Consider the following 72089-nt stretch of genomic DNA (forward strand, 5'->3'; position numbering starts at 1 on the left):
CCTATCCCGACTTATATGTTATGGTCATGTTTTCTTAGAGATTTTGTAGACAGTGTCCTATGTATAGTTTTATGTATGACATGTGAACGGCCTTGTCGGCCCCTATGTATCTATATAAATCATTTTGAATTAATTATGTGAGTTAAGTTCTAATATTGTTAATTACATATATTGATGTGACCTATCATGGTCCGTGACGAGTCTTATAGAAAAAAAAAAGATAAGGTATGTGGCGCTCGGTTGAGTAGGCACCAGGTGCCAGTCGTGGCCCTCTGATTTGGGTCGTGACAGGAAAGAAAAGTTAAGCGTCTTCGAACTGACAATGGGTTGGAATTTTACAATTCTGAGTTCGATAATTTCTTCAACAAATAGGGCATAGTGAGACACCGTACTTGTGTTGGAATACCACAACAAAATGGTGTTACAGAACGTATGAACAGAATGCTTTATGATATGGCGTGAAGCATGCTTTCACACTCATGTGCTTGCAAGGGTTTTGGGCTGAAGCAATCAATACAACTTGTTATTTAGTCAATAGATCTCCATCCACAACTATTTAGCTCAAAACGCCTTTTGTGGTATGGTCTGGTTCGCCTGCTGATTATTGAAATTAAGGATATTTGGTTGTCCTGCTTATGCTCATGTGAGGGATGGAAAACTTGAGCCGAGGGATAAAGAAGTGCATATTTCTAGGGTATGCAACTAGAGTGAAATGTTATAGGTTGTGGTGCACATATCAAAAGACTCCAGGGCTAATTATCAGTAGGGATGTAACATTCAATGAATCTACCTCACTGGACAGTCAGAGGGAGAAGACAATAAAAAAAACAAATCGTGGTGTCAGTGACCGCATAGAGCTAGAAATTGAATCTCCACTATCTCGGCCTAGTAGTTCTAAAGTAGAGGAAGTGGAGGAGGTGCAAAATATTGATCAATATTATAATATTAATGCACATGTGCAACATCAACCATATAGCATTGCAATATGCAGAGAGAAGAGAGTGATCAACCGACCGCAAAGGTTTGCAAACATAGTTGATGGGAATCTTCTTGGATACACAAATCTTGTGGGATTTGCTTTGGCAGTTGTAGAGGCCGTTGATGCGTTTGAGTGTTATAGCTATCCAGAAGCTATTCATAGTACAAAACCAAATCGACGGATTAGTGCTATGGCTAAAGAGATTGAGTCTCTTAATAAGTTTAGGCATTGCCTAAACTTGGTTGATGTGTGCGGCTATGGGTAGAGCCCTTGCGAGGGCTGAGGGCAAGGTAGAGAGACATTCCTGTTGATGAAGAGAATTCAAGCCAAGGGGAAGATTTGTTATTTTGTGGCTTAAATTATTTTCTTGTATTTTTATGAAACCCATAATCCTTATAGGTTTGGGAAAACCCATTGTCCTAATAGATTTGGGAAAGGAAACCCTATTTTCCTTATCAAATTGGAAAATCTTCTCTTATAGATTTGAGACTATTTGGGATCTATATATAGGGGTTGTAGTTGGGGATTCTAGAGATTGTATGGTGCTTTTCTTCTCATTTATAGAGGAAAACTCTCTTTGTTTCTGCCCCCTTAGCCGAACCTCGTTAAATTCTTGTGTTGATTTTTCTTCTCTATTTGCTTTGTGTGTAATTGTGTGCTAGTTAACCCACGATCTTCCACAATTAGGTAGCAAATTTTGTAGAGTTGGCAATGCTTTGCTCAACAGCAAACTAAAAAAAGAGACCCTTGGGTTCACGCTCTCTCAAGGGTGAATCAAAGTCATTTCTCGTGAGCTTAATCCAGGGGAAATCAGGGACTGCAAAAGGCTCATCATCGGGCAATTCTGTCCGAAGAAGTTCACTGGAGGAACGATACATTGACATGGAAAAGTTCTAATTCCATAATAAGCAAGCCTTGGTATACCAAATGGAAAAAGTCGATTTCAATAATGCCTTTTTATATGGCGATCTACATGAAGATGTCTATATGAAGCTTCCTCCAGGTTTTATTCCATCTCAGTTGAATTTGGTTTATAAGTTATACAAATCCTTGTATCAACTCCGACAGTCTCTAAGCAACTGGTTCGCTAAGTTAACAACAGCTCTTCGAAAATACGGCTTTGTTCAGTACGTTGCAGATCACACTTTATTCACATTCTAAAAGGGCAAGATATTCATTGGTGTTTTAGTATATGTTGATGATTCGCAGGTAGCTGAAAACACTCCAGAGGTATTTCAAGGATTATTTGGCACAATGTTTTCGTCTTAAACACAGGGGCGGCTCGACGTAATATGGGGCCTAAGGCGAAAATAAAAAGCGAGGCCTTAAATGTTTTTAATTATTTGTTTTACTCTTATAATTTATCGAACTATAATTAGTTTTAATTATTGTCAATATCTAACTAATTTGTTTAATCTCTCTTGTGTTATCAAGTTGAACTTTATTGATTTAGTTTTGAAAAACTTTTTCAACTGAGGAACAAATATAGAAATTGTTAATGGTAATTGAATTAACACTTTTTCCCTGATTGAGTTCGCCAATTAGAGTATTCTTCTACTTATACAATTCCTCTTAGCACTTTTAATTATAAATATAAGTTGAAACAAATAATATTGTAGTAACTACTAGTATGTTTCAAGAGTCATTCAATGTTAAGGACGAATTTTAATTAATATTTACTTATCAAAGTAGCTTGAAAAATGTATAAAGGCACTCAAAGAATTAAGAAATATTTTTATAAACTAACATTGTAAGAAGATCGATTTAAGTTGGGATGAATTAAAGAAATGAAACAACTAACCAGTAACTATAATTTAAGATGTGTAAAACTTTTAGCTATAACTATTTTAACCAAATAATTTTAAATTCTATCAATAGTGCATAATTATTAAATATTATATATATTATTTATAGAATTTGGGGCCCTAAGTATTTTGGGGGCCTAAGGCCATTGCCTTAGTGGCCTGAGGCTTTGGCCGACCTTGCTTAAACATCTCGGACCCTTAAAATATCTTTTTGGTGTCTGAGTTTACTCATAGTGAGTGTGGTCTCTTCTTATGTCAATGAAAATATGCTTTAGATATTGTATCTAAAGTAGGACTTTTGGGAGCTAAACCTACTTCTACTCTAATGGTTCAAAACCAGCGTCTCGGCCTTGCAATAAGTGACTTGTGCACTGATCCTAGCCGTTATTGTCACTTAATGGGACGTCTTATTTACCTCACCATCAATATACCAGTGATTTGCTAATCAGTCCATATCTTGTCACGATTCCTTCGAGCTTCATGAGTTAAACATTATGACGTTGCCTTATAAGTTCGTAAGTATTTGAAGAGTAGCACAAGTCGAGGACTTTTTTCCTCAACTGATAGTGAATTTGCGACTCTAATTGGGCTAGTTATCCCTTGACATGTCGTTCTTTAACTCAGTATTTTGTTCTCTTGGGAAATTCGTTGATCTCTTGAAAAATCAAGAAACAATCTACTATATCACGTTCTTCCGTAGAGGTGAATATCGGTCTATGGCAACCACTACAGCTGAGCTAGTTTAACTCAAGTCGTTCTTGGCATATGTAGGAGTCATTCATCAGAAACCAATGTCGTTGTTTTCTGACAACCAGATCGCTCTACACATTGTAGCCATTTTAGTTTTCCACAAATGTACCAAGCATATCGAAATTGATTGTTAATATATTCACGAGCAGCTTATGATAAGAAATATTACTACAGCTCATGTGAGTACACGTTTTCAATTCAGTAATGTATTCACAAAAGCTTTGGGACATCCTCAATTTTCTTTTCTTCTTCACTAGTTGGGCATTCGTAGTCTCCAGCTCCAAGTTGAGGGGGAGTATTAGAAATAATTCTAAATCTTAAATATGAATGTCACGACCCAAATTTTCACCGAAGTTGTGATGTCGTCTATCATCTCTTTCTAGGAAAGCCAATAACTAATATACAGAAATAAACTTCAATAATTCTGAAGTCAAAACAATAATTTAACTAAAAATCACCCCAAAATTTGGTGTCACCAAATACATGAGCTCTATAGAATAAGTAAATACAAGGTCTGAGTCAAATACAATACCATCTGAAAGACTAAACATTAATAACTTGAAATAAATAAAAAGACTTCAAGGCCAGCGAACGGAACAATAGTGCTACCTTGAAATCTCCAACTAATCTGGATCCGGCTCACTGGCAGCTACCACGATCAATAATACCTTGATCCGCACATTAAATGTAGAGTGTAGTATGAGTACAACCGACTGCATGTACTCAATAAGTAGCAAGTCTAACCTCGGGCTGAAAGCATTGACGAGCTTGGCAAGGTCCAACACTCATGTTTAACAACCAACTACAACAATAACACATAATAATAACAAAGGGAAAATCAACTCAATAATATCAAGTTCAACTCTATCACATTAAGAGGAAAATAAGAATGCTTTCTAAATATATCAATCAAGGCATTGACTTTAATGACATCAAATATCAAACAACATGAGGAAAATACAACTCAATGCCTACATGACAAGTATTCATGCCAAAATCAACTACATCACAGTTTAATCATCAAGCAAACACAATTTCAGCACATACATAGTGCCTGGCACAAATACTCCTCAACCATACTCTCAGCATACTTGCGATGGCTGGCTTAAAGCCCTCGAATCATCACACACTCAGCACTGTACGAGTACCTAGAATACGCCCTCACTAAGCACATATCCATTGTCTGCACTCACATGATTATACCCGACTCTAGAGGAGCGGATCCTAGCCTAAATGCTGATCGGATCAAAAGTCAACAATCAATATCATTCAGCCCAATATGGGTCTCGATGTGGCGTCCCCCCACAATCAATATCAATACACCATAATCAATATCACTTAAGCAATATAGGGTCTGGATGCAAACGTCACCTCATAATCAATATCAACACGGATCTATAGCCTAAGATCAGTCATCAATCCGCTCAAGTCTCAATATGCTCACATCTCACAGTGCCATAATATATATACCGTACGGAATAAGCCAACGTGCCACAACTTAGCTCAAACATGTGTCGCGCACACAAGGATACTAACAACAGATAACATATAAAGAATGCACCGAGATGGATATATAACATGCAGATATAATATCATGACTGAGAAGTATGACTACGGCTAAGGTATATAGCTCAACATAGAAAAAATAGCTCGATTATATCCCAAATAGATGGATAGATGACCTAGACATGATTTCTAACATGCATCATAGCTCACATAGTCAACAAGTGTAGAAAACATGGTATCAAAGCAAGGCATATAATAGCCAAGATTCTACTCGGATCATGAAAAATTATGGTGCACGCATATGCGCTCGTCACCTTGTATATGCGTCACCCCTAACATATATCAAACATTATGAACTATGGGGAAAATACATTGAAGCCAAGACTAGGCAAGATACTTTCCTCAAAGCGTGAGAATCAATACTCCAAAAATCTGCTGCCTCTCAAATCGGCCTCCGAACGGGGCAAATCTGGCAAAAAACAACACAATAACGTCAAACAAGGCTATATGAAATAATTCTAAACAATAAAGCTTCAATCTTAATTCAATTTTCAAAAAGTCAACAAAAGTCAATCCTGAGTTCACATGGTTAAAACCCGAGTTAAGGGATAGATCCTGACTACCTATAACCCCACGAGCCCAAATATGTGATTAGATTTCAAAACTAAGTCCAAATCACAGCTCAAATTTCCAATTTTCATTTTCTTAAGTTCTAGGAAAAAACTTCAAATATTGCTAAAAATTTCATATTTTGAGTGTTAATAATCCATATAGATTCTTGAAGTAATACAAAAAATGTGTAGGAATCACTTATCCAAAGCCTTGTGGGAAAATCTCCAAGGCAAAATTGCCTCTCCCAAGTCTAGGGTATCAGATAATGAGCCAAAATTCCTAAATGGCTCTATATAACCTAGTTGCAGGTGTCGCATTTGCGGACAGGGGTTCACAAATGCGGACAATACAAATGCGACCAAAGGCTTGCAAAAGCGAACATAACCCATGTGTAGTAGATGTCACAAAAGCGACCCAAACCCTTGCAAATGTGACCCTTCATTGCAAAAGCGAACTACCACTTGCAAAAGCGGAAGTTGCAATTGCGACACCAGCTTCGCAAATGCGAAGCAAGCCTCCCCAATCCAACATCGCAAATGCGATCAACAGTGCAAATGCGGACCTTGCAAATGCAGGCAGAACATCGCAAATGCAATGTCTGCTCCACCAGCAAAAACCCCAACTTCCAAAAATCAATCTGAAACCAATCTGAAACTCACACTAGCCCCTCGGGCTCCACTCCAAACATCCACCTATATAAACCTCACATGAATTCGCCCGTAAGCTCAAATCATCAAAATAACATCCACAACCAAGAATCAAGTATCAAAACTCATGTTGCATGCCTTCAAGTTCAAGAACTTTAATAATTCACAACCAAGCATCTGATTCATATCTAACCAACTCGGCATGCAACTAAACTTTGCAAACAAGTTCCAAATGACAAAATGAACCCATCCCAAGTTCCGAAGCAATAATATGAACCCAATACCATCAAAGTCAACTCTCGGTCAAACTTGTGAACTTTCCAAACCCTCAAAGCTAAATTTTGGCAAATATAGTTAAAACATCCTATGAACCTCCAAATCCAAATTCGAACATACGCCTAAGTCTAAAATCACCATACAAACCTGTTATAACTATCAAATCACCAATCCAATGTCGTTTTCACAAAAATCAACTCTTCGTCAACTCTTACAACTTAAGCTTCCAACAATGGAACTAAGTATTCCAAATAACATCAAAACATTCCTTACAATAAACCAACCATCCCCGCAAGTCACTAAATAATAATTAAGCATATGGGAAGAATCAAAAAGGGGAACGAGGCTCAAATACATAAAACAAACATCTGGGTTGTTACATTCTCTCCCTCTTAAATAAACGTTTGTTCTTGAACAAGTTTAGAATCTAATCATACATGGGATATCAAAAAGATGAGGATATCTGCTCTTCATATCAAGTTCGGCCTCCCATGTTGCCTCATCGACTGGTTGACCTCTCCACTGAACCTTCACTAATGCAATATCATTAGACCTCAGCTTCCAAACCTGTCTGTCCAAAATGGCCACCGGCTCTTCCTCATAAGCCAGATTCTTATCCAATTGTACTAATATGAAATCTAATATATATGACTGATCCTCACAATACTTCTGGAGTATGGATACATGAAACACTGGATGAACTCCCGACAAGCCGAGTAGCAAAGCAAGTCTGTAGGCCACCTCACCAACTCTCTCTAATACCTCAGAGGGATCAATATACAGAGGGCTCAACTTGCCCTCTTTCCCAAATCTCATCATGTCCTTCAGGTGAAACTCAGAGAAGAACCTTCTCACCCTTCATGAAAGTCACATGACAAACCTTCTTGTCAGTATAACTCTTTTTCTTGAACTACGTTGTACGAAACCACTCTTGAATCAATTTCACCTTCTCTAAAGCTTCGTGAACCAAATCTTTGCACAATAATCTATCCTCACTAGGCTCAAACCAACCAACCATCGAACGACATCGCCTCCAGTATAAGGCCTCATATGAAGTCATCTGGATGCTTGACTAATAGTTGTTGTTATATACAAACTTCGCCAATGGTAGAAACTGATCCCACTGGCCTCCAAAATCAATAACACAGGCTTTCAATATATGCTCCAAAATTTGAATGGCCGCTCAGACTGCCCATCCATATGAGGGTGAAATTCAGTACTCAACTAAATTTGCGTGCCCAACTCACGCTAAATGGCTCTCTAGAAGTGCGAAGTAAATTGAGTGCCTCGATCTGAGTTGATAGACATAGGAACACTATGCAAGCAGACAATATCTCTAATGTAGATCTTAGCCAACTGCTCCAAAGTGTAGGACGTCATGGCTGGAATGAAATGTACAAACTTGGTCGGTCTGTCCACAATGACCCAAACAACGTCAAATCTCCTCAATGAACGTGGTCTATAGTGATGCGTTCCCACTTCCACTCTGATATCTCAATCTTTTGAAGCAAACCACACAGTCTCTAATACTCATACTTGACCTGCTAACAATTCAAACATCGCCCAACATATCCAACAATGTCCTTCTTCATCCAAAGCTACTAGTAATGTTGTTTCAAATCACAGTACATCTTCGTAGCATCTGGATGAATAAATACCGCAAACTATGAGCCTCCTTAAGAATAAACTCCCTCAAATCATCCACATTGGGAACACAAATTTGACTCTAAAGTCGCAATACAACATCATCACTGATAGTAACCTCCTTAGCTCCGCCGCGCAACACAGTGTCCTAAAGGACAATCAAATGGATATCATCATACTAGTGAGCTTCAATGCGCTCGAACAAGGATGACTACACCACAACACAAGCGAGAATTGTGTTAGGCTCGGCTATATCCAATCTCACAAATCTGTTAGTCAAAACCTGAACATCCATAGCCAAAGACCACTTCATATCTGGAATAAATGCCAAACTCCCAAAACTCTCCGCTTTCCTACTCAAGGCATCCTCTACCACATTAGCCTTCCCCGCTGATACAAGATAGTAATACAATAATCCTTCAATAACTCCAACCACTTCTATTACCTCAAGGTCAAATCATTTTGCTTGAATAGATGCTGAAGACTCCGATGATCCATATACACTTCACAAGACACGCCGTATAAATAATGCCACCAAATATTGAGCGCATGGAAAATAGCTACTAACTCCAAATCATGTACTGGATAGTTCTTCTCATGGGGCTTCAACTGGCTCGACATATGGACAATTACCCTACCGTCTTGCATCAACACACAAACAAAGCCAATACGCAAAGCATCACAACAGACAGTATAAAACCCTGATCCTGAGGGAAATACCAAAACTGGAGCTATAGTCAAAGCAGTCTTGAGCTTCTGAAATCTTTCCTCACACTCATCAGGCCATCTAAATGGAGCACTCTTCTGAGTCAACTTGGTCAATGGAGCTGCGATAGATGAAAATCCCTCTACAAAGCGGTGATAATAGCCCACCAAACCCAAGAAACTCTTGATCTCCATAGGGGTAGAAGGTCTAAACCAATTATGAACTGACTCAATCTTCTCTGAATCTACCTTGATCCCATCACTAGACACCACGTGGCCTAAGAATATCACCGAGTCCAACCAAAATTTACACTTGGAGAACTTAGCATACATCATCTTCTTGATAAATGTCAAAAGCACAACCTCAAATGTTGCTCGTGCTCCTCCCTACTACGGGAATACACCAATATATCATCAATGAACATAATGACAAAAGAAACCAAATAAGTGTGGAACACACTGTTAATCAAATGCATGAAAGCTGCTCGGGCATTAGAAGCCCTAATCTTCAACTGGTGATACCCAAATCTTAGATCAATTTTGAGCACTATGAAGCTGATTAAATAAATCATCAATGCACGACAATGGATACTTATTCTTGATGGTAACCTTGTTCAACTGCCGGTAGTCAATGCACATACTCATATACCATCCTTTTGCTTAACAAACAACACCAGTGCATCCCAAGGTGACATACTAGGCATAATGAATACCTTATCTAGCAGCTCCTATAAGTGCTCTTTCTATTCTTTCAACTCAGCAGGAGCCACACGATACGGTGGAGTAGAAATAGGTTGAGTTCCTAGTCCCAAATCAATGCCGAAATCAATATCCCTATCGGGTATCATGCCCAGTAGGTCTACAGGAAACATATCCAGAAACTCCCTCACTACTAGAATTGACTCAATAGTATGAGTATCAGCATGAACATGGGTAACAAGTGACGAGCCAAACATCCCTTCTTAACCACCCATTGAGCCTTCAAAAATGAGATCACTATGCTAGGAGTATCAACCAAGAGAACCCTTCCACTCCAACCTCGGCATAGCCAATGTCATGGTCTTAGCTTGACAATGAAGAATAGCATTGTACTAAGATAACCAATTCATACCCAAGATCACATCAAAATCTACCATATCTAATAATAGAAAGTCCACCCTCATTTAAAAATCATATGTAGTGACCACACAGGACCGATAAACTCGATCCACCATAATAGAATCCCCAACCGATGTAGATACATGAACATGGGTAACAAGTGAATCACGTGGCATATCCAGAAAGAAGCAAAGTATGATGAAACATATGAATAAGTAGAGCCGAGATCAAACAATACTCAAGCAGCTCTATGGCACAGAAAAATAATACCTGTAAAATAATATCAGAAGCAACAACCTCAGTCCTCCCTAGGAAAGCATACCATCTGGCCTGACCTCCACTAGACTGAGCTCCCTCTCTTGGACAATCACATCCCGGCTGTCCTCTGTCACACCCCAACATTGGGAGGTATGGCCGGCACACGCTGCCTGAAGGCCCGTGCGAATCGACGTCTGTTCTAATATTCTTTTTATTCGTTAAGCCAGCCATTGAGGCCTCCGAGTAACAATACCAGAATTAACATGCGTATAACTGATTAACAAAAGAAACATTATCACTTTATACATGACCATTGATGTCACCAACATCGTCATACCCGACCATTACACGCAATCAAACACTAGCACTAGTCTGCAAGGCTCTAAGAGTACCAAAAGGGATATACATATTACACAACTTGGTCAGGACAGGGCCCCATCGTACCTAAAACCTTTATGACATCTTCTATCGACTTCGGAACAGCTACTCTGAAGGAGTGGAGAGCAACAACCAAATCAGCTGGAACATGACCCTACTAGGGAGGAATGTCACTGGGTCTATCTGTACCTATGGGCATGAATGCAGCGCCCAAAAGAGAAGGGTGTTAGTACGAAAAATGTACTGATTATGTAAGGCCCTAACATGTAAATCAGAGATATAACATAGGATATATGAGTACGTAATCCCATCTTGGACACTGAGGATAAGCCACTCGGGGCGTAAACCAAATTGTGGAGACTATGAACCATGAGTCATAACTGTATACAACTCTTATAAACCCAAGCCACCCATTGGGGCCATGCATTAGTTTATACTATACATATTTATACATGTCTTTAGCCCTTCTTTGGGACACATTTGTCACTCTAAACCAGGCCTCATAGAGGACTCGGTCGTACCCAACCACAAGAGATCTCGGTATCCTCACTTCAATATCATTGTACCCAGCCACAGGAGGGCTCGGTCGTACCCGGCCATAAAAGGGCTCGGTAATGTTACTTCACACATCATCTTACCCCGCCACAAGAGGGCTTGGTAATGTTTCTCATTACACCCAACTGACCAGTGGTTGCACCGTAGGTGCCATACTCGATTGTTGATAACACGGCTCGATAAAGTAAATTAGTTACATATACATTTAAGTGAAATGTAGAATCAACTTCAAAAAAGTATTGAGTTTGGACTTAGAACGAATCATACTTTCCGACCTCAGGACTCCAACTAGAACATTTTAGACTCCACAATATATGTTACCAGCAAGACAGTACAAGAAAAGAACAACATTATTGAAAGGAGCTTAACACTCCAAGACTTTACCATGCAGGATGCATTCAGAAGGAAGGAGACACTTGCACTAGCTCATCGAAGAAAGAAATTTATCCTACATATCTTGTGGAAGAACTAACTATACTTATGATGGTTAACTTTGCCTCTAACGGATCTTCACAATTAACACCACCAGATAACAGATGTTACATCAATTGATTCTCAATTTCTTTAAAGTAAATCTTAACAAAACCGTATTCCAATTCAATTTAATCTATTTTGGAACTTCAAAGGAGATATGAGAATGTTTTTGGTAAATGATAGTGAGTGATACTCCTGGGAAATGAACTAGAGTGAGCCTTACCGCCTTTATATATAGGTACCAGTCATAGGAAACCTCGTCGGGTCCTCATGTAAAATGGGTCGCCTTGCTTTGGTTGTCATGCCCGATGAGATAACTAGCAAAAACTGGTCGCATGCAGTTAACTCCTCTGCCTGGTAACGCGTCGCCATCTGATTGGTTGCGCGTAAACCTCATAGATCCTCCAACTTCACATGTGGGGTGTAACATCATCCACCCTGACTAGCTAAGTAGGTGGTGTAGCAACCAGCACAGAATCATTGTCTGACCTCCCTGTTGCCCTGAAACTCTGTGAAAGCAGGGGCAGTATTTCCTGACATGCCCCAAATCTCCACACTCACAGCAACCTCTTATCAGAAATGATAGCGGGGCCTGAGTCGAATCCCGTGAACTAGAATATCCACCAAAAGAACTTGGTGCCGAAGAACCTTGAATAGATGAAGCGCGATGAGAACTCTATGCTGGAAGTGCACTGAGTGAAGACTGCACAGAAGCTCCTCGACCGGGTAGTGGTGTATGATAAACCGGCCTGCTAGAATAGCCTCTCCCAAATCGACCTCGACCTCCATATGAGGCACCATCGAAGCTACATGAATGTCGGGACCTCTTGTTCCTACCCCGCATCAACTCTCTAGTTTCACCGCGGACGTGCTCAATACGACGTGCTATCTCTACAATTTAGTGAAATAAAGTCTTGATCTCTACCTCTCTAGCTATAGCAAGGCGGATACTACGGTGAAGACCATCAATGAATCTCCTGACTCTCTCCTCATCGAAAAGAATCAAAACATTAGCATGATCGAATAACTCTATAAACCTCATCTCCTAATTAGTGACTCATAATTGACCGTACTGATGATGCTCAAGCTCCTCCTCAGCTCTTCTCTCCTAGTGCAGGGCGCAAACTTCTCCAAAACGACCCTGGAGAACTGAGCCTAAGTAAGAGGAGGTGATCCAGCTGGTCTGACCAGCTCATAAACCTACTATCACCCATTGGCTTGACCCTGTATTTAAAAGGTAGTAAAGTCAACTCCATTGGACTCAACTAGTCCCAAATTGTGCAAAATCTCGTGACAACGATCCAAGAACTCATGGGAATCCTTGGAAGGTCTACCACGGAAGTGAGGAGGATGTAACTTTGTGAACTTATGTAGCCTCTTCTGCTTATCAGCCGACATCGCAGGTCTTTCCTCAGGATGCATAATAATAATATACTGAACTCCCCCAATTTGTAACACTCTAGTGGTATGATAACCATGAACTATCTACTCTTGGGTACGAGTAGCTGGATTTTACGCTCCGCCCCCTGCTTGGGAAGTAGGTGCAACAGTAGGAAATGCCCCGGCCAAATTCTCGAACAAACCAACCATATGGACCAAAGTGTCCTGAACAATTGGTGTATCAAGTAAACCCTTGGGAACCTAAGTTGGTTCCACCAGCTCAACATAATTAGGATCTACTCCTCAATGGGAGCTACTGGTGATTCCACAGTAGCTGCTAGAGCAGGGTCCTTAGTTGTGGCACATGCTCCACCCATACCTCTGCCTCCCCCAACCTATCGCTGCCTTGGCTTGGGATACTAGCGCTTGCTCAAACATCACCTCACTATCAATATCAATATGGCTATATGGACCAAGATATGTCATCAAGCCGCTCAAGTCTCAATATGCTCACATCTCACTGTACCATGATCCAAATACTGCATAGAATTAGCCAACGTGCCACAACTCAGCTCAAACACGTATCACACACACACACAAGGACACTAATGACATGTGAGATAACATATAAAGAATACACCGAGATGGAGATATAATACGCGAATATAATATCATGACTGAAAAGTATGACTACTGCTAAGAGAAATAGCTCAATATAACAAAAATAGTTTTATCATGTCCCAAATAGATGAATAGATGACCTAGAAATGATTTCTAGCATGCATCATAGCTCACATATCAAAAAATATAGAAAATACGACATTAAAGAAAACATGGTATCAAAGCAAGGCATAATAATAGCTTAAGATCTAACCGGATCATGAATAACCCCGATATATGCACATATGCCCGTCACGTAGTATATGCGTCACCCCCAACACATCTATAATATATTGACCTATGGGAAATATATCACCGGTCCAAGCCTAGGCAAGATACTTACCTCAAAGCACGAGAATCAATACTCCAAAAATTTTGTGCCTCTTAAATCGACTTCTAAATGGGTCAAATCTAGGAAAGAATAACTCAATAAGGTCAAACAAGACTATAGGAAATAATTTCAAACAATAAAACTTTAATTTTTATTCAATTTCCAAAAAGTCAACACTAGGCCCACATAGTCAAAATTCGAGTCAAGGGGTAGATCTCGATTACCCATAATCCCACGAGTCTAAATATGTGATTAGATTCTAAAACCAAGTCCAAATCATAGCTCAAATCACCAATTTTTATTTTCTTAAGTTGTTGGAAAGCCCCCCAAAACTTTCCTCAAAATTGCATATTTTGAGTGTTAATAATCTATATAGATTCTAGAAATAATACTAAAATAGTAAAAATCACTTACCCCAAAGCCTTGTGTGAAAACATGCAAGCCAAAATTGCCTCTCCCAATCTAATGTTTAAAATATGAGATAATGAGCCATAATCCCGAAATGGCTCTCTATAACCTAGATGTAGGTGTCGCATTTGCGACCAGGGTTTGCAAATGTGACCCTCACAAATGCAACCGAAGGCTCGCAAAAGCAAACATAACCTCTGATGCAGCAGCTGTCACAAAAGCGACCCAAAATCTCGCAAATGGGAGCCTTCATCGCAAAAGCAAACTATCCCTCCCAAAAGTGGAAGTCGCAATTGCGACACTAGCTTCACAAATGCAAAGCTGGCCTCCCCAATCCAACATCGCAAATGCGATGAACAGTCTCGAAATGCGATCAGAACATCGCAAATGCGATGTCTACAGTACCAGCAAAAATCCCAACTTCCAAAAATCAATCTGAAACTCACCGAGTACCTCAGACCGCACTCCAAACATCCACCCAAGTATATAAACCTCGCATGAACTCGCTCGTAATCTCAAATCATCAAAATGACATCCACCAACTAGAATCAAGCATCAAAACTCATGTTGCATGCCTTCGTGTTCAAGAACTTTAATAATTCACTGCTTAGCGTCCGATTCATACCTAACCAACTCGAAATGCAATAAAACTTTGCACACAAGTTTAAAATAACATGTCACATTCCAACCTTGGGAGGTGCGACTGGCACACGCTGCCCGAAGGCCCGTGCAAACCGACGCCTGTTCTGATATTCTTTTTATTCATTAAGTCGGGCCTCCAATTAAAACTACCAAAATTAACATGTGTACAGATGATTATCAAAAGAAACATTATCCTTTTATACATGACCATTACTGTTACCAACATCGTCATACCCGACCATTACACGCAATCAAACACTAACACTAGTCTGCAAGCCTCTAAGATTACCAAAAGAGATATACATATTACACAACTTGGTCGGGACAAGGCCCCACCGTACCCAAAACATTTATGACAATCTGCTTTAGTACCTATTGACTTCTTAACAAGTACTTTGTAGGAGTGGAGAGCAACAACCAAATAATGTGGAACAACACCCTACTAGGGAGGAATGTCACCGGGTCTATCTGCACCTGTGGGCATGAACAAAGTGCCCAAAAGAGAAGGGCGTCAGTACGTAATCTTATCCTGGACACCAAGGACAAGCCACCGGGGGCGTAAACCAAACTATGGAGACTATGAACCATGAATCATAAATGTATGCAACTCTTATGAACCCAAGCCACCCATTGGGGCCATGCATTAGTTTATATTATTCATATTTATACATATCTTCAGCCCTTCTTCGCGGCATATTTTATCACTCTGTACCCGGCCTCATAGTGGACTCGAGGTGTTAACCGGACAGGATGGTCCGGGCTGGACACAAAAATATAGCCCGTCCGGTTATTGTTCTGGGCTGGTAGTGGGCTGGGATTTTTCGGGTTTTGGTGGGCCCGTCCGAGTTCGGGCTTAACGGGTTTGGACCGGGCTGGCTCAATTTTTTTTTTGTATATTTATTTTTTCTTATTCAATGTTATTGATATTTAAATGTTTGCAAACTTTTAAGGCTTAGAATTAAACTTTAAAGTTTAAATTTAAAGTTTGAATTTTAAAATTTTAAAATTGAAATTAAGTGGCTACATAAAATTATTTAATAAGACCAATATGTAAGGATCAAACTTCAAATACTTTCATTTCATATTTTCATTGTATAATAATACTTCAAATTAACTTGTCTTACAAACTAACACATTAAACTTAAATAAGTCTAACAAATTCAAAATAACCCAAATTGTCACAAATCAACTTAAATACGAATTTTTGGAGGACGCACAAGACAACCCTTGATATGCCTCCTTAAACCAGTTGTGCCCTCCCAACTTTGATGAACGTTAAAAACTCGACCATAGTTCTTGCACTCTATTTTGCGAACTTATTCATTTTCTTCTACCACCTCAAAGTGTTCCCAAATATGTGAACGCAATCTAGAAGCATGGGGTATGATTTAACTTGAACCTAACAAATATGGTAACCACACTTCACTTGATAATTGTAATTTTGTAGTGGCTACCGTAAATAATTGATAAAACTTGAAATATTAATTAATTGAGAACTTGAGAGCAATAAGCAATTCAATAATCAAAAGGGAATTGAGAGAGAATTAGAGTAGAAGAAGAGAGCAAGTTGTGAAAAACAAATGAAGAAGAGGGGGGCTATTTAAAGTTATTAAAAGGCTAAGAATATAATTTATCAATTATAAGGGGATGGAGGAGCTATTTTAGTAAGGGGATAAGCCTAAATGGCTAAAAGTGCAAAACATGGCCATTGCCCAACGGTCATTTTTGATTTTGACTGTTGACAACAGTCAAAATTTATAAATAAAAAAAAATTACAACACAAACCGGGCTGAAGGGTTAGCGGGCTAACCGGGTTCCGGTACACCGGTAGCCAAAAGATATTCGTTCAAGCCCGGATTATTCTTTAATTCTTGCTTGAAACTTTGAAGATTATCAAGGAAAGCAATCTAGGCCTCCATCCTAGAGGTAAGAATCTATACCCTAGCCCTAAATTTTTGAAACTTATACTAAAAATGAGAAATTAATAAGATGGTTCATGGGTAGGAGGGTTGTTTATCTTGCATGCATTTGTGGTAAAAGAGTGTGGAAAAGTGAACTAGAACCATGAACGTTTTTCTAATTTTGGGTTTAATTTATATATTGCTAAAATAGATTGAGGTTGCTATGGGTTCCGGATAATTATAGAATCTAAAGAAGCGCAATTGAGGTATGTATGGCTAACTTTTTTCTTCCTAGAATCGAACTCCTGGTTTCCGAATAGTTGGAGTAAGTTCCGACTTGATCTTACTAGAATTGTTGGCCTTAGTGTGTTGGGTTGAAAGATTCATGTTCCCTAATTGTTTTAGATGTTTACCATGTCATCGTGCTATTTGAGAACGTAACTATGATTTTCCAACCTCCTTCCCTTATGTGTGCAATGCCTTTTGTAATGGTACTTATCGACATGAATGATGACATTATTTGAACGAATAAAAAGGGAAAGACTTGAATTGTAAAATGTGCCCAAGTGCCAAGAACTACTTAATAAATGAGGTTGTTTGTGCCATGTAATGAAAGATGCGAAAGAAATGTAAATTGAGTGAACAATTGAAAGAGGTTATGTCTCAAGTGGGATGGCTTAGCCGATCGGGCTGAGATCGAACGCCATGCTGTACGCATGGTGGCATTTGTGTTGAAATTATTGATTCACATTGTAGATATGGATATGTCTCACTTGAGATGGCTTAGCTGGTCGGGCCGAGACCGGACTCCATGTAAAAACACGGTGGCATTGTGAGTTGTGGCTTTGGCACTAAAGATTATTAACCTAAATTATGGAAATATTGAATATGAAATTATGTGATCCTTACTTGGTGTTTCTTTGTATTTCTGTGAAGTACTTATTGATTGTTGTGACTGCCTTCTCCTTGTTTCACTGTTCATTCTACTAAGATTGGTGTTTGCCTTACATACTAGTACTATTCGACAGTACTAATGTCCCTTTTTGCCGGGGGCGCTACATCTCTGAATGGATATAGGTGGTTCCATCGCAGATAGCGCTGACCGCAGATAGTGGTGTTCTCCCTCACACTCATCACAACAGTCTTGGTGAGCCCCATTTCTTCCTGGGGTCATGTAGTCCTTCTTTTGTATAAGTTTTCATATTTTGAGGTATAGCTGGGGCCTTGTTGCCGTCATTGTCATGTTGCTCTTTTGTACCCTTAGAGGCTCCGTAGACGTTTATGTGGGTCATATATGTATGCTGGGGTGGTCGTTGGATTAAGTTGTATTTTGGAAACTTAACTATGACATAATGTATATAATGAAAACTGAACTAGCAACGTTTATATATTTATATAACTGATCTCTTCCCTGTTATTACAAATGGCGATGCGTTCCCTTTTTGGATTATGAATGAGTCGGGTAGGAAAGGTGAGGTTGTTTTCCCCTAACTCGTGCATTGTTCTAACTTTCAGTAAATGGCACCTAAGAAGAGAGCGAGAATTGGCCAAGAAGCCAATACCACCCCAGGAGTGGTTGTTGATCCCTTGCTTGATAATGAGAGTGAGGATAATCCCCCTACTATCACACTGCCTAATTCGTCTACTCCAGAACAGGCTACCCCAGTTCCTACACCCGCGGAGGGTACCACAATCCCTCCCGCCGATATAATTGTTCCACCTACAGCCCCAGCTCCTAGTCCCTGTATTTCCGATGGGGATCTTAGAGGAGCTATTCAGATACTGACTCAGTTAGTAGCTTCCGAGGCTCAGAGGTCAAATGTTGCACCCACCTCATTTAGCTTGCAAGGAGATTCTTCTGATTCCAGAGTAAACAGGTTCCTTCAGTTAGACCCTCCAGTGTTCACAGGTACTGATACCGGGGCAGACCCTCAGGATTTTATTGATGAGATGCATAAGACTCTCCGAGTTATGCGTGCTAGGAGACAGAGGGAGTAGAGTTGGCCTCCTATCATCTGAAAGGGGTGGCATATTCCTGGTTTGAGATGTGGGAGGATTCCCGTGTGGAGCGGAGCCCTCCGGTGGGATGGAGTGAGTTTGCGGATGCCTTCATAGACCATTTCTTGCCTGCCAAGACTAAGGCAGCCCGTGCTGTGGAGTTTGAAACCCTTAAACAGGGTAGTAAGAGTGTGTGGGAATATCACATAGAGTTCGTGCACCTGTCAAAGTATGTTGCTCATATGATGCCGACTATAGAGACTAGGGTACGTCGATTTGTGCAGGGCCTTAGCCCTTTGGTTATTAATGAGGCTGCCACAGCTGCTCTAAATTCCTACATGAACTATGGGAAGATGGTGGCATTTGTCCAAGCTACGGAGGCTCAGAAGTTAAAGCTCAGGATGGAACGGGAAAGTAGTAGTAGGGCCCGATCAGCGGGCAACCTTGGGGATTCATTCGGAGGTGGGAGATCAGCTTTTCGGGGAGGATCATCAGGGTTGCCCCAGTCTTATGCTCAGTCTTCAGCTAGTACCCCCCATCAGGGCACGGTCAGTAGCAGGGGAGTCACTTTAGGCCCGGTCAGGACAACAGGGGGTCCCACCATCAGGGTCGATCAGGAAGGAGATTCCAGCAGCAGCAGAGGGCCTCATGCCCTAAGTGTGGGAGGATACATTCGGGAGTCTGCTACCTGGACAAGCCAGTATGTTACGGATGCGGGATGAGAGGTCATATTCAGAGGGAGTGTCGTGCATCCCATCAGGGTGCAGGCAGGGGCATAGCTCAGTCATCCAGTCTTACAACTGCTACATCTTCAGCACCCCCTCCAGCTCGAGGCTCTCCAGCACCCACAGGGCATGGTGCAGCTAGGGGTGGTGCACAGAGTTCGGGAGGACCCAGCCAATTCTATGCTATGAGTGGTTGACAGAACGCAGAGGCTTCCCCAGATATCGTCACAGGTATATTGACTGTTCAATCTCATGATGTGTATGCCCTTATTGATCCCGGATCTTCTTTGTCCTATGTTACTCCTTATGTTGCTACGAGCTTCGGGATAGAACCGGAACAACTTCATGAGCCATTCTCTGTATCTACTCCGGTTGGCAAGTCTATTATGGCCGCACGGGTTTATAGGGATTGTGTTATCACGGTGCGTGTTTGGGATACCATGACCGATCTTATTGAACTAGGGATGATTGATTTTGACGTAATAATGGGAATGGATTGGCTTTATTCATGTTTTGCCAAACTCGATTGCCGAGCCAGAATCATGAGGCTTGAGTTCCCTAATGAGCCAGCTGTTGAGTGGGAGGGGAATAATGTTATGCCAAAAGGTAGGTTTATTTCTCACCTTAAGGCCACGAAGATGATCAGGAAGGGGTGTATTTATCATTTGGTCCGAGTTACGGACACCACTGCTGAGGTGCCTGCCCTTGAGTCTGTACCAATTGTAAATGAATTCCCTGATGTATTTCCGGATGAGCTCCCTGAATATCCACCAGACAGGGAGATTGATTTTAGAATTGATGTGATGCCGGGCACGCAGCCTATATCCATTCCACCTTATAGAATGGCACCGGCAGAATTAAAAGAGCTAAAGGAACAACTAAGGGATTTGCTGGAGAAAGGTTTCATCCGACCGAGTGTGTCACCTTGGGGCGCACCAGTTCTCTTTGTTATAAAGAAAGATGGATTGCTGCGGATGTGTATTGATTACCGGCAACTCAACAAAGTCACAATCAAAAACAAATACCCATTGCCTAGAATAGATGATTTGTTTGATCAATTACAAGGTGCTAAGTTCTTCTCCAAAATTGATTTGCGGTCCGGGTACCATCAATTGAAGGTAAGGGAGTAGGATATTTTGAAAACAACTTTTAGATATGGGCACTTTGAATTTTTGGTAATGTCTTTCGGAATAACAAATGCCCCGACAGCTTTCATGGATCTTATGAATCGAGTCTTCAAGCTGTTCCTCGACTCCTTTGTGATAGTATTCATTGACGACATCCTTGTGTATTCACAAAGTCGAGAGGATCACGCCGATCACCTCAAGGTAGTTCTGCAAACTCTTCATCAACACCAATTGTATGCAAAGTTCTCGAAATGTGAATTTTGGCTTGAATCTGTTACATTCCTGGGTCCTGTCATCTCCGGAGAAGGAATTAAGGTTGATCCTCAAAAGATTGCAGCGGTGAAGGATTGGCCTAGACCTACTACTCCAACAGAGATTCACAGTTTCTTGGGTTTGGCCGAGTATTATATGAGGTTCGTGGAGGGGTTCTCCACTCTGGCCTCTCCATTGACTAAATTGATGCAGAAGGTGGTTAAGTTCCAGTGGTCCGATGCTTGTGAAAGGAGCTTCCAGGAATTGAAATCAAGATTGACTTCGGCACCGGTATTGACCCTGCCAGAGGGTACCGAGGGGTTTATGGTGTATTGCGATGCTTCAAGGATCGGTCTTGGGTATGTATTAATGCAACATGGTAAGGTAATATCATATGCTTCAAGGCAACTTAAGAATCATGAAAAGAACTATCCAACTCATGACTTAGAGCTTGCGGCGGTGGTTTTTGCATTAAACATTTGGCATCATTATTTGTATAGAGTCCATGTAGATGTATTCACAAATCACAAGAGTCTTCAATACATTTTCAAGCAGAAGGAATTGAACTTAAGGCAGAGAAGGTGGCTTGAGTTGCTCAAAGATTATGACATCGATATTTTGTATTATCCGGGGAAAGCTAATGTGGTGGCGGATGCTCTTAGCAGGAAATCTATGGGTAGTTTGGCTCACTTGGAGTCATGTCAAAGGCCCTTGGCCCGGGAGGTTCACCAGTTGGCCAATTTAGGAGTTCCTCTTGCGGACTCTAATGAATGGGGAGTGATTGTGCGGAATAGGGCGGAATCATCGCTTATGACGGAGGTCAAGGAGAAGCAACACAAGGATCCAGTGTTGGTGCAGCTGAAGGAAGGGATTCATAAATATAAGACTACGGCTTTTTCTCTTGGCATGGATGACGGTACCAAGGACGACTATGTGTTCCAAACGTAGATGCTCTTCAGGAAAGAATCATGGAAGAAGCTCATACTTCTAGATATTCCGTGCACCCAGGTTCTACAAAAATGTATCATGATCTCAAGGAAGTTTACTAGTGGAATGACATGAAGAGGGGTGTGGCGGACTTTGTGGCAAAATGTTCAAACTGTCAATAAGTGAAGGCCGAGCATCAAAGGCTCAGTGGGTTAGCACAGAGTATAGAAATTCCAATGTGGAAATGGGAAATTATCAATATGGATTTTTTGGTAGGGTTACCACGCACTCCACGTAAGTTTGACTCAATTTGGGTGATCGTGGATCGACTCACGAAATCAGCACACTTCTTGCCAATTAAATCCACCGACACTGCGGAACAATATGCTCAATTGTATATCAAGGAAATAGTCAGGCTTTATGGCACTCCAGTTTTCATCATTTCTGATCAAGGGGCCCAATTCACAGCTAATTTCTGGAAGAAATTTCAGCAAGGTTTGGGTACGCAGGTAAATCTTAGCACGGCCTTCCATCCACAAACTGACGGGCAAGCAGAGCAGACTATTCAGATGCTTGAGGACATGTTGCGTGCGTGTGTGCTTGACTTCAAGGGTAGCTGGGATGATCATTTGCCGCTCATAGAATTTGCTTATAATAACAGCTTCCATGCTAGTATTCAGATGGCGCCGTTTGAGTCCTTGTATGGTAGAAGATGTAGATAGCCGGTTGGGTGGTTTGAGGTTAGAGAAGCTAAACTAATAGGACCAGACCTTGTACATCAGGCTATGGAAAAGGTTAAGATCATAAAAGAGCGGTTGAAAACTGCTCAGAGTCGTCAAAAATCCTATTCGGATGTTCGTCGTAGAGACTTAGAGTTCAAGGAAGATGATTGGGTGTTCTTGAAGGTATCTCCCATGAAGGGGATCATGCAGTTTAGAAAGAAAGGAAAATTAAGTCTGAGGTATGTCGGGCCGTATAGAATCATTCAAAGGATAGGTCAGGTTACAAGCTTGAGCTACCACCTGAGATGTCATTAGTGCACCCGGTATTCCATGTGTCCATGTTGAAGAAGGTAGTTCGAGATCCGTCCGCTATTGTGCCGGTTGAGACCATCGAGGTTAGGGAAGAACTGTCATATGAAGAGATTCCAGTTGCTATCCTTGATAGACAGGTCCGGAAGTTGAGGAACAAAGAAATTGCATCCGTAAAGGTATTATGGCGAAACCAGTAAGTCAAAGGAGCTACTTGGGAAGCCGAGAATGAAATGAGAAAGAAGTACCCTCATTTGTTTGAATAGCCATGTAATAGCTCTATAATGTTGACCCCTTCCCCCCCCCCCCCTCAATTTTTGTATCACTTGTTTGGCTAATATAAAGACACTCATTTCTAGTTATATGTCCCCTATGAGGCTTCCATTGGTGTTATTTTGCATTCTGTTGTGTCATTTAATTCTATATATGTTGCTAAGGTGTGTTTTGGGGGCTCTCTGACAGGTGGATAGGCCTAAATACAAAGGAAACTCTGGCGAAATTTTCAGAAAGTTAGGAAGTTAGGAAAATTTGGGGCTGATGTTATGTGGTACAACTGAAACTATATTAAGCAAACCTTGATCCTCATTCAAGGATGAATGATCTTAAGTAGGGGAGGATGTAAGGATCCTTATTATCGCCGCGGTTTGGACTTTTTGGATTGAACAGTACCCCACGGACTTAGAGGAAAATATTTCGCAAGGACGCATTTCTGCGGCCCATTATGCGGCCGTATAATCACTCTGCGGACCGCATAATGACCGCAGAGTGAAACAGTATGTTGGCCAATTTGAGGTCAGCTTTGCGGTCGATTATGCGACCGCATAACCACTATGCGGACCGCATATCGATCGCATAACCCCTCTTGGATTTTTACGGAGGAAGTTCTGCGGTGCATTATGCGACCGCAGAACGAGTATGCGGACAGCATACTGGTCGCATACCTGGGCCGTAAGTTCAGGCCCCTGAGGGCCATTTCTGCGGTCACTTTGCGGGACCGCATAACCGTTATGCGGTCGCATATGCGATCGCAGACCTGTGTCGGGGCACCCATTTTCTTAATTTAAAACCCGACTCCCATTCCGTTAAAACACCCCCTTTAGTCTATTTTGAGCTCATTTTCTGATACTATAGAGTGAGAGAGGGAGCCTTAGAGTGAGAAAGTAACCCTCATCAATTATTTTTCAATTCTTGCTTGAAACTTTGAAGATTATCAAGGAAAGCAATCTAGGCCTCCATCCTAGAGGTAAGAATCTATACCCTAGCCCTAAATTTTTGAAACTTATACTAAAAATGAGTAATTAATAAACTTCATGGGTATGAGGGTGGTTCATCTTGCATGCATGTGATAAAGAGTGTGGGAAAAATAAAAAGTGAACTAGAATCATGAATATTTTCCTAATTTTGGGTTCAATTTGTATATTGCTAAAATAGATTGAGGTTGCTAAGGGTTTCAGATAATTGTAGAGTCTAAAGAAGCATGATTGAGGTATGTTGGCTAAAATTTCTCTCTTGGAATCGAACTCCTGGTGTCCGAATAGTTGGTGTAAGTTCTAACGTGATCTTACTAGAATTGTTTGGCTTAGTGTGTTGAGTTGAAAGATTCATGTTCCCTAATTATTTTAGATGTTTACCATGTCATCGTGCTATTTGAGAATGTAACTATGATTTTCCAAGCTCTTTCCCTTATGTGTGCAATGCCTTATGTGATGGTACTTATCGACATGAATGATGACGTTATTTGAACGAATAAAAAGGGAAAGACTTGAATTGTAAAATGTGCCCAAGTGCCAAGAATTACTTAATAAATGAGGTTGTTTGTACCATATAATGAAAGATGGGAAAGAAATATGAATTGAGTGAACAATTGAAAGAGGTTATGTCTCAAGTGGGATGGCTTAGCCGATCGGGCCGAGATCGGACGCCATGCTGTACACATGGTGGCATTTATGTTGAAATTATTGATTCACATTGTGGATATGGATATGTCTCACTTGAGATGGCTTAGCCGGTCGGGCCGAGACCAGACTCCGTGTAAAAATACGGTGGTATTGTGAGTTGTGGCTTTAGCACTAAAGATTATTAACCTAAAATATGGAAAGATTGAATTGGAAATTATGTGATCCTTAATTGGTATTTCTTTGTATTTATGTGAAGTACTTATTAATTGTTGTGACTGCCTTCTCTTTATTTCACTGTTCATTCTACTAAGATTGGTGTTTGCCTTACATACTAGTACTATTCGACAGTACTAACGTCCCTTTTGCCGGGGGCACTACATCTTTGAATAGATGTAGGTGGTTCCATCGCAGATAGTGCTGATCGTAGATAGTGGTGTTCTCCCTCATACTCATCACAGCAGTCTTGGTGAGCCCCATTTCTTCCTGGGGTCATGTTGTCCTTCTTTTATATAAGTTTTCATATTTTGAGGTATAATCGGGGCCTTGTTGCCGGCATTGTCATGTTGCTCTTTTGTACCCTTAAAGGCTCCGTAGACGTTTATGTGGGTCATGTATGTATGCTGGAGTGGTCATTGGATCGTGTTGTATTTTGAAAACTTAACTATGACATAATGTATTTAATAAAAAATGAACTAGCAACATTTATATATTTATATAACTGATCTCTTCCCTATTTTTACAAATGGCGATGCGTTCCCTTTTTGGATTATGAATGAGTCGGGTAGGAAAGGTTTAATAGACTTGCTCAACCGAGTTCACTCGGTTGAGCGCCAGTCGCGCTCCCCGAGGTTGGGGCGTGATATTACCCGGCCATAATAGGGCTCGGTAATGTCACTTCACACACCATCATACCCGGCCACATAAGAGCTCGATCTTACCCTGCTACAGGAGGGATCGGTAATGTCACTTCACACATCATCGTACCTGGCCACACAAGGGTTTGGTAACATTATCATCATTCCCAACTTATCAATAGTTGTACAGTAGGTACCGTACCCGGTCGTCTATAGCGCGGCTCGGTAAAGCAAAATAGTCACATATACATATAAGTGAAATGCAGAATCAACTTCAAAAGGTATTGAGTTTGGACTTAGAACGAATTATACTTTCCGACCTGAGGACACCAACTAGAATATTTTAGACTCCATAAGAAATGCTAGCAGCAAGACAGTAGAAGAAAAGAACAACATTTTTTAAAGGAGCTTAGAACTACAAGACCTTACAGTGCGTGATTCATTCAGAAGGAAGGAGAGACTTACACTAGCTTATGCTAAGAAATAAAGTTGCCCTACATACCTTGTGGAAGAACTAACTATACTTATGATGGTTAACTTTGCCTCTAACAGATCTTCACAATTAGCACCACCAGATAACAGATGTTACAACAATCGCTTTCCCAGTTTCTTTAAGCTAAATCTTAACGGAACTATTTCCGATTCAATTTAGCTATTTTGGAACTTCAAAGGGGATATGAGAACATTTTTGGTGAATTATAATGAGTGATACTCCTGGGAGAAAAATGAAAGAGAGTGAGCCTTACTGCCTTTTTATATAGGTACCATTCATAGGAATCTCCGCCGGGTCCTCATGCAAAATGGGTCACCCCACTTTAGCTGTCGTGTCCGGTGAGACAGCTGGCGAAATCTGGTCGCATGCAGTTGCCTCCTCTGCCCAGTAACGCGTCGCCATCTGATTGGTTGTGCATAAACCTCATAGATCCTTCAACTTCACATGTGGGGTGTAACATGACAAAATAGACCTATTTCATGTTTCGGGATAACAATTCGAACCCGATACCATCAAAGTCAACTCCCGATCAAACTTGTAAACTTTTCAAACCTTCAAATTGTAAAATTTCGGTAAATAGAGTCTAAACAACCTTGGAACCTCCAAATCTAAGTTCGAACATACGCCTACGTCCAAAATCAGCATACAAACCTATTGGAACCATCAAATCACCCATCCAAGATTGTTTTTACAAAAGTCAAACTTTTATCAGCTCTTATAACTTAAGCTTCCACAATGGAACTAGGCGTTCTTATTCACTCCAAAACCTTCTCGGAATCAAACCAACTATCCTGGTAAGTCACCAAACAACGATTAAGCATATGGGAAGCATCAAATAGGAAAAACAAGGCTCAAATACACAGGCCGGGTCGTTATAATAAAAATTATATTTTGTATTTTTGGTAGGTAATATTCGCATATATTATGTACCCAACAAAATAGGATCTAAGAGACTTGCTAGCTGGACATAACTCTGTATATATTGGGACGATACTCTGTGAATACAACAAGGTTTTCCCCTGGAATATTTTATCACTAGACCAAGACTCGTTATTTTTGTATAAAAAATAATTTGAATAAAATATTTGTTCTCTTTTCAAATATTTCTGCACGTCTGAGTCTATGCTAAATGCCCTTCTTAAAAACAACGTTGTATGGATAAAACAGGCTTCCAAAATTGGGGTATGTCAACATTCAACTTAGTTTGATCTTGTCTTTAGAGATATGTTATGATGCAAGAGAGATGTAATCTTATATTAGGAGGTCCGGTTTGGTCTCCCTCATTTTCTGTGCCTATAGTTGTTTTGCAATAAGATACACAATTTAAGTTATATTGATAGTGTAATATAATTTTTTTATATCATTAGTATAACTAAATGTATTATAACAGGTTTAGTTACTTACCGATCAATATTTATGCAATGAATTTATAGTTGTTTACTCCTTAATATGGATAACAATTGAATTTGTACGCGATTTAAAGGATATGTGGTTTAATTTAACACAAATGATCAAAGAACAGTAAATAATTGAATTGAAATGAGTCAAAACGATCAGAACAAAGTGACGTTGTAGTAAAGCCGCCTTGTGTTTAGCTTAAATGTCAATAGTTGGTCTCGATTAAGCCCTCAAGATAGTGTTCGGATCCGAATAAACGAGTGAACAACTGAAGAACACTTAAAATAATTACTGAGAGCCAAAGTAAATTTTATTGCCTTGTTATGCATGAAAAGCAGTCCACAAAAAATGAAGGGGTCCCCTTCTTTATATAGTAGAGGATATTTAATCGTAATACAAGTCTAAATAAGGTAAATATCTTTTCCTTCGTTCTCTCCCACAAAAATAAGATCCGCAGCCAGTACTGAGCATGATCCGCACCGCAATACCTGACTGATGGTGGATATTTCGGCTCTCTATTTGTATCCTTTAACCACCTTTACTTTACGCTCGATTCTTCATCTCACACAAGCTTGATTCCCTCCGGGTTCGGATGTGCTCGAGACCCGTTATATCATTTGTCCGTTCTTGGTTCAGATCTGTGGGTATCTTCGGTCTCACTCGAGCCAGTAACGAGTAACGTCGTTCCTCGTTTCACAACGGAAAATCGGGGGTAACTCTATCCTCGATTTTACCCGTATACAGATAGTCCCCTCACTTCTCAGAGAGTAGATTATAGGAGCAATGAGAAGTGACTAATTGACCATGGTTCCTTCTCTCGTAAATCATGTGCAAGCTGACAAACCAAAACGCCCCATCAATTATGCTGCTTTGACTTTAGACACGCGCCAGTCATCATCGGTTGAACACCCTCGATAGTTACCGAATTCGAAATGTCTCGCAATCATTACTCTTTCCCTATAAAAGTTTTGGTTTCTCACTTTCACTTTTTTACTTTCTGGCTTCAAATTTCCCTAAGTTACCTTTGGGCCTTTCATATTTTCATCCGTTTGTCGATCCTTCAAACCTTCACAACTTGTTCTTCGTATCTTCATAGTTCATCTTCGAACCTTCATACCTTATCTTCAAATCTTCATATCTTCATATTAGATCTTCAAATATTCATATCAGGTCTTCAAATCTTCATATCAGATCCCCAGATCTTCATATTCTCAGATAGGGATAGCGAAGACTTCAAAATCGGTACCTCAAAACACTGCACCGATGACCTCTTCCTCGGCCACTGGCACCGAGGCAGTCCCTCCGGTAGTAGCCCTGGGACCTCCTCTTACAGATTTTATCCCCGGTGGTTGCTTCATAGATAATGACTTCAAAGTCGAGAAAGCCTCTGCACAAAGAGAACGGGGTGAGGAAGCGTGGAGGTATGTCTGCTCCATTACCAAGGAGACATACGAGGCTGTCCGAGAGGACTGCATAAGGGAAGACAAGGACGTAGTTGTTCCCAGTCCCGACGAGTATATCACAACACACGTGGAAGAATACTTTAGTGTTTACATGTATCCTTTCATGTTTGGTCCTAGTGATATGGTAGTCCTCGAGTTTTACAAGAGATATAACATTTGCCTCGGGCAAGTTCACCCATCCTTTTGGAGGATCGTGACTCTTCTCTACCACTTTGCGAATAATATGAAGGAGCCACGATTCACAGTTGATCACTTGCTTCGAGTGTACATCCCCCGAAACTTTTGAGGGGGGTTAATCAAACTTTCTCGTCGAGCAAAGAAGGCCCCTTTCTCCTACATAGATAAGGATAGGGACCGAGGTTGGTAGGGGAGGTTCATTTGAATAAAGAGCGAGCAACTAATTCCTCTTGAATTCATGGTGTTCCCTAAGAAGCAAAACTCGAATCGTATGTTTACTTCCTCTTAAGCCATCAAAGTTTTTACTTGTATTTACTTTTCCCACTCATGACATATCTCATTCGATGTGTAGCTATCCCTTGAGTCCCCAATGCAATCCCGCATTGGAAGGAGTGGATCGAGGTATATGCAAGCAACTTACCTACTCCGAGAGTGAGTGGCGTAAGCTCTCTAAAGGCAAGTGGAAGGCTCATTCCCATGGTGTGTGCACTTTTCTGGTAGATCTTTTCCTTGTCGCTCATTATTTCAACATTGACACAACTCATTCCTTCTTTCACAGGCTTGCCAAAGACCACCAAGCTTTGAGAAGTCGTTGATACCGTGGTATAAACCTCATCTTCCAAACCCTCTGCCTCTCTACCGGCCGTTGATGAAGTTGTCGTAGAAAAAGAGGATAAAACAAAGAAGAAAAAGAGATCCCCCGACTCCTCGGACGCTCCTGTTGAGGTCAAGAAAAGAAGAAGAATCATGCTCAAGGACAAGAAGAGCACCAAAAAGACTTTGGATTCCCGGGTCCCGGGTTTGGAAGCTCTTCGTCAGCACAAGGATTTTCCCGAGGATGACGAAGACATGAAATTAATCACCACTAGTCGAATGACTGGGAAAACACTGATCAAGAGTTGGTGTCCCCTGAGGAGGATGCTCGTAAGGCCGAATCATCATTAACTTGGGGGCCGAAGAAGAGCATGCGGTTGCTACTTCGCAAGAAGCCCCTCGGTCCCGAGAAGGTTCATTTCCAAAGGTGACACCGTTATCCACATCCACGAGTCACTGCCCAAAATGGAGGCCACTTTAAATGAGGCTCGGGCTACTGAAGTGAAATCGACCGAAATGTCCCAGGCTGTGGATGATGCCATTAACTCATTTTTCCAGGGTGTGGTATTGGTATGTTGGAAGAATACTCTGGCTTTGGCCACCTTGTGATCCCGAAAAGGGTTATGCAATCAGAATCAGGTGGGTCGAGTTCGAGCTCAAAGCTCAAGAAGTAGTTTCTGTAAGGCCCCATAAAATGTTACCTAAAATCCGGGATTTTGTGGTGCCGAGGTAGACTTATATGTAAATAATTATAGAGATTCTTCGCGGCAAGATTGCGAGCCGCGGTGCGGAAATTTTATGTTGAACAGTGCGTTGGGGAGTTTAGAAAAACATTTAGAAAATAGAGCATTTCTGCGGCCCACTATACGTCCGCAGAATTACTCTGCGAGCCGCAGAATAGTCGCAGAGTGAAGCAGAAAACTGGGCAAATTCTGGATGACATTTTGCGGTCAATTATGCAACCGCAAAATAGTTTCACGAGCCGCACACCAATCGCAGAACCAACATGGAGATTTTTCGGAGGGAAGTTCTGTGGTGTATTATGCGACCGCAGAATAGGTCTGCGATGCATTATGCGACTGCAGAATAGGTCTATGGGTCACAGAACTATTGCAGACCCAAACCGAAGGTCCCAGTTTTGAAGCACCAATTTTGTGGTCGATTTGTGGACCGCAGAAGTGTTATGCGGTCGCATATGCGATTGCAAATCTGCGTCGGGGCTTCATTTTTTTAATTTTATAACCCGGTCCCCATTTCATTTATCTAGCCTAAGGGTTCATTTTTGGGGGGATTACCTGATGTTTTAGAGAAAGTAGAGAGCTATTCTAGAGAGAGGAAAGGGAGGGATAAGGATTTCACTACTCAACTTGATTCGATCCTTGAAATCTCATCAAGAGGAACTTGTTAGGGCTTCTAAAAGGTAAGAATTTTTTCCCCAATTCTTCAATTTTGGATTTTGAGTAATAGGGAGTGTGATTCTTGTATGAGAGAGTATTATTATACATGCATGTACCAACGAGATGTATGGGAAGGTTGTTGGGCTCAAATGGGTAACGATTGGGTTGTGGGATGAAGGAATCCACCATAGAAGAACCTTGAAATCAGGATGCACGCCTAATATTTGATAAAATGCCTAAATGAGGTGAACCCACGAATATCTTCCTAATTATGGTTCAATTTTGTTATGTTTCTAAATAGATTCAGGTTGCTAGAGTTTTCGAACATTGTAGTAATTTAAGGAAGCTCAAAGCAAGGTATGTTGGCTAAACTCTTCTCTTAGAATTAAACCCCACATTACCCTTATAAGTTCCTAGTTGATCATCATAAATCGATTATTCCGAATAAGCTTTGTGGAAAATATATATATATTCAATACGTGTTTCAAATGCTCTTATTATGTTGTGCTACTAATTGAGGATGTGTTCAAAGTATGGTTCCGTGCCTTCATGTTATAACTCCAAGTCGTGTTTCAAATGAAAGTTATTATGCCAAATTGTATAAAGATTGTGATTGAGATTACACCTCCACCCTCATATATATTGGGGTGAGGCGGAAGGGCCGTTTTATATAGGATTTTAGTATTGTTGTTACACCACCACCCGCATACATTGGGGTGAGGCGGCGAAGCCGCTTTGTGTAGAGTTGTGGTATTGTGAGTACACCTCCATCTACATATATTGGGGTGAGGCGGCGGGGCCGCTTTGTATAGCATTGTGATTGCACCTCCACCCGCATACCTTGGGGTGAGGAGGCAAGGCCGCTCTGTGTAAAGATAGTTGTAGAGGACCCCCGACTTGAAATTTATAATGTTATTGGAAGTTTTTAATAACATCTGTTTCGACTTGTATGGCTATCTAAGCCCTATTATTGTTACCATGATTCATCATATTCATGTTGTATTTCCAAGTCCTTGAATAGATGTTTTGGTTTTCATACTAGTACTATTCGACATGTACTAACATCCCTTTTGCCGGGGTCGCTACATCTTTAATGGATGCAGGTGGTTCCACGGTGGGAGGCATTGACCAGTGATAGCGGTACACTTTTTCCCAGCTGACTTAGTGAGCCCCACTCCATTCCGGGATTGTGCATCTTTTGTTCCGTATGTATTATGTTTTGAGGTATAGCTGAAGCTTTGTTGCCGGCACCATCATTGTACTCTTTAATATCTATTAGAGGCTCCGTAGATATAGTGTGGGTTGTGTATTAGTATGAAAAAGTTAAACTAAAGATGTCATAATTGTATCTCATGCTTCCACTGTAAAACTATGGTTGTGAAATGTATTGTTTTGGAGACTTATAAATGAAGTAACTAATGGTGATGAACTAGTGTTATTCATGAACCCTCGTGGTATTAATTAATGAAGATTATATTCTCTTTGTTTATGGGTGAGTTGGGTAAAAGGAAATCCAGCAGGCTTGCTCGGTCGGGTTATCTCGGTTGAGCACCGGTCGCGCTCTCCGAGGTCAGGGCGTGACAGTTTGCCTCCCCGATTATGGACCCCAAGCGAATGAAGACGGTCATATTTTTGGTGCCAGCGAACACTAACATGTTGTCTAGGCCAGTCGTAGTGGCCATCTATAACCGTTCCTTGGTAATTGATGAAGACCAAATGAAGATGAACGAGGTAGGAGGGCCAAGCCTTTTCAATGAGGCTCAGTAGGTTCTTAATCAGGTATATCCTCTTCCCATTTTATTTTAGCGAGTTCCCGTTGCCTTAACTATTTTTAACGGTTTTCTTTCTCCATATCTCAGGCCTCGGTGCTTCATCACGAGAGCTTCCACCGATCCAGGATGGAGGTGAGCCATCTTGAATTCGAGCTCAAGGAACAAGTCCGGCAAACAGAGATGTACAAAGCTCTCTGTGAGCAAAAGGATGAAGTCCTTATGGACACAGACGACCTCTCCGCCCTTTAAGCCAAACTGGAGAAGGACTAGAAGGAGTCCTCGAAAGCAAAACACGACTATGCCCTTCCGGTTGAGAAGGTAAGAGTGCTCTAGATTGATAATGAGAGGCTAAATGTCAATACTAACGCCGCAACCTCCTAGGTCTAGGAAAAAATAACTCTGATCAACCAGCCCAGGACCGAGATAAACGAGGTCAAGGCTTCAGCCCATGATCTGAGATGCAAAATGGATCGCCTAGAATCAGAGCAGGATGCCACCAAAGAGGACTTGGCGTCGACCAAGGTATAACTCCGAGCGATGAAAGACAAGGCTGAAAAATGGTCTTGGCTAAACGAGGAGCTCCGGGCACAACATGCCTCGGCTGTTGCAGAGCGTGACACTATTGGCCAAGAGTATACTATGCTAAAGTCCAAATTGGAAGTGGCTTCGAACGAGATCTCGTATGCCCAGGATATGTTGGCCCAGTATAAGGCTGACATCGAGATAGTCGATGCCTGGATTGTAACGAAGATCGAGTATGTGAAGTGGCTATCTCGGAGGGAGGCTCTCGAGAAGATCCAAGCCGGGGAGGTCAATGTAGCAGCCAAGATTGAAGAGGCCAAGTGGGTCGAATCCGAGGCCAAAGAGAAGTACTAGCCCGAGGGATCAGATAGCGAGCTCGGCTCTGATGAAGATTAGGAAGTGAATGCCTTATTTGATGTTATTTTTGTTTCTCTATACTGGTACATTTTGTTCTTTGGGGCCATTTTCTCGCGCCTTTGTAAATATGTTTTGGTAAATATATAAAATTGCCCTTCGGCTATACATTATGTCCTTTAATTTCCGCATTTGCTTTTTGCTTAGGACTTAGAATATATAACTTGTGTCTCAGATTCAGTATGACTAATATATCATCATTGCCTTAGCATATATTTTGTCATCGCTCAAATTGTTTGACATCCAAAGCCTAAATAAGATCTGGGTCAAATAACGACTCCGAGTTTCTTTGACTTAGGAGGATCTAACAAAAATGAAACGAAGTCTTAATTTTGAATGATTTATCCGGACACAGTTAGTCTTTGACCAAGGTGACCTTTCCCTTGGCTAAAATTCAAAACCGATTGATTTTATCAAACCGGACATAGTCTTTGTGGACTTAAAATATGTAAGGACCTTACTTTTTATATTTACGAACTCAGAAGTCTCCAAGTCGTTTATACATCGGGGTCGAAGCTCCAATGACTTCGGACCTTAAGTTGGCCGTCGCCTTTTGTATTTAGGCCCTGCCTCATAGGCTTGGTGCCCTCGAGATTTTGTAACTCGATTTGCTTGATCTTATTGTCAGATGTCAGTCCCCGGTTCGGGGTGACCCGTAGGCTTAGGGGTCTTTAAATGATTGGGCACAGTCTCGTGGACTTTTACTGCCATTGGGGTTTCATGCCCTCGGTTAATAATGTCTTGTGGGCTTAGAAGGTTTTGAACCCAATATTTATTCTAAGTTATATAACGGTAACACTGCTCGTGTAAGCGTGAAGCGATGAAGTATAGAAGGTAAACTTCTCACTTTATTACTTTGAATGTAGTGTAAATAGTCGAAGATACAAAAACTATTCGCCGTGGCAAGAATGAACTATCGGGACACGATTCATTTGATCGTTTGACCCTTACAATAAATTCTATTATTCAAGCCTTGGCTTCGATTGTCAAATAAAATTGTCTTCGAAATTTCCGAACTCAGATCTTCGAATCTTGATACGGGGTGTGATAGTCCCCTAGTACTTGAGGCCAAAATTTGAGGGCTCGAGTACTATTGATCTGATGTGGGCAGTTCCCAGTCTCCGGTCCTTGACCGGTCTTCAAAACTAAAGTAGCACGCTTCATGTTGCCTCGTTAAAAATATCACTGTAAAACCCACTTCCGAAAAAAACCGGTCGAAGGACAAAAGGAGTGCAACACGTGCTTTCAGACCTAATTCTCTGATTCTTGGTCTTGACTTCGATTAACTACCTGCACGGGTTAGTTTCAAAGGGTAACAAATCTTAAAGAAAACTGATATTTTCATATATTAGTAGTAGTACCGCTTTGGTGTGCCACGTTCCAGTTGTTTTGCAGTTATCTGCCACTTTCGGACTCAAGTTGGTACGAGCCCTTTCCGGTTATACTGATGACTCTCTATGGTCCTTCTCAATTCGGGCCTAATTTTCCGTCATTCGGGTTCTTGGTATGCAGTGTGACCTTTTTCAAGACCAAGTCCCCAATTCAAAAGTATCGAAGGTTTGCCCTTCGGCTGTAATATCTTTCCATACGCTGCTTTTGAGCTGCTAACCGGACCAGGACGGCTTCTCGTCATTCATATGCTAAATCTAAATTTGCGGCCATGGCCTCGTCGTTCGATGCTTCTGTAGCATATTGGAACCTTAAGCTCGGTTCCCCGATTTCTACTGGAATCAAAGCCTCTTCCCCGTAGACTAGAGAAAATGGTGTTTCACCGATACTCGACCTCGAGGTTGTTTGATACGTCCATAAGACATCGGGTAGAATTTCCTTCCACCTTCATTTTGAATCTGTCAATCTTTTCTTCAGGTTCTGCAGTATGATCTTGTTTTTCGACTCCGCTTGACTATTCGCGCTCGGGTGATAAGGGGTCGATAAAATCTTTTTAATTTTATGATCTTCGAAGAACTTATTGACCTTTTGATTGTATGATCTTCGAAGAACTTATTGACCTTGTTGCCGATGAATTGTCTCCCCTTGTCACATGTAATTTCGGTTGGTATCTCGGACCGACAAATTATGTGATCCCAAATGAAGTCGATAATCTCATTCTCTCTAACTTTCTCAAACGCCTGTGCTTCAACCCACTCGGAGAACTAATCAGTCATAAGAAAAATGTATTGAACCTTATTGGGTGCACATGGTAAAGGACCTACTATATTCATTCCCCACTTCATGAACGGCCAAGGGGAAAGGACCGGGTGGAGTAGCTCCCCCGGCTGATAGATCATCGGGGCATGCCTCTAACATTCGTCACACTTTTGTACGAAGTCTTTTGCATCCTTAAAATTGATAACAATTAAATTTGTACGCGGTTTAAAGAGTATATGGTTTAATTTAACACAAATGATCAAAGAACAGTAAATAGTTGAATTGAAATGAGATAAAACAATCAAACCAAAGTGACGTAGTAGTTAAGCCTTGTGTTAGCTTAAATGTCAACGATTGGTCTCGATTGAGCCCTCGAGATAGAACTGATGGCGGATATTTCGGCTCCCCGTTTGTCTCCTTTAACCGCATTTTCTTTACCCACGATTCTTTATCTCACTCGAGCTTGATTCCCTCTGGGTTCGGCCGTGCTCGAGACCCGTTATGTCATTCGTCTGTTCTTGGTTCCGATCTATGGATATTTTTGGTCTCACTCGAGCCTGTAACAAGTAACTTCATTCCTCGTTTCACAACAGAAAATCAGGAATAACTCTATCCTCGATTTTACCCGTATACAATAGTAACTATATTTTAAGCGATCTAATTGTGTGTATATTTTTGCATCGTTAAATACATATAATTTAAACTCAAAGTAATGCACGCAAAGCTCCTTGAAACGAGGTGACTGATATTTCTTAAAGAGTCACAGGCTTCACCCAGTGATTTACCTTGCCATTATCGGATGATATATTTAAAAAATAGCGTGAATTTCAATCGTGAATTAATTGAAGTAGGAGAACTTGATCTGGACTACTTTTTCCGATCCACTTTAATTAAGTTTTTTGGTTTTTTTTATGTGATTCATAATATTTAATTTTTTTAAATATAAAAAAAAATTAATTACTTTTTAATAAAATATTCTGTTTGGAATAAAGAGTATTGGAGTATCTGTTACATTTTTAATAAACAAATTAAATAGATAATAAAGGTTAACATGGTCAATTTTATTGTTAATTAATATTTTAAAGTAGATTCTTTAATGTGTAAGAATAGTCAAAAAAATCACTTAAAATGAGCCGAAGGAATTATTATTAAAAAAAAAGATACATGAAAAAAGGTGGTATTTGTACATTATATCCCTTTATAATTTTAAAATTAAGAAAATAATTTTTTTAGATCTCTTATATGTAAAAGACATATCTCTTACGTGTAAAAATAAATCTTTCACGTATTAAAAAAAATATGATCATAAAACTAAAAATAAATTTATAAAAAGCCATAAAATTAATTGACTTGCAGAGATAACAAGTGTTATGGGAGAGCAATCAATGAGCAGCGAGCAAAGAGCGAAGAACAAATCTCTGAAGTCTCAAAAAAAAAAAATATTACGTTTCCAAGGTTCTGTCATTCGCATGAAAAAGAGAAGAATCAGCAGTACAACTACACAACAAAATGGTTCTTTTGACTATTTCTTTTCTTTGGAGAATCTTTTCTTTGAATAATATTAATAAGCAGAGAAAAAAACTTTACATAATTAAAATTAAAAATAAAAAGCTCTAATTTAGAATATAGCAAAAGTTTATGATACTTAGTAGTTAGTATATGCTTTTTGGTGGTGCATTTCGATATTATAGGCAGTGAAGAGAGTAGAATAAGTGATTAATTAGACGTGGTGAACAAAATTAGGTACAAATTTATAAGAAAGAAACAAGAGTAATAATCTACTATACTTTTAAGGCATAAATAGATTGTTTCCACACTTGCACCTCCACGCTTCAGGGTAGTACTCTAAAGTGAAACTAAAACCGGGTTGAATGGAGACTCGAACCGGTTTACATGGCGAACACCTTCCACACTTGGATCTGCAGGTGGGTGGAGATGAACCCAGTCCACTCAGTCTTCTCTCAGTCACAATTATCTCTTGCTGCTCACCGCCTATGCTTCACAAAAACATAAATATCTCTAGCAGTTAGCGAGTATTAGATACATTTTTGGGTTTTCCGCACCATATTTTGCAAATGGTTAAACAAGAATAAAAATATCAATGTTATCGCTCAACTGCCCAAGTGTTATACTAGGAGGCGGACCCACGATTTGAGCGCAACGGAGCCACCGTTATCTTTGACATAGATATGTCAGCTAATAACGATAAAATTTGGCACACTAACTCCTTGAAAACTTAATGAATATGAGTCAGTGACTAAAAGGATGTTCAAAAATATAAAAAGAACTTAGTCAAATAAGATCAAGATTAAAGGTCTATTAAGCAATCCAAACAGAGTCTTAGTCACTGTTGTTGAATCGATAGATATTTGCTACTTTGCCGAAGTGATCCTTGAAAGCAGAGGGGTTTTTGAAGTTTTTAATTATTGTTTTGGGGAAATTTTTGGTGAATTACTTAATTTTATACATGTCAAGAAAGTGGTAATGCTTATAAACTAAGATATAAGGATAAAGAAGGTGATTGATTTTTTGCTAATGGAATATTTTATCCCCTTCTAGTTATTAGTACTAAATTATTATTCATTTAACGTAGAAAAGATAAAGAAAAATAAAACAAGTTGACCACTAAATACATGATACTATACTATGTTGAATTCAAAGAAAAAAAACAAATAAAATGAAAAAAGAGAATTGGTATCAGACCTCGAACCCAGATCTTCTAGTGAGGGAGGACATAATGCAACTTATTAAACCAACAGAGCAGTTCAGCTTTTCTACTTGAGGGGGCATATTAAAATTATTTGAGGGGTCCTTGATGTATATACAAATATATATACACGATTTTTACCGAGGCTAGCGGGTTCCGATGACCCATCTCATCTCCATGTAGGTCCGCCTCTGGTTATACACATATAATATATGTATACGTTATACCCCTCTTAAGAGCTTAATTTTCAAGATTACACAATTCAACAGCACATTGTATAAAATTCGTGCATTTGAATCTCACCGTTATTCATCAACAAAAAGTATTTTCACATATAATATTAGACTCAATAAAAAGAATCAAGCTATCAGTGATGAGCTTGCTATAAACATAAATTATATAGTAATAAGCAGTCACCAAAAAAGAAAAATTCATTACAAAGAGTTTATGCGCTAACAGTGTAAATCTTCTTTACCACAGACACGTCACTTAAAAAGAAAATTATAAATAATCAGTCACCAAAAATGAAGATTATTACAAGCTACGACCATAAATTAAAATATACTCATAATATAAAGATTCAATATGTCGTATGTATGAAAAAACTATACTGATATAAAAAAAAAGTAAATTAGTGAGAAATAAGTGAACTCACTGAGTCGTCGAGTGGGGTTGAGACGAAGAGCTGAAACAACAGAGGTGAGCAAAAGGAAAGTTAATGTGGCTATGGTAGCAAAAGAGAAGCAGGAGGGTGTGTGTTGGAAATGATGATGGCGGCAGTGTAATACGCCCATCGCCCAAATGGAGCTGCGAAAAATAGTGAAGTTATATAGAGACGAGTGTTTGCTACAATTAAGCTATACTGGTATGGAGATAGGGAGAGTTAATGCAAAATCAAAAGCTCAGAAGAAAATAGGAAGATGGCTGCAGGGGAGGAGACTGCCTTCAATGTGGGGGGATTGGATTCTATTATTGAAAGTGTTGCGTGTGAAGGTGTCAGTCCAAGTCAAAGACATACACCCTAATTAGCCTCGTCATTTATTACAAAGATGAGAGAGAAATTTACTGATGTTTGTTTGTCAATGGTACCTTCTTTTTTCTTTCTTTCTTGTTTTAGCTTTTCACTTAGGGCTCGTTTGTTAAGGTGTATACGAAGAGTACTCTCAATATGGTGTATTAGTAATAATGTGATTAGTTATACTGTGATTATTCATTTATTCATTGTTTGATTTAGTGTATTGAAAATAGCATGCATTGCATAGGAGTGTATATATGCTTATCCATATATTAAAAATTAGGGTATTACTAATGCTATGGTTTGTTATGTATTAGTTATACATTAGATGATACCAAATATAACACATGCTTGGGTTGAAAAATACTACCAAATAAGGGAATTAATCATACCAAAGTTAATACCCGATAAGATATCATACCAAACGACACCTTATATTTTAGTACAATTTTTCTACTTACTCCCATCTGTCCTATTTATTGTGGTCATTTAAGAAAGAAAAATAGGAAGTCTCTATATCTTTATAAGATAAGGTTAAGCTCTCTGTATACTCTACCCTCTTCAAATCTTACTTGTGAAATTACACTGAATTTATTGTATGGTTGTATTTAAGAAAAAAATACTTTTAAAATTTATGTTATAATCATCTTATTAAAATTAAATAAAAGATATCCTTTTTTGGGATAAATTTTAAAAATTACATCACATAAATTGGATAAGAGGAATTACTACATATACAGATTGAAAATTAATTACTATATGTTTTATACAGGCCTTTGGCTGTCACGATCTAAAACCACCACCGGCCACGATGACGCCTAACCCCACTTACTAGTCAAGCCAATCACGATTTTTTGCGAATAATAATAATAATAATAATAATAATAATAATAATAATAATAATAATAATAATAATAATAATAATAATAATAATAATAATAATAATAATAATAATAATAATAATAATAATAATAATAATAAATGACTCTGAAAGTCGAACAATCACACACAAATACCAAATCAGTATAACAAATCCCAAGAACTGTGTAACACTGAGTCATGAGCTCTAATATATGAATACAATTCTGCTAATACAACATATTTTCTGAAATAATAACAGTAATGACACTAGGGATTGCAGCCAGGAAGCAGCTCTACCTCGGGTCTCAACCGCAACAACAACAACAACTCAGCTCTCAACATTAGGTCCGACTCCTGGATTTGCACAATTAAGTGCATAGTGTGATATGAGTACAACCGACCCCATGTACTCAGTAAGTATCAAGTCTAACCTCGTCGACATAGTGACGAAAGTTATCAATGATACTCAAGACTGCCTTGACTACAACTACAGTTCTAGTTTTGCCTTCGGGGTCATGTTCTTATACAGTCTATTGTGATGTTTCACGTATTGGCGTTGGTTGTGTATTGATGTAGGATGATATAGTGATTGCTTATGCTTCGCGTTAGTTGAAGCCCCATGAGAAGAACTACCATGTGCATGATTTGGAGTTTGTAGCCATTGTTCACGCGCTTAAGATCTAGCAGCACTATCTTTATAGCGTGTCTTGTGAGGTGTTCACGGATCACAGGAGTCTCAAGTATTTATTCAAGCAAATGGATCTGAAGTTGAGGCAATGTAGATGGCTAGACCTACTAAAGTACTATGATATTACCATTTTTTATCATCCGGGGAAGGCCAATGTGGTGACTGATGCATTGAGTAAGAAGGCTAAGAGCATGGGGAGTCTTGCTTACATTCTAGTTGGGGAGCAACCTGTAAGGCCCCGTAATTATTTCACCTAAAGCCCGGGCTTTCGTAATGTCGGAGTAGACTTATGCATTGTTGATTGCCGTGGTTCGGACTTTTTGGGTTGAATAGGGCATTAGAGAGTTGTAGAAAAGTTTTAGAAATATAGGGCATTTCTGCGGTCCATTCGGCGGTCGAAGAACTGGTCTGCGGACTGCATATCGGCCGCAGACTGAAGCAGAGAATTGGGCAAAAATTTTGAACTATTATGCGGCCGCATAATCATTTTGCGGGCCGCATAACTCATCGCAGACCCAGCATAAAAATTTTCGGAGGAAAGTTCTGCGGCGCATTATGCGACCGCAGACTGGTCGCAGAATGGGGCAGACTTGCCCAGTTCCGGAGGGCCATTATGAAGTATGAAGTACATGTATAGCCAATTAGTGCATGTAGAGAATATATGCACAAGTTTCGTAAAAGTTTAACAGGTCAACATATAGAGAAGATATGCGCCAAACATCAATAAATCATCGACACTTGCATATGGAGAAGATATGCATGATAATCAAGACAAGTTATACAGGTTGACATATAGAAAAGATATCAACTATGAATCAAGTCTTCAATCAAAGCGGCATATAGAGAAGATATGCATAAAGAGACATGTATACATTTCAGAGCTAACATATAGAGAAGATATACAACGAAAATTATGTATACATCCAAGGTGTTTGCATATGGAGAAGATACACAAAATCAAATACTTATTAGTTTTCCATAATACGTATGTACGTTGTCAAAAGCGAAACATGAGAGGATGAACCTAGAGGGATGAATCCGTATCCATACGTTTCAAGACAACGCACGTGCTATAATCATGACAATTGCACGGACAAGTCACGTGCTATAACAGCTCAACCCGCACAGACCACTCACGTTTGGTCATTCTAATTCATATCACATGAAAGCATATATAAAAAGACATGTATACAGTCAATGGATATTGAATCACATACTTTTGGACTGATAAAATAGCATGCTAAAGTGTATGCATGTGCGAAGTGTACAAATACAAGCCAAATTAGGCAATTACGTCACACCACAACGAGTATCACATTCAAATAAGAAAGCAAGCATACACACATGATCTCTAGCTTGATTCAAGAAGTTCACATAGCCATACAAATGACTAAAACATGAATTATAGAAAACACATAGTTCAAATAAGGTATAATAGAAACCTATAGTCTAATCCGGTCATGAATCATATATAGCACCCGCATATATGTCGCTTCCCACACATTCCAATTAGACAAACAAGGTTGAATCCAAAGGGTTATTCCCTCGCAACAAGGTTAGTCAAGATACTTAGCCTCAAACGAGCAAAACATAAAACTCCAAAAATGCCTTACCTTGCAAATCGGCCTCCAAACAACTCAAATCTAGTAAAATAACACACCATAGTATCAAATAAAGCCAAAAGAATCAATTCTAAATAATAAAACTTTAATCTTTAATCAAATACCCAAAAGTCAACGCATACTCACATGGTCAAAACTCAAGTCAAGGGATAGATTCTGACTACCCATAATCTCACGAGTCTAAATATGTGATTAAAGTTCATAACTGAGTCTAAATTAATGCTCAATTCCCCGATTACACTACTATCTTCAAATTTCATATTCTAAGTGAAATAATCAATGGGGAAATAAGATATATAATCAAAATCAAGTAAAAATTATTTACCCTCAAAGTACTAGTGAAAACCCCTTCCAAATTTGCCTCTAGCCAAGTTTCAAAACTCAAAATAGTGAAAAATGAAAAAAAAAAAAAAACCTCAAATTATATCATTCTGCTAGGGAATCCACATTTGCGGCCAACACTGTTGCTTCTGCGAAAAAAATCTCGCATCTACGAGCTTCACTTAACTAGTCGTCCCTTCGATTCTGCGCACATCCCTCTCTTCTGCGAAGGGGCTAATGCGACCAACCCATTATTTCTACCATACCATAGATACGACCACACCTTCGCATCTGCGGGCCTCAAGCCCAAAATTCTTCCTCGCAGGTGCAACTCAAATCCCCACTTCTGTGGTCTCGCACCTGCACAAAAATTATTATAGGTGCAACACACCAGCACCAGAACTGTTCATAATCACTATGATGATCCGGAATCAATTCAAAATACACACGAGCCCCCATTAACCATACTAACAAGTCTTATTACCTTATTTCCCTCCCTTTCCTGCTAGACTTATCTAAAATCTCAAAATACCACAACAAAGATCGAAATCAAGAATTGACGATCAAAATTCACCTCTTAACTTTCAAGCTTCCAACTTCGTCAAACATGTCTGAATCACGCCCAAAAATTCCAGATTCTAACCAAACTTACAAATCCTAATCAACTAAACGAACGTAACCAAAGTTCCGGAATACCAATCCGATCCCGATAATATTAAAGTCAACTTTCGAAATACCAATCGGATCTCGATAACATCAAAGTCAACTCCCGGTCAAACCTTAAAACTTTCCAAACCTTCAAGTTGCCAACTTTCGGTAAATAGAGCTAAAACCCTCCAACGACCTCCAAATCCAAATCCGAACATACCTCTAAGTCCAAAATCATAATATGAACCTATTTGGATCCATAAAAGTACCAATCCGAGGTCGTCTAGTCAAAAGTCAAACATTGATCAGTTCTAATAACTTAAGCTATCCAAAATAGAACTAAGTGTTCCTATTCACTCTCAATCCTTCTCGAAATTAAACCAACCATCCTTTCAAGTCACAAAACAACAAACAAGCACATGAAGAACATCAAATAGAAAAATAGGGCTCAAATACACAAGACGAACGACCAGATCATCACATTAACAATCTCTTTACCCGCTCAAATTGTATTTCTGAAAAAGTAGTTCATACATTTGAAATTTAATTTTATTCGATATCTTTTCGTTTTAGTTTGTTTCGTATAAAAAATGATACAATTCTCTTTTTGGAAACTATGTAATTTTAATATTCTCATTTTTACGCTTAAGGACATCAACCAAAAACAAATAAGGAGATTAAAAATATAAAGATATGTGAACTCTATCTCATTGAAAGAATAATTTGGGTAATTGGAAATATCTGACAGTTATGTCAAAAGTCTTTATTAATTCTGAATTTTGTTCCTGATAAAATACTTTCACATAGAATACATGGTCGTACAAGTAATAAAGTGATAAATCGAGTGTTGAACCCTCAGAGACTTGTGTTAACTACCCACTAGTTTTACCAAGATTATTATTAGTCGAGTCAATTAGATTTCAAAGGTGTGATTATATACTAAGCGATAATTCTAACAAGTAACTAATTTATCAAGCAACAAAATAGTTGTTGTGTACTCAGTCGAGACAAATATTCTAGGGTTGCGATTGATTCACCAATCCTATTGTGTTCTAATCAACTCTCCATTTCATACAATTCACTCATGGTTTCTAATTAATCGAACAATTACTCTTGTAGTATTCTCTCGAATTACTACTCGCCTATTCAAAATAGATTAACGCCTATATTCCTATGGAATCAATCTATTAAGAACGCATTAAGATTATGATATTCAATTAAGCACGTTAACTAGGTATATTCCTATCTTAACCACAACCTCCCCCCCCCCCCACTCAGAGTTAAGATCATGCCATCTTCAATTTTTGTCTAATATAGAAGCAACGTTCTCAAGCATAGCATAGATAGTAAATAGAACCTAACTGTTATCCAGACAATTAAGCAATTAATCACAAAATTAAAGAAACAACCATATCTTAGTAAATTGTAATCAAGGTTAACTCAACTTTAAACAATAATATTCATGGCTAAATCACAACCCGAGAACTATGGGGTTTAGCCACTCATGATAATATCAAAACAAATACACAAGTGTTGAATAATTGAGAATACTAAGAAAAGATGAAGAAAACTGAGATATCCTCGTTCTCGGATGTTCCTCGTGTGTATTCTTCCCTCAAAGTGGCATCTCCCTCTCAAAATAGGCTTAGTCTTACTTTTATACGAGTTGGGGTGGTCTTGGGCCGAAATAACCTAGTCCCGGGCGAACTAGGAGAACTTTCCTGTCACCAGCGCCCAGGGTAGCGCCCCACGCTGCTCATCAGGTAATGCCTCCTTAGTTTGTCTACCTTCCTTCTCGTGCTCATGATTTTCCAGCCTTGATAGATGGTCGACTACTTGGTTTTCTATGCCCTTCCGATCTCGTATTTCTACATCAAATTCCTGCAACAACAAAACCCAGCGCATCAATCCAGCCTTGGATTCTTTTTTTTTAAAATAGATACCTGATTACTGCATGATTGGTATGGACTATAACTTTTGTTCCCACCAAGTATGTCTGATATTTCTCAAAGGCCCACACAATGGCCAACAACTCCTTTTCAGTGGTGGTGTAATTTAGTTGTGCATCATCAAGAGTCTTACTCATATAGTATATGAAGTAAAACATCATGTCCTTCCTCTGGCCTAGCACTGCCCCAATAACATGGTCATTTTCATCGCACATAAGTTCAAATGGTAAGGACCAATCCAGTGCCATAATAATGGGGGCATCCACCAACTTCTTTTTGAGCTCCTCGAATGCCTTTAGGCAGGCTTCATCAAAATTGAAGGTGACATCCTTTTCAAGCAACCTGCACAAAGGAGTAGCAATTTTTGAAAATAAAGCGTCTATAAAACCCCGCGTGTCCCAAGAAACTCCGTACACCCTTCACAGGAATCGGTGGAGGTAATTTTTCAACTGCCTTCACCTTTGCCTTATCAACTTCAATGCCACTCTTTGATACTCTATGGACCAACACGATCCCTTCTTGTACCATAAAATGATACTTTTCCCAATTTAGTACTAAATTTGTTTCTTCACAACGGGCCAGCACCTTGCCTAAATTCTTCAAACACTCATCATAAGAAGATCCAAAGACTAAATTTATCCATGAAGACTTCTACAAAATTCTCCACCATATCAGTGAAAATGGCCATCATACACCTTTGGAAAGTGGTCGATGCATTACAAAGACCAAATGGCATTCGCTTGAAAGCAAATATACCATAAGGACATGTGAAAGTGGTCTTATCCTGATCCTCTGGGCATATGGAAATCTGGTTGTACCCCGAATAAGCATCAAGGAAGCAATAATATTCATGCTCAGCCAATCTATCCAATATCTGGTCAATGAATGGAAGTGGGAAGTGGTCCTTGCGGGTTGCTTTGTTAAGCCTTCTGTAGTCAATGCAAACTCTCCACCCCGTCACGGTGCGAGTAGGAATTGGCTCATTTTTCTCATTCTCTACAACAGTCATCCCCCCTTTTTTAGGCACAAATTGCACTGGGCTCACCCAGTTACTGTCAGAAATAGGGAAGATGATACCTGCATCAAGCCACTTAATTACTTCCTTCTTCACGACCTCTTTCGTAATGGGATTTAATATCATTTGTTGCTCAATACTGGGGCGGTGTCCATCTTCTAGAAAGAATTTATGCATACAAAATGATGGACTGATTCCTTTTATATCAACAATTGTCCACCCAATAGCTTTTTTATGCTCACAAAGCACTCTAAGCAACTTTTCTTCTTGCACATCGGTCAAGATGGATGAGATAATCACTAGCAATGTTTCAGAGTCCCCGAGTAAGCATAGCGCAGATGCGCTGGAAGGGGCTTGAGCTCTAGCTTTAGAGCTTCTTCAATAGATTGTTTAGGAGGGATCAGAGTAGCAGGTATGTCCAACTCCTCGAACCTCCCAAGCCCATGGACATATTTGCAAGACATGTTAAGGACTTGCTCAATTTCTTCCAGCATCTCATCTTCATTATATTCTTCATCCCCCATCAAGGCTCATTCAAGAGGATATGTGGGGATCATATAAGGCACCAATGAAGTCACCTCACTTTCCACCGCAAAAATCATGGATAGCTCTTCATAGTGGACTGGCAATCTAAGTGCTTTATACACATTAAATACCTCCACTCGATCACCCACTCTCATTGTCATCATTCCTTCACATACATCAATAATAGCTCAGCCCATGGCTAATAATGGACGCCCCAAAATAAATGGGACTTCCTGATTAAGCTCATAGTCCAAGATAATGAAATCAGTAGGGAATATGAAAGAACCCACTTGAACTAACACATCTTCAATCACTTCTTCAGGATGAGCAACAGAGTGATCAACCAACTGTAAAATCACTGTGGTTGGGCACGGCTCACCCAACCCCAATTGTCTGGAAACAGATAGCGGCATCAAATTGATGCTCGCCTAAGATCACATAAAGCTCACCCGACTACTTGCTTACCAATCAAGATTTTGGTAGTGAAACTACCTGGATCCTTTTATTTCTGAGGTAGCTTGCTTTGAATTCTTGAGCTACATTATTTAATGAGTGCCACAGTCTCGAACTCTGCCAACCTCCTCTTATTTTCCACTATGTCTTTGATGTATTTGGCATATATGGGCACTTCTTGCAAGATGTCTATCAGCGGAATATTGATTTGCACCTACTTCAAAATATCAAGAAATTTTTTATAAGCGGCATTATCCTTCACTTTCTGCAATCTATAAGGGAACGGAGGTGTTGGCCTCGCAACTAAGGGTAGGGGTTGCTTAGCCACCGCCTCCTCAGCTGGCTTCTCTGACTCCTTTGCTTTTTCTGATTCTGCTTCTATGGTGGATAGTTTATCATTAAAGGTCACTTGCTTTCTCCTTTTCGATGGGACTTCTTCTAACTGTCTCCCATTCCTCAATGACACAACATTAATAGATGCCTTAGGATTAGCCTTAGTGTCGCTTGAAAGAGCTCCAACTGGTCGAATGTTTTGGGAACTGGCAAGTTGCCCCATTTGTCTCTCCAAATTTCTCATCACTTCTGCTTATGCCTGCTGGTCAACCATAAATTTCTTTAGAATCTCCTCAATGTGACTCGTCGAGTTTGTAGGTTGTTCAGCCTGTGGTGGTCTATATTGTTGTTGAGAAGCTTGTGGCATGTACTGATTCTGAGCACCTTGGTTTCCACCCCAAAAAAAATTTGGGTGGTTCCTCCAGTTAGGATTGTAAGTGTTCCCATACTGGTTTGTCTGACCCCTATTTGCATTACCCACAAAATAGACAGACTCTGGATTAGCTGGGCATAAGTCGCTCGTGTGACCCTCTCCACATACTTCACAAAATTTCTGAACCTGTTGCACTGGCTGAGCTTGTTGTTTGTTAATAACCAAGGTCATCTTATTGACTTGGTTGGACAATGTGACAACCTGTGCTGATAATGCAGAGATAACATCTAACTCGAGGACCCCTACAGATATTTGCACTGTGTGTCTGCCTATCTCTCCTTTCCAGTCAGGATTACTTTTGGTGAATTTGTTCGATAAGGAATAAATTTCATCAAAACGTTTCTCCAACATTTGACCTCCCGCTGCAGCGTCCACCACAATTTTTATCTCTAGATGGAGCCCTTCTATGAAGGTGTGAGCTAACACTTCATTTGTCTGGTTGTGATGAGGACAATCTCTGAGCAGCCCATTGAATCTCTCTAAAGCTGAATACAGAGACGCCCCCGATTTCTGTTTGAAGGTGACTATCTCACTTTTGATCTTTGCGGTTTTGCATGATGGAAAGAACCGTGCCAAAAATTTCCTCACCAGATTATTCCATGATGTAATAGAATTAGCTGGTTCTGCCTTCAACCATCGCTTTATTTCGCCCACTAGAGAAAACAGGAATAGTGTGAGCCTCACATAGTCTGGAGTGACTCCATTAGTGATATAAGTATCACTAATCTCCAAGAAGTTTAGGATGTACTGTTGTGAATCCTCGTGTGGAACACCCATAAACTCCTCATTTGCATGTAGTAGCTGGATCATGCTCTGTTTCAGCTCAAAGTACCTAGTGATTTTGGGCTTCACAATGCTGGAGGTGACATTAGCAATGCTGGGCATCGCCACCTCCTAAATAACCATATGTTGCTCCTCTGCCACGTTCTCGGGTAGTTGAACAAGTGCCTGAAGATTATATGTGTCCCTTGCTTTCCTCAACCTCATGTGAAAAGTTCTCTCAGGTTCGGGGTCAAAGCTTTGAAGTCTATCTTGGCTTCTGACCCTTCGCATTCAATTAAAGTTCTTGAAAGCAAAGCAACCAATAAGAAATGTTAGGCTTGATGAAATAAACAACTAAAGTAAAAGCTAGGAAGTAGTCAATATTCAAATCCCCGGAAACGGCACCAAAAACTTGTTGCTCCCAAATGCACACGCAAGTACACGTGGTCGTACAAGTAATAAGTAATAAATCGAGTATCGAACCCACAGAGACTTGTGTTAACTACCCACTAGTTTCACCAAAATTATTATTAGTCTAGTCAATCAGAGTTCAAAGGTGTAATTATACTAAGTAATAATTCTGACAAGTAACTAATTTATCAAACAGCAAAATAGTTGTTGTGTATTCAGTCGAGATAAATATTCCAGGGTTGCGATCGATTCACCAATCCTATTGTGTTCTAATCAACTCTCCCTTTCATACAATTCACTCATGGCTGCTAATTAATCGAACAATTGCTCTCGTAGTATTCTCCCGAATTACTACTCACCTATTCAAAATAGATTAATGCCTATATTCCTATGGAATCAATCTAACAAGAATACATTAAGATTACGATATTGTCACGACCCAAAATCCTACCATAGGTATCGTGATGGCACTTCGTCTCTACGACTAGGTAAGCCGATTATAATAACAATTCAAGCCATTATTTTATTGAAATAGATAATCGAATACACATGTCGAAACCAACAACGAAAATATTCAAACAACCTCCCAAGACTGGTAATACTGAGTCATAAACTCTAACTGAATATATGGAATGATCTCGAGGACCAAATGTACAATACTGTTCGAATAAGAAATTAACAGTATAATAAAAATGGAAAGACTCCAAGGGACTGCGACGACCAAGCAGCTCTACCTTGAATACTTGCGATCACACTTTAACTCTATCTGAGTCCGATATCTCCAATACCTGACTCTGCAAAAAGAAATATGCAGAAGTGTAGTATGAGTACATTACAGTCGGTACCCAGTGAGTATCAAGACTAACCTCAGTGGAGTAGTGACGAGGTACAATCAAGACACGCATTAGTCTAATAACCTGTGCAATATAGTATACAAAATATAATAGAAAACAAATAACAATGATGACAACACTAATCAACCAGTGATATACACAGCAGGACAACAAGAATACCATTAATATTGCTCAACAAATAATGAATACAAGTACAACCAATTAATCAAGTCTTTTAAATATAAATCTTTCGCCTATATGCTTTTCAAATAATACTTTCAAATAAATATATTTCGAATATACTCCCTTCAAATAAATATTTTTCAAATATACTTATTTCGTATAAATCTCTTTCAAATATAATTCTTTCAAATAAATATCTTCAAATATAATTCTTTCAAATAAATCTCTTTCAAATATAATTCCTTCAAATAACTATCTTCAAATATAATTCTTTCAAATAAATCTCTTTCAAATATAATTCCTTCAAATAAATATCTTTCGAATATAATTCTTTCGAGTAAAAGTCACCATGCGACACCTCATTTAACTTTCCTGATGTGAGAAATATATTCAATATATCACATCAAATGGCACGGCAATACATTTGTGCACCTGTCTCATTCTCACCCAATGTATATATGTAGACCAAATCAATTGGCACGGCAACACCCTTCGTTCATTTATCTCTTTCTTACCGTGCATACATATAACAGTACCAACTAGGTAGGAGAAATAGAAATAACAATAAAAGAAATAAAGTGGGAGGCATACATCAAGCAACAACGACTACAAGTCACATAGAAACATAGGTGCACAATAACATCTCAAGATAAAGGCCTGAATGAATACAAAACAAAAACATATCACAATATAATGTATGTCTCTTATCCTCGCCTGCACGGAAATACCCTTCGTGCCACGAACATATGATAATACAAAAATAATGGCATAGCGTCACCCTTCGTGCTTTTACTCTCATCCTCACATGATAATATAATTGAAATGGCACGGCATCACCCTTCGTGCTTTACACTCTCAATGGCACGATATCACCCTTCGTGCTTTACACTCTCAATGGAACGACATCACCCTTCGTTCTTTAGACTCTCAAATGGCACGGCATCACCCTTCGTGCTTTACACTCTCCCTCACATGATAATATAATTCAAATGGTACGGCATCACCCTTCGTGCTTTACACTCTCAAATGGCACGGCATCATCCTTCGTGCTTTACTCTCTTCCTTACCAAGCACATGCATATCATTAACAAGCAAGGTAGAAAGCATAAATAACATCAAGGAGAGTGTTTAAACCATAACACAATACAATAATTCATATCACAATTTGCCACTGACCACAACCAAATTCTAAATATGTAGCAAAATTAATAAATTTCTCAACAAATATCCCAAGGCTCCACACAACGTATATAAAATCTCAAAAATAACCACAAGGATGAGAAAATAACTCATCACAGGACAACGCCTTCTTTAATCCAACTTTTTGATAAATAGATAAACGCCTCAATTTAAACTTATTTAATTAATTATTTACTGATGAAAAATCTATAATGTGATTATTTCCAATAAATATCAAATCAACAATACACAGAATTCACATAAAAATTCAAGTGAAAATAACACCAAATTATCATATAAAATACAAATTTGACAAACAAAGAATGAGGCATGACAAATTAAGTATTTACTAAGTTCCAACAATTTTCCAATTTAATACATAAGGGCGTCTACGAATTTCAACCGATATAATTTGCACATATAAACCAAGTACGTACGCGTCACCTCGCGTACATAGTTTTCAATTACACAATTTTCATATAAGACTCAATACCTAAGGGGTAATTCCCCCACTCAAGGTTAGGCAAGATACTTACCTCGTTTCGCAACCAATTTCAAGATTCCAATAAATATTTGCCTCACGAATTCATGTATGAAAGCTTCATATCTAATCATAAACAATTCAACATACTCAACACGAATTGTAGGAATTAATTCCATATGAATTTGCTAAATTTCACAATATAAATCCGAAATTAACTCAAAATTAATAGCGGGGCCCACATTTTGGAACCCGACAAAACTCACAAAATCCGATAATCCATTAAATTATGAGTCCACACATACTAATTTTATCAAATTCCGATATAAGATTGACCTTCAAATCTTCATTTTACATTTTTGGAAGATTTTACAAAAATCTAATTTTTCTTCCATAAATTCACGGATTCATGATGTAAATGAGTATGGAATCATGAAATATAATCAATATAGGATAAGGAATACTTACGCCAATGTTTACCCGTAAAAATCGCCCAAACCGAGCTCCCCAAACTCAAAAATGAGTAAAAATGGCAAAACTCCCTGTTTTATGGGGTTCGGCTGATTCGGGCACCACATGTGGCATGGGGGCGCTGCATGTGGCATTGTTTCCAGTACCTTTAAACATCCCAGCACCAGGGCTAGCGCCTCGCGCTACCCCGGGCGCTGATGGCGACGGAAAATCATTTTTGATGCAGAAATAGGCAAAACTCTCTCATACGATATCCGAATTAAATGATTCTTTTTGCTATGGCTCCAAAATTTCAATACGGATCTAATGCTTCAATCAAAACTGAATTCGGAGCTCATTTGTTTAATGTGATACCACGTATTCTTGAAGAATCAATGTCAAAACATTCTAGGTTCGATGCCGAAACATAGCAAATCAAGTCCGATTGACCTCAAATTTTGCACACAAGTCATAAATGACATAACAGACCTATCAAAATTTTCATAACTGGATTCCAACCCCGATATCGATAAAGTCGACTCCCAGTCAAACTTCCAAATCTTCTATTTCCAACTTTCGTCATTTCAAGCTAAATCAACTACGGACTTCCAAATAAATATCCGGACACACTCCTAAGTCCAAAAGCACTATACGGAGCTATTGAAGTCATAAAATTTTTATTCCGGAGTCGTTTGCTCAAAAGTCTACTCTCTGGTCAACTTTTTTCTTCTAAGCTTCTTAATTAAGAATATTTCTCCCAATTTGATCCCAAATCATCTGAAAACCAAACCCAACCACACATGCAAGTCATAATACGTATTACGAAGTTGTTCGGAACCTTAAGTCGATGTACGGGGCTTAAATTCTTAAAACGACTAGTCGGGTCGTTACGTTCTCCCCCTCTTAAACATACTTTCGTCCTCGAACGTGCCAAGAATTATTCTGAGGATATTAAATTACTGAGGGCATGCTTACACACATAACTTGCGGGTGATTTTACGTCACCGCAAATTTAACATGGATCCGACAAAGCCATCTCAGTTGATGATTACTTCTTTCATACATACTTATAAACTTTAAAAACAATTTCTTACACTCCAGATATTTTTAAAAGTCCTGATTTTCACATCAACGCATGGTATTAGTCTCAACTGGATATAGCAACTCGTGCCTACGCACACATCAACTTTCTTGATAGTATTGAAGTACTTCAAAAAATTTTCGGGGTATTACATTCTCCCCCACTTAGGATCATTCGCCCTTGAATGAAAAGTAGAGTATGCCCTCAAACACATAACATAACTTATCTCTTCTTTCGCACGTCTCAATCCCCAAAATTTTACTAACTCCCAAATTTTTCAGAAATTTCGGCAGAGTCTCCCCTGTAATTGGTCCTATCCACCTGCCAGAGTAACACTAAAATAACTCCTAACAACACATTCACAACCTAACAAAGCACCAGAATGTATATATCAATAACACTAATCTTAGCATTACAAGCATTGCATTATCATAATGATATTAGGACATGAAGCACATCATATGTATGCCCATCACCACATCTCTTGTCTTAATAGATGTTCATAATCGATTACAACATCGCCAATTAACCTCATGTTAACAAAATCTCATTTTAAACTTCCACTTTACTAACAACGAGACACGAGGCATGAAGACCTCATAATTATTTAGCCAAATTAACGAGTCATATTTAACGCCACCTGGGCACTCACCTCGCAGGCTAAAACTCAATAATTACAACACGAATATGGCAAATTGTGCACAGAAAAATTCATACAAGAATTTTCAAATAAGCCTAACAGGCATGACTCCCTATAAGTACTATAGTATAAATTTAATTTCACAAGGGAGAATTTAAACACATAAATTTTTATCACAGGGATCTCGTCCTTATATAACTTCCACCGCGGCTCGTAGCCTGGTTTAAACATATCAAATCATATTAAAATGTGAGGATCTCGTCCTTAGTTCTGAATCACAAGTATTTTGCACATTGTGCCTACAAAAATTTTCCATTTCCTTTTTTCTTCTTTTCAATAAATTCCGTAAACAATCTTCACAACACATAATGAACCCCCATACCAATAGGGCATATTATTCATAAAATTGAAATGAATTATTCCGAAATCACATCAAAACCCACCGTAGAGAGTAATAGAAAGTCACATTTGGACTTATAGTCCTCAATAGGGTACAAAATAAAAATGATATACACGGGCTAACATCATCGAATCTCCTAACAGGGATAAACATATAAGTGGGTCACAAAATTATGAAGCCCACTCATAAGCGAAGCATAATAGGAGGACTCGCCTCAATATTCAGAACCGAATCAAATTAAGGAGAGATATCCCTTTATAACAATTCGTGATCGTACCTGTAACGACATCAGCTGGTGTAGTGGCCTCGGCCACACCATAGTAAACATATCAACGGGCTGGGCCTCCCCCTCTAGGGCACCCTCTACCCGCATGTCCTCCACCCCTAACTGGTTGTGCACGTGGGGTAGTAGCTGCATTGGGGCCCGTAGCCGAATGTTCTGATGAAATCCACCCCTCCCAAGTCCGGGACAATCTCTCATAATGTGCCTAGTATCACCACACTAATAATAACCCCTCTGAGGTCGCGATTGCTAGTACTGAGTCTCTGCTAGATAATTGGAATAACCACTGTAATAATTTCGTGTCGGTGGTGTACTATAAGATATTACTGGATCACCCTGAGTAATTTTATGAGCGGACTGAGCTGACCGACTGCTCGAGCCTCTGCCATAATGGGTCATAGCTGAAGAGTAAAATCCATTGAACCCTCCAGAGTTCTGAGACTTTTTGGCCTCCTTAGACTCCTTCTCGTCACTTCGAACACGTTCTAACATCTTGGCAATCTCTACTACTTGCTGAAATAGAATGTCAATCTGCAACTCTCGATCCATACATATTTTAAAATTATAATCGAGCCCTTTAATGAATCTGTGGACTCGCTCTCTAACTGTAGAAACCAAGATAGGTGCATGACGAGCTAACTCACTGAACCTGATAGCATATTCTGACACTGTCATGGTGCTCTGATGCAACCGTTCAAACTCTATGCGCCACACATCTCGGAGAGTCTGGGGAACAAACTCTTTCAAAAGCATCGCCCAAAATTAAGCCCAAGTTGGTGGTATTGCATCAGCTGCTCTACCTTCTTTATGAACTTGCCACCACTGATACGATGCTCCTGACAGCTGAAATGCAGTAAAGGCAACTTCGCTCACTTCCACAATGCCCATGGTGCGGAGAATACAGTGACATTTTTTTAGAAAACCCTAGGCATCCTCGGTAGATGTGCCACTAAAGGTACATAGACTATACCTCTTAAATCTCTCAAGTCTCTTTTGTTCTTCTTTTGATGCCTCTGGCTGAACCGGAATAACAGGTTGTACCGGTACTTCACTCAGAACCTGACCAACGTGAACCTGTCTGAACTCTTCCCCCAATATGTGAAATATTTAGTGAAACGGAGATCAATCTCGCCTGAGTCAATGTACCAAACATGTTCAGGAACTATGCTAAAGTCTAATGAAGTCTGGGGGTAACAACATGTGCTTTCGGTACTTGTCCCCCAACTGGAGCTATTGGCGGCTCCTGAACTGCTGCTCTAACATATGCTCTAGCTGCGGCACGTGCCCTTCCTCGGCCCCGGCCTCTTGCAACCCTAGCAGAATATGCGGGTGTCTGCTCAGCTGACTTGGTAGCACGTGTCCTCGCCATCTGTGAGGGAATAGAGATACAAAGGCTCAAATTCCAAGATCAACAAATACCGCACGCCAGGAATGGAAGAAGTGAAAATTTCCTAAACAGTTCTGTATTCTCTCGAAGATAAGTACAGATGTCTCTGTACCGATCCACAAGACTCTAATAGACTCGTTCGTGACTCGTAGAACCTATGAACCTAGAGCTCTAATACCAACTTGTCACGACCCAAAATCCCACCACAAGTGTCGTGATGGCACTTCGTCTCTACGACTAGGTAAGCCGACTATAATAACAATTCAAGCCATTTTTTTATTAAAATAGATAATCAAATACACATGTTGAAACCAACAACGGACATATTCAAACAACCTCCCAATAATGGTAATACTGAGTCACGAACTCTAACTGAACACATGGAATAATCTCGAGGACCAAATGTACAATACTGTTCGTATAAAAAATTAACAATACAATAAAAATGGAAAGACTCTAAGGGACTGCGACGACCAAGAAGCTCTACCTTGAATACTTGCGATCACACTTTAACTCTATCCGAGTCCGATATCTCCAATACCTGGCTCTGCAAAAAGAAATGTGCAGAAGTGTAGTATAAGTACACCACAGTCGGTACCCTGTAAGTATCAAAACTAATCTCAGTGGAGTAGTGACGAGGCACAGTCAAGACACGCACTAGTCTAATAACCTGTGCAATATAGTATACAAAATATAATAGAAAACAAATAACAATGATGGCAACACTAATCAGCCAGTGATATACACAGCAGGACAACAAGAACACCATTAATATTGCTCAACAAAGAAATCAATTATATTGCATGAATTAAATTTTCCAAAATTTCCTCCAAAAAGTTGAAAAATCGACCCCGGGCCCGCTTGGTCAAAATCCGAGGTTCGGACCAAAATGCACTTACCCATTCACCCCCGAGCCCGAATATATAATTAGTTGTGGAATCCGACCTCAAATTGAGGTGTAAATCCTCAAATTTCCGAAATCCCTAGTTTCTACCCTAACCCCTAATTCTACCATGAAAACTCTAGATTTTAGGTTGAATTCTTGTAAAATGAAGTAAAAGATTGAAAGAAACGAGTTAAGGAACACTTACCTATGATTTGGTGAAGAAAATGTGTTTGAAAAATCGCCCTAGGCCTCTTATCCTTTTGAAACGAGAAGAAAAATGGCTGGTACAACCAATTAATCAAGTCCTTCAAATATAAATCTTTCGCCTATATGCTTTTCAAATAATACTTTCCAATAAATATACTTCGAATATACTCTCTTCAAATAAATATCTTTCAAATATAATTCTTTCACATAAATCTCTTTCAAATATAATTCTTTCAAATAAATATCTTCAAATATAATTCTTTCAAATAAATCTCTTTCAAATATAATTCCTTCAAATAAATATTTTTCGAATATAATTCTTTCGAGTAAAAGTCACCATGTGACACCTCATTTAACTTTTTTGGTGTGAGAAATATATTCAATATATCAAATCAAATGGCACGACAATGCCTTTGTGCACCTGTCTCATTCTCACCCAATGTATATATGTTGATCAAATCAATTGGCACGGCAACACTCTTCGTACATTTATCTCTTTCTCACTGTGCATACATATAACAGTACCAACTAGGTAGGAGAAACGGCAAAAACAATAAAAGAAATAAAGTGGGAGGCACACATGAAGCAACAACGACTACAAGTCACATAGAAACATAGGTGCACAATAACATCTCAAGATAAAGGCCTGAATGAATACACAACAAAAAGATATCATAATATAATGTATGTATCTTATCCTCGCCTACACGGAAACACCCTTCGTGCCATGAACATATGATAATATAAAAATAATGGCATGTCGTCACCCTTCGTGCTTTTACTCTCATCCTCACGTGATAATATAATTAAAATGGCACGACATCACCCTTCATGCTTTACACTCTCAATGGCACGGCATCACCCTTCGTGCTTTACACTCTCAAATGGCACGGCATCACCCTTCGTGCTTTACACTCTCAAATGGCATGGCATCACCCTTTGTTCTTTACACTTCAAATGGTACGGTATCACCCTTCGTGCTTTACACTCTCAAATGGCACGGCATCACCCTTTTTGCTTTACACTCTTTCTTACCAAGGATATGTATATCGTTAACAAGCAAGGTGGAAAGTATAAATAACATCAAGGAGAGTGCTTAAACCACAACACAATATAACAATTCATATCATAATTTGCCACTGCCCACATCCAAATTTCAAATATGTAGCAGAATCAATAAATTTCTCAACTAATAGCCCAAGGCTCCACACAACGTATATAAAAAATCAAAAACAACCACAAGGATGAGAAAATAACTCATCAGAGGACAACGCCCTCTTTAATCTAACTTTTTGATAAATAGATAAACGCCTCAATTTAAACTTATTTAATTAATTATTTGCTGATGAAAAATCCATAACGTGATTATTTCCAAGAAATATCAAATCAACAACACACGGAATTCATATAAAAATTCAAGTGAAAATAACACCAAATTTCATATAAAATACAAATTCGACAAACAAGGAATGAGGCATGACTAATCAAGAATTTACTAAGTTCCAATAATTTTTCAATTTAATACATAAGGGCGTCTACGAATTTTAACCGATATAATTTGCACATATAAACCAAGTACGTACTCATCACCTTGCGTACATAGTTTTCAATTACATAATTTCCACCTAAGACTTAATACCTAAGGGGTAATTTTCCCACTCAAGGTTAGGAAGATACTTACCTCGTTTCGCAACCAATTTTAAGATTTCAATAAGCCTTTGCCTCGCAAATTCATGTGCGAAAGCTTCAAATCTAGTCACAAACAATTCAATATACTCAACACGAATTGTATGAATTAATTCTATATGAATTTGCTAAATTTTACAATATAAATACGAAATTAACTCAAAAATCAACAGTGGGGCCCAAGTCTCGGAACCCGACAAAACTCATAAAATTTGACAAACCATTCAATTATGAGTCCACTCATTCCAATTTTATCAAATTCTGATATCGGATTGACATTCAAATCTTCATTTTATATTTTTGGAAGATTTTATAAAAGTCTGATTTTTCTTTCATAAATTCACGGATTCATGATATAAATGAGTATGGAATCATGAAATATAATCAATATAGGATAAGGAACACTTACGCTAATGTTTACCCGTGAAAATCGTCCAAACCGAGCTCCCCAAACTCAAAAATGAGTAAAAATGGCAAAACTCTCCATTTTATGGGGTTCAGCTGATTCGGGCGCCACAGGTGGCATGGGGACTCTGCCTGTGGTGCTGTTTCCAGTACCTTTAAACATCCCCGCGCCAGGGCTAGCGCCCCGCGCTACCCCAGGCGCTGACGGCGACGGAAAATTGTTCTCGGCGCGGAAATGGGCATAACTCTCTCATACAATGTCCGAATTCGACGATTCTTTTTGCTATGGCTCCAAAATTTTAATACGGATCTAATGCTTTAATCAAAACTGGATTTGGAGCTTATTTTTTTAATATGATACCACGTATTCTTGAAGAATCAATGTCGAAACATTCTAGGTTCGATGCCGAAACATAGCAAATCAAGTTCGTTTTACCTCAAATTTTGCACACAAGTCATAAATGACATAACAGACTTATCAAAATTTCCATAACTGGATTCCGACCTCGATATCGATAAAGTCGACTTCCAGTCAAACTTTCAAACCTTTCATTTCCAACTTTCGCCATTTCAAGCCAAAATCAACTACGGACTTCGAAAAAAATATCCGGACACACTCCTAAGTCCAAAATAACCATACGGAGCTATTGGAATCATAAAAATTCTATTCCGGAGTCGCTTGCTCAAAAGTCGACTCTCTGGTCAACTCTTTTCTTCTATACTTCTTAATTAAGAATTATTCTCCCAATTTGATCCCAAATCGTCTGAAAACCAAACTCAACCACACACGCAACTCATAATATGTATTACGAAGTTGCTCGGGATCTTAAGTCGATGTACGGGACGTAAATTCTTAAAACGACAAGTCGGGTCGTTACAGATATTCAATTAAGCATGGTGAGTAGGTATATTCCTATCCTAACCACAAATCCGCCCCCCACTCAGAGTTAAGATCATGCCTTCTTCAGTTCTTCTCTAATCTAGACGTAGCTTTCCCAAGCATGGCATAGATAGTAAATAGAGCCTAACTGTTGGCCACACAATTAAGGTTAAGTCAACTTTAAATAATAATATTCATGGCTAAATCACAACCCCAGAACTATGAGTTTTAGCCACTCATGATAATATCAAAACAAATTCACAAGTGTTGAATAATTGAGAATACTAAAAAAAGATGAAGAAAACTGAGATATCCTCGTTCCCGGATGTTCCTCATGTGTATTTTTCCTCTCAAAGTGGAGTATCCCCTCTCAAAATAGGCTTAGTCTTGATTTTATACGTGTTGGGTAGGTCTTCGGCCGGTTGGGCCGAAATAACCTTGTCTCGGACGAACTAGGAGAAATTTTCCGTCACCAGTGCCCAGGGTAGCGTGAGGCGCTAGCTCTGGCTCTGAAATTTTTAACATTCTGAGTTCTACGCCACAGGTAGCACCCCACGCTGCTTGTGGCACTACTTTGTGGCAATTTTCCCGTTTTCCTCTTTTTAGCCTCCAATCTCGCACTTTCGTCCCTTATTGCCTCCGGATATTTCCTACACATAAAAACACCAAAAATTAGCACAAATCATTATATTTCACATCTGAAATCTACGAAACATGAGTAAAATGCGAGGCAATATGCATATAAATATACATACTTCAAGCTAAATATCATCCTCTACTCAAAAGTCAAACATTGATCAACTCTAATAACTTAAGCTATCCAAAATAGAACTAAGTATTCCTATTCACTCTCAATCCTTCTCAAAATTAAACCAAGCATCCGTGCAAGTCACAAAACAACAATCAAGCACACGAAAAATATCAAATAGAAAAACAGAGCTCAAATAGACAAGACGACCGGCCGGATCATCACATTAACAGTCTCTTTACTCGCTCAAAATTGTATTTCTGAAAATAGATCATACATTTAAAATTTAATTTTATTCGATATCTTTTCGTTTTAGTTTGTTTCAGATAAAAAATGATACAATTTTCTTTTCGGATACTATGTAATTTAATATTCTCATTTTTACGCTTAATAACATCAAACCAAAAACAAGGAGATTAAAAAAATAAAGATATGTGAACCCTATCTCATTTAAAGAATAATTTGGGTACTTGCATATATTTGACAGTTATGTCAAAAGTCTTCATTAATTCTGAATTTTGTGCCCGATAAAAAACTTTCACATACAGCATGGATGGTGTAAACAATAAGATTTCTTTTTTGTTTTATTTACATGGAACTTAAAGACACTGTATTAATAAATGAAAACAACTCCATATTACTAAATTCCAGTGGTAGCAAAATCCAATTGTGTGTAGTTTAGAGGCGTAAAGTATTTATATTAAAGTATCAAAATTTCTTTTCTTTTTAACCTTTTCTTTTAGAACAATAACTACAAATAGAAATGTGTGTCAAAGTCTCAATGATGTTCACACGAGCTTAGAAAACTCAATATTCTATATCATCTTTATTCATATAAATAGTTGCCTCGACACCGTCTAATAAGGCAAATTATCAATCATGTACTTGGGCAGAAAAGGAAAAAGAGGTCCTTAAATTTTAGCTTCGGATGCAAGCGCAATTAAAGGTTCCTCTCTTAGCTAAAAAAGAATAAGACTTTTGAACTTTTTATTTTATTTTATAAATATTGTAAAAACACATTTTGACAAAATTTTAAATTGTCATAGAAGTCCATCCTATTGATTCATTACTCATGTGCTATTAGGGGCCTGTAAGAAAAAGACAAAGTGAGCACAATGCTAATCTACTATCTATATATAAATTATTGCGTATTTAACGTTCCGTTTTGTTTCAAATTTAGAAAATTGTCTTGACGCTGCTTCTTAAAGTCAAACAATATTCTTAATTAAAAAATAGAGAAAGAGACCAAACTAATCATATAGAAGAAAAATTTGCAATTTCTTGTGAAAAACTTTTCGGACAAACAGACTAAGTAAAACTTGTTTCAAGAGTATTTCACTAGAACTTATTTGATTTTTTTGCAAATGAAATTAATGTCCAAACAGAAACTTTCAATTTTTTCTTTTCAACTTGATCTTTAAATACTTTGTTTTTTCCTCAACCGTCAGCTAAATATTGTCTAAACCCCAAAGTTACTTCTAAAAGAAAATAGTATTGATATATATGTTGTCTTTTGATGTACCAGGAAAAGGAGATGACAAGGACTGGTTTTGTTTTTTATCCATTTTTCTGTGAAAAAAACTGTTTTGTGGGACCCAAAATCGGACTGATTGATTGTTCCTGCCTTACAATTGTGCCCTTGGGGGTGTGGGATGGTATGAAGGATTGTCCTTATTTTTCTTCATCCAAGAGCAGAGTATCAATTTAGCCCTTTGTTTCCCTTTCTTGGACCAAAAAAAGGAAAAAGAAGGGAATGGATGGAGGTAAAATTGATGGACCAAAAGTGTAATATGTAAGAAAGTGTAGGAGTGACGAGGTAAAAAAGGAAACCAAGAAAAGTAAAGAAATGACAGCACCCGTGTGGTAGATTCAGAGTACTGTGGTGGAAATGAGGTGCCTGTCTCGGACGAGACGAACATCTGAGCAAGGAAGCAAAGTGCTCCCCCACTTGTACCACGAGGAAGCAACGGTGTAGGGACATGCCACCTAGGGATTGAAGAAATAAATAGGATCACTTTGTCCTTAACTATAGTTTTTTATTTGAACCCTAAGAATAAAAATAATAGGTTTTATACTAGACAAATTTAAATTAGTCCGGGATTTAAAACACGTATCAAACACCGGATAGAATCCGGAAAAACATATCTGACTATTGTACTCGTTCTTTCATTTGAATTTTGATACGTTATATAATAAAATTCAAAAACATTGCAATATTTGTTTTCTGTATAATTTTCTTAATGTCTGCATAACCGGTGTAACGTTTGATTTACGATATTAAATTATGTTTCCCTAATACTGATGCTTATGGGGGAATTGACTATTAGCACGTATAGCTAAGGGATATTATTACTTTTAGCTCGCGCTAGAAATTATTTACCTTCGATAGTCGAAAAAGTATATAAAATTTGTATAATTTTTATATATAACATACACATATATATATATATATATATATATATATATATAATATTTTTTAAAATATTATTTTAAGAGCGGCAATACAATGTCATTTTCCTTATAGCTAAATTAATAGAATTGTCGTCCAACCTTATGAGACTACACCAGGGTCAAAGGTTGGTTTAATATTCCTCTTCTATTATTTCATTATATATACTGAGTTAATAAGAGATAAAAATTTTTATTGAACGGAAAAAGGCCAAAACAACCCTTCAATTATGGAGGAATTATGCTCAACATGTCCAAAATTTAGAAAGCCCCAAAACTATCCCGTTCATCCTCCCCGACTCCCACTTCTATACATGTTAATATTTACACGTAAAACGCTACAGTTGAATTTATAGTGTGGTTTATAGACAAGCGAATTGATTTGATCCCAAATAAATAATTTAATTAAATAAAATACAAGATTTAGCGTTGAAATCGAGATAAGATAGCTGACATCCTGGTCTCGGGAGCAAGGCTTTCGAAGACAACAATAAGAATATTGTTAGACAGAAAATAAAGTATTATTTAGTTTGGAATAATGTGTAGCATAGGTTTATCAGAAATTTTGTGTCCTACAATGGCTGTTGAAGACACTATTTATAGCTATACCTAGGGAACAAGATCATAGGATCAAACCCCTCTTAAATGACAATAATGGGGGCCATTGATGAATATGTAATTGTAGGCTATCAATGCCAAAATTCTCTGTAGCGGATTCTGTATTTAATATTGAGGAATATTCTTCATTGAATGTCATTTGGTGGAAAATATTCGTTTGCCCTCATTAGCAATATTCCTTTCGGGGTCTACCGATGCCAACCGAAGTGTTGTCCTCGGTCTTGGTTTCCATTCGCTTCGTCTTCCGCCTGTCCCCGACTCCACGTGTTACTCTATCATTCGAGAATTTAATGTGAATCGATTTTACCCTATACAGATAGTCCCCCTATTTTTCGATGGCACATCTTTATGTCGCCGGAAAGTTGGTGAAGATTTCTTTCTTAGCGGAAAATTTTCAGAACCCTTCCGAAACGTTTCTGATGCCTGATTAGAAGCACGTCTCTTCGCATTTAATACCCTAAACACGTGTTACTCCACGATTTAGCAATATATTTGCCAGTTTTTGAGGTAATCATGGCCACGATATTAGCCGCCTATTCCTTTACTTATACGCTTCATTCTTATTCTTTTACACTTAACAGTTTTACAAACTATCTCAACGTGCATTCAACTCTTCGATGCTTTCATCTTTCTTTAATATTCTTTAAAGAACTCTCATTATCTTTGGCCGATCATGGCTTCTTTTACTAACCCTTCTAAGAACTCTGGTTTTCTCTTCGGTGGGGGCCCGAAGAAGAGAAAAGACAAAGAAATCAATATTGATGTTGGCCCTCCCATGGTAAGCATCATCATCCCTAAACAACTCAACACAGCTAAGGACTTTGAAGAGAAGTTCCCTTCTTCAAGTTCTCGCACTTGGGCTGTTAGCATATACCTTTCTTCTATCCGCCCTTTCATATTCCTGCTATGAAGGAGAACTGTGATTGCCATGACCTGAACATCATTGCTCCCGAACTCGTGGAGCGAGTAACCTTCACTAAGAAGGGCTTCATGTATATTTTTACATATCCATTCACTTTGGGTGCATTTAATTTTGGAGCTGTGCCAGCGACACCAGGTTTGTATGGCACAGGTGGGCTCTTCGGTGTGGCGAACAGTGGCCTATCTGCGGCGGTTGTGCCAGGAAACATATGAGGAGTTCACCTTGGCTCATATGATGAATCTCTACTCCCCAAGATTTTCCGTGGGGGAGTAATAAATTTTAGTAAATATGGCCACCATGCTTTGCTCACCAGCATAGTTGACGACAACGACCGTTGATGGATAGAGTGGTTTGTCGTTGTTGCAATCAGGGATATCATCCCGATCATAACTCCATCTTTCCCTGACTCCTGGACTCGTATACGTAAGTTCAAAGTTTGTCTTTTTTCTGAAAAAAGGTTATTTCATGTCATTGCTGACCCTTCTCTTTTCATTATTTCAGCAACTCGGTGGACACCTCCAAGGGTTGAAGGCTTGGACCGGTGGGTTCAGAAGATTCAAGACATGACCATGCCTGAGACCCACCAGTGAAAAAGGTTGGCCCCAAATATGGATGGAGGGCCAAGAATCATGGTAAGTTGACTCGCGAAACCGATTTTTCCCTAATCTTTGTGCATAACAAAACTAGTTAACCTCTATTACTATCCCTGAAGAAGATGTTTTGGTTGAACATATGGAGGCTGCGAGGCTGCTGAAGGAGGCTCTCACCCGAACATGTGTCATCGGATCTGCTTCTGGTGCAAGCGCTTCCTCTCGGAGTCCCCACCCGGAGAACAAGCAACCAAAAAGGCGGCATTCTTTTTCGCCCGAGGGCAAGAATAAAAAGGTAAAGAAAACGGCGCCCGAGCCAGCCACAGTCACGGTGGTGATTGATGATGATGGGAAGCCAGTGATGAAGGGGCTTCCCTATAAAGGAGACAACATCCTTCATCAGCTCAACAGAATGCTCAATCTGAAGAGCTTACAAACCCAACCAAGGACAATGCCCAAGCGCTCTGGGGAGGGTTTGCCTTGGTGGAGAATGCCAACCCTCCCTTTCTGGTCCCAGTTGTTGCTCCCGATACTGTGAGGCTGAGTACCAGGCCTCTTCCGTCTTCAATTGGTAAGCAACCAACAACCAGCACTGCCTCCGGTACAACTGCTTCTCAACCTACAATACCATCAGCTTCATCTCCTTCCACACCGGCCATACCTTCATCACCAGCAACTACTACATCACCCCCACTGGCCGTAGATTCCCGAGAGGAGGATGACCCTTCTCTCCAATCCCTAGACTATGGAAATTTGGGGCATAACTACTCCCCCCTCCCTTCTGCAGATCCCCAAGGGAGGAGGACTGTCTCCCTCTCGATATTTACTGAGTGCCATCTGTTGTCCCAGCCGGTGAAACTTGCCAACTATCTGAAGCCACTGGCTTCAGGAAAGGATAAGAAGAAAATACACTCTCTCGAGAGAGAGTGTTTGTTAAACAATGCCATGCACAATGCAGCAGCGGTAACATATTTGTTCTCTTTACTACTTCTTTCTTCTTGACTTGCTATGATAGGGTTTCTAACTTGGATTTTTGCTTCGCACGCCAACTTCCTTGCTTCCGAGGGCCTTCAAAAACTGATCCTCGATAAAGAAGGACTCCGGTCCGAGCGGGATCAGTTGTTGGCCAAGAGGGACCAAATTGTTGCTCGCCTCCGGTGCTGGAAGCAAAAGCTGCTAAAGCTGATGAGTTAGAGGCTCGGTTTCAATAGAGTTAATAGGAAGTGATGGCCCTCAGCCAAGAAGCCTCTCAATTAAATGTACAGTTCCAAGGAGCCAAGGCTAAATGGTCTAAGGTCATGAATGTTATGCCCGCTGCCGCCGAGCGCGAATCTGCCTCCATTGAGAGATCGAATAACTTAGAGGCAGCCTTGAACTCCAAAGCTGAAGAGGCTGCTACTGCCGTGGAGAAATGTGTCCAAATAGAGGATAGGTAGAAGAGGATCATGGAGCATAATAAGGTTCATATAACCATTATCCGTGATCTTGATCTTAGCCTTAGCGACGAGAGTTCCGAGCGGGATGGCCTTTTGACCGAGGTTGAGCGACTTAAATCAGAACTCCAGAGCCGAGCGGATTCTCTCATATTCTATGTATAGCACAAGGAGAAAAACCTTAGAAGAAGCCAAAGTGGGTGTCACTGATATTGATGACGAAATCGCCAAGTCCTGAGAGCTTGAGTCAACTGCTCGAATTCGCCTCCTTGCTCAGCCCGATGCAACTGATTCTTCTGGTTCCGGTTCAGAGTTCTCGGGAACTAAGGAGAAACTTTAAAAGAATAATGATGAAGGCCAAGATCCCGAGCCGACGACAGATCCACCTACTTCTCCCGAGGGTGTTAATTCTTCTCTTCCCCCGAGTTCTAGGGGCGATGTAGCTTAGCTTTTTGCTTTCTTTTCTTTTGTTGTTTACTTTTTGAATTTGTTTACTTGTGCTGCTTCACACGTTTGATAAATAAAAGTGCTTTTTGTTTAAGCATTGTGCAAAGCTTACTTTTTTGCGTCGAATTATGCAAGGCTTCAGGTGCATTTTTACCCGATAGCATTTGGGGTTCCTAGCATAATTTCTTCCAGAACCAATCCTTTATTGTGAGGGTTTCATAAGAGAGGGTCATCTTACATTTACGGTGCTCTTGAAGAGAACGTCTTCTGTTCATTCCAGCACTAGCATTTGAAGTACTTGATTAACTTTCAAATGATAAAATCAATTCATCATTTGGACAAGAAACAAGATAAAAATAAAAGGACTTTATTTTATTCCTTCTATCTTCAAAAGTACATAAGCATTCATTTTGCTAAAAGAAAAAAATTGCCATTACTTGTGGCTAATTTGTGCAACTTGTTTCTACGAGGCTGGTCGCGTAGTCCCCGGTCCCGATGATACATTTTTGTTCCCGAATTTTGTAGTCCCGATTTCTGTGGCAATCAGGTTGCTGTATTCTCATATCATTCCCTCCAGTGTTCGAATGTTCAAATGCGAAGAATACGAATTGGAACACTGGAAGTCTTGCTCTTTTGAGGATTTCACTAGTGAATGGTTGGATAATCTTTGGTCCAATAGCAAGCTTCGTTTCTCGTTAGGAACTTTGCTATCGAGCCAAAGATTATCTAACCACCCCTAGTGGCTTATAGGAAAAACACTTGTAAATGGTTGAATAGCTTTTGGTTCGGTGGCAAGTTTTGTTTCCCATTAGGAATTTGCCACCGAGCCAAAGACTATTTAACCATCTCGCAGTGGTTTATCATTTCGATGCCTTGTCGTTTAAAGGTCTTACTTCTGCTGATGGAGTTTCCTTCGTAGTATGATTTTTGTTGCTGCCTCGTTAAAAACCTTGCCAGAAAAAACCAATTGGAACAAAAACTAGAGGAAGGGAAAAAGAGTGCAGCACATACTTTCAGTATAAGCGGTGCTCATCAGCAATAATACCTTTTAAGGTGAATCACATTCCAGTTGCTCGAGAATTTGACTCTATCTTGGTTTTCCAATTCATACGATCCTTTCCCGGTGACAGCTGAGACCCGGTAGGGGCCTTCCCATGTCGGACCCAGCTTTCTTGCATTGAGATCCCGGGTGTTTTGAGTCACCTTTCTTAAAACCAAGTCTCCCACTTTGAAATAGCAGAGATTGGTCCTTCGATTATAGTACCTTTCCATTCTTTGTTTCTGTGCTACCATCTTTTTGTGCGCTAATTCCCTGCGTTCGTCAAGCTGTTCCAATTTGACTAGCAATGCTTCATTGTTTGTTTCTTCGTCCGCCCGGAAGTACCTCAAGGTCGATTCTCCTACTTCCACCGGTATTAGAGCTTCTGCTCCGTATACGAGAGAGAAAGGTGTTTCCCCCGTGCTTGACTTGGTCGTCGTCCTGTATGCCTATAACACTCCCGGTAACTCTTCGGGCCACTTTCCTTTGGCTGCTTCCAATCTCTTTTTGAGGTTTTGGATAAGCACCTTATTTGTTCACTCCGCTTGCCCATTTGTGCTCGAATGGTATGGAGAAGATGTTATTCTTTTGATATTCAAGTCTTCAAGGAATTTTGTGACCTTTGCGCTTATGAACTATGGCCCGTTGTCGTAGGCAATCTCCTTTGGTACACTGAACCGACAAATTATGTTCTCCCACAGGTAATCGACCACTTTGCGCTCGCCGACTTTTTGGTACGGACTTGCTTCAACCCACTTTGTGAAATAATCAGTTAAAATTAAGAGAAATCTTACCTTCCCGGGAGCCATTTGCAGTGGCCCGACTATATCCATACCTCATTTCATGAATGGCCATGGGGATAATACCGAGTGCAGTAGCTCTGCCAGTTGGTGTACTAACGGCGCATGGCATTGATACTTGTCGCATTTCTGAACGAATGCCTGAGTGTCTCATTCCATCTGGGGCCAGTAGTATCCTGCCCTAACTAATTTTAACACCAACGATTTTGTACCTGAATGGTCTCCATAAATTCCTTCGTGAACCTCTCTCATCACGTAATTAGCTTTGGAGGCGTCTAAGCATCAGGCCAACGACCCTTGGAACGACCTTCTATATAACTGTCCTCCCCAGAAGCTGTAATGAGCTGCTTTGGTGCGAAGTGCCCGGGATGCCTTCGGGTCTTCGGGCAGCTTGCCATGCTCAAGGTAGTTTATGATTTCATTTCTCTAGTCCCAGACCAAGTTGGTCGCATTTACTTCATAATAACCGTCCACATCCAACACTAAGTGCATGAGCTATACGACCGTACCGGGATCTGAACCCTTCATTTTCGTGGATGAGCCCAGATTGGCCAGTGCGTGTGCTTCTGCATTTTCTCCTCTTCGGATGTGGGTGATTGACCATTCCATGAACCGTGCGAGCAGAGTTTGTACTTTTACCATATATTGTTGCATGCATTCCTCCTTGGTGTCGGAGATTCCATATACCTTATTTACCACCAGTTGAGAATCGCATTTGATTTCAATGTTCTCAGATACTAGTCCCTAGGTCAGTTCAAGTCCTGTAAGCAAAGCCTCATACTCGGCTTCATTGTTAGTCAAGGGAATATTTTTATTGGACTGCCTCAAGACATCTCCCGAGGGCGTGATTAGGACTACCCCGATCCCGGACCTTTGCACGTTGGAAGCTCCGTCCGTGAACAAGGTCCAAACTCCTGATGTCATTTCTCTCACCATCACTTATTCCTTAGTGGCCAAAGGGAGCAGCTCGGGACTGAAATCGGCCACGAAGTCGGCCAAAACTTGTGATTTGATCGAAGTCCTGGGTTTATATTCGATGTCTAATTCACTCATTTCGACTGCCCATTTGGCCAGTCGACCTGACAATTCAGGTTTGTGAAGGACATTTTGCATGGGAAACGTTGTCATCACGGCTATCGGGTGTCATTGAAAGTAAGGCCTAAGCTTTCGAGCGATGACTACGAGAGCTAAGGCCAGTTTTTCGAGGTGCGGATAATATGTTTTTGCTCCCATTAAAATTTTGCTAACATAATAGATAGGAGATTTCGTACCTTCATCTTCCAGACTAGAACGACACTTACCGCTACCTCCAAAACCGCTAAGTATATTAGAAACTGTTCAACTTCCTCCAGTTTTGATAGTAACAGATGGCTTGATAAATACCGTTTCAAGTCTTTTAGAGCATGTTGGAATTCCGGACTCCATTTGAAGTTGTTCTTCTTCTTCAGAAGTGAGAAGAAGTGATGGCATTTTTCCCAGGACCGAGAAATGAACCTGCTTAGAGTGGCCAGTCTTCCGATTAGCCTTTGGACTTCATTCACATTTGTCAACTGGTATGGGATGTCCTCGATAGATTTAATCTTGTCGGGATTGACTTCGATCCCCCTTTGTGACACCAGGAAACCCAAAAATTTACCCGAGTTGACTCTGAACGCATACTTTTCGGGGGTTAAGCTTCATGTTGTGCTTCCTTAGGATGTCAAGGTTTCTTGAAGGTGTTTTAGATGGTTACCTGTGTTCAAAGACTTAACCAGAATATCATCTATGTAAACTTCCATTGTTTTCCCTATTTGCTTTTCGAACATTTTGTTCACGAGCCTCTGATAAGTAGCTCCGGCGTTCTTAAGCCCGAAGGGCATCACATTGTAGCAATATGTGCCAAAGTTCGTTATGAATGAAGTTTTAACCTGATCCTCTGGGTTCATCTTGATTTGGTTGTACCAGGAATAGGCATCGAGGAAACTCATCACCTCATGCCCGGCCGTTGCATCAATCATTTGATCAATGTTTGGCAATGGGAACGAGTCTTTTGGGCACGCCTAATTAAGATTCTTTTAATCTACGCACATGCAAAATTTATTATTCTTTTTTGGAACTACTACTACGTTAGCTAGCCAGTCG

General features: G+C 39.5%; 2 protein-coding genes and 1 long non-coding RNA gene across 3 annotated transcripts; all 3 read right to left on the reverse strand.

Moving 5' to 3' along the window:
- Positions 1-6995: 6995 nt before the first annotated feature.
- LOC142168924 (uncharacterized) lies at positions 6996-7394 on the reverse strand. Its single transcript, XM_075230100.1, has one exon. The coding sequence runs from the start codon at positions 7392-7394 to the stop codon at positions 6996-6998; it is 399 nt and encodes a 132-aa protein (XP_075086201.1).
- Positions 7395-37903: 30509 nt separating this feature from the next.
- Positions 37904-39978, reverse strand: LOC142168724 (uncharacterized). The gene is made up of 2 exons (XR_012698654.1): positions 39562-39978; positions 37904-38191 (listed from the first exon to the last, which is right to left on the reverse strand). It is a non-coding gene; the product is annotated as an uncharacterized LOC142168724 (long non-coding RNA).
- Positions 39979-48589: 8611 nt separating this feature from the next.
- On the reverse strand, positions 48590-49654 carry LOC107807225 (uncharacterized). Its single transcript, XM_016631568.1, has one exon. The coding sequence runs from the start codon at positions 49652-49654 to the stop codon at positions 48590-48592; it is 1065 nt and encodes a 354-aa protein (XP_016487054.1).
- Between the last annotated feature and the right edge of the window lie 22435 nt (positions 49655-72089).

Source organism: Nicotiana tabacum, chromosome 14 (genome assembly GCF_000715075.1).
Source record: "Nicotiana tabacum cultivar K326 chromosome 14, ASM71507v2, whole genome shotgun sequence".
Taxonomy (NCBI): Eukaryota; Viridiplantae; Streptophyta; class Magnoliopsida; order Solanales; family Solanaceae; genus Nicotiana; species Nicotiana tabacum.

Excerpts from the sequence above, each read along its gene's own strand:
- LOC142168924 (XM_075230100.1), bottom strand. The coding sequence starts at position 7,394 with ATGATGAGATTTGGGAAAGAGGGCAAGTTGAGCCCTCTGTATATTGAT.
- LOC107807225 (XM_016631568.1), bottom strand. The coding sequence starts at position 49,654 with ATGCCCAGCATTGCTAATGTCACCTCCAGCATTGTGAAGCCCAAAATC.